The sequence below is a fragment of the Spinacia oleracea genome, chromosome 4, assembly GCF_020520425.1.
Source record: "Spinacia oleracea cultivar Varoflay chromosome 4, BTI_SOV_V1, whole genome shotgun sequence".
NCBI lineage: Eukaryota > Viridiplantae > Streptophyta > Magnoliopsida > Caryophyllales > Amaranthaceae > Spinacia > Spinacia oleracea.
In genome coordinates, this window is record NC_079490.1 from 127,886,672 (window position 1) to 127,958,760 (window position 72,089).

Genomic DNA, 72,089 nt, shown 5'->3' on the forward strand with positions numbered 1-72,089 from the left:
TCTATAATATTTTAACAACTAAATGCGATAATTACAACCGTCATTGATTGTACTATTTTATACGTAGTATATTTAGAAACTAATTAAATTCGATTATTATCACCGCCATTTTGTAATACTTAAAAATAAATTATGTAACTTCTTTAAACATGAGAAATTGTTGTGTAATCTAATCTATCTACTACTTTACTACGTAATTCCTAAATTTTTTAGATGCAACTATTTGATTTTTACACTAGCTATTATATTCACACATACCTCTACTTTTTCTGTTTTTTTAGGGATTGTTAATACTTTATGATGAACATATATAGTCAAATACTCCGTAGCATTTTGTTGGATTTGTCTAAGTACTTACATAATACTAATATTTTTTAAAAATAACTTTTACTAATTGATAATTTAAGATATTAATAGTTGAATTTATTTACTAACAACCGTGAAAATAAAAGTGGTTTATCCAAAAAATAAAATAAAATGGAAGAAGTGGTAAACAAGAAAAATGATGTGCGACTAACACATAGTCCTCTCTACTTAATAAATCTCCTCCAAATATTTTAGGTTAAACAGTTTACTTACATTTTAGTCGATTTTTATCAAACATATTGAAGGAAATAATGCCCTTGATCCATATATGCATCAAATGCTGAGTCTAATAAATGCGGTTCAGTATTAATTAATTATGCAAGTTAATAATTCAGTGAGATCAAGTGAGCTGTATGCCTAGCTAGAGGCCGCTTCAGTTCAAGTGGAATTAATAATATTAATCCACAGCTTACTCTTGACTGAACCAGTAGGGTCACACAAATAGTACGTGAACGGATCAAGTATTTAAGTGAATTAAATACTCCATTTATGAATATTCGGAATCGGCAGATCTCGGTTCCAGTGGGAGCTGAAATCGTCAAAAGGCAAATTATGAATACTCCGGAAACGATGATATTGCCGGAAACGGAAATATGGATCGTAACGGAAATATAAATATTATCCAAGTCGTAGATGTTGCCGGAAACGGAAACATGGTACGTATCGGAAAATATTATTGGAAATGGAAATATTGCGGAATCGGAAATATTGCCGGAAAAGGAAATATTGCCGGAACCTGAAATATTATCGGAATCGAAAATATTAAATAATCGTTTGAAACGGAAATAAATTCCGGAATCGGAAATATTAAATATTGTTCGAATCGGAATTGAAATCTGGAATCGAAAAACGAACCGGAAGCGCGACGTACGAAATAAACATCGGACGAGCTTGCTAGACACAAGGCCCAGCACGAAGCTAGGCCCGCGCCTAGCGAAGCCTGCGCAAGCGAGCATCAACAGCAGCGCAGCCCGCCAAGCAAGCAGGCCCAGCCGAGCACGAAGCAAGGCCAGGCCCAGCGAGCAAGGCAAGGCAGGCTTGCAGTGCCCTTGCAATGGGCCGCGTGCCAGCGCTGCTGGGCCGAGCCGCGCGCGCGCACAGCGCCCCTTCGTGGGCTGCTTGTGTGTGTGTGTGTGTTCGTGCACGCAACGAATCCTTAGACGCTTAGGATTTGTCCGGTTAGTTGTTTTCCTAAATCCACTAGAGTTAGTCGTTTAATTAAACACTAAAAAGGATTAATTTTAATAGAATTCTAATCGAATTAGTAAATTAAATCATAGTGGAACTCTAAGTCCGATATTTCCTCCCTATAAATAGGTGATACATAATCACAATTTATAACACATAATCATAAGTATTCATATAGTTTTAATATCAAACTAAGCTTAATAATTTGCCAAATAATTAAGTTCGAATAACATAAAACCTTAGATAATATTCTAGTTAATTGAATCTAAGGCGGATCAGAACGTGCTGTGGACTATCTACGGAGGGACGACACTTGGAGTCCTAAACTTGTTCTTGTTCGGTTCGCGAGCAGCTAGAGAAGGCACACGTCACATGTATGTATCCTAAATTATGCTAATTGACTATGTGGCAATTAATTTGGATTCCTGGCTTTATGGTTTTTCCGCATGAAATATATGTTTTATATTTGTCATAACCTAACAGTGGTATCACGAGCCTCTAATTAATTCCATAATCAATTATAGTTAACATGGTTAAATTTATAAATTTGCAATGAATTAAAGGGGTGATTAATTTTGTTGATTGTAATTAATTGCAAATTCGTGCGATTATTTAATTATATGTTCGCAGGATTTTCGGCAGTTTAGTCAATAATGGTCGGAATCGTATAATTTTATAGTGAATTTCGCATGTAAACGACGTTTTAAAATTTTGACTAAAATCAGAGTTTAATGCCGAACCCAGAATTCCCAAATTCGAAGCCTACCTATGACTTTTCGGAGGTTTTAGTTTTTCGAACGCAAAATTTATAATTTTTATGATGTTAAATTAAATATTTGCGAATCTTGTATGTAAATCTTGAATCTATGATTGACCTACTGTATATGTTTAACAATTTTAAAGCCTAATCTTGTTAATTATACAACCTAATTTGTAATTGTAATTAATTTGTTGAAATTCGAATAATTTAGAATTTGATTTGATTTTCATAATTAATTAGCAATTTAATTAGGAACCTATGATTAAAAACCACCATAAAATTTATTAAAATTGAAAAGGTTTAAAATTTCATAACCTCGATTTGAATCCATGAAAATAAATATAATCGGAAATTAATTTGAATAATAAATTTTTGATTTTTCGCCTAAATTTATGAAATTAATATGAGTTATTAATTTGTCAATAAATTTGAATAATAAAAGTTTTAATTTTTATGAAATTCGTTCAAGAATCTTACACGCACGAAGCAATGGACGGTAAGTGTTACCCTTAAGGGGTGTTGTATAGTGCGGGCATGCGACGACGAGCAAGGGAGCTCGTCGCCCATGCGGTACGATGCAACGAGCAAGGCCATGGCAGATGCGCGCAAGGCAGCAGCGCTGTTATGCGTTGTGTGCTATGTGCACGTGGGCGGAGAGGCGAGAAGCAAGGCAGCGAGCACAAAAGGCCGCGCGCGCGGGCAGGAAGAGCTGGCTCGACCAGCGAGCGCTACCCAACCCAGCGAGGAATGCCTCGCCACAGCGAGCGAGCGTGCTGCGCGCAGGCGTGGCTTGCTCGGCTTGATGCGTCTACGCGTGGCTGCTCGTGTCTTGCGGTACGATCAATTCAAGTGGCAGCCCATGAATGCTGCTGCTTCGAGGCCTCGACGAGGCATGGGCGCAAGCCTATGGGCCTTGTCTTGGCCCGATTAGTTCGTTTTAATTTTAATTTTTCGGTTGAAAACGATTTTAATTAAATTTAAATTCGTCATTTTATTTTTTCTCGGAATTTAATTTTGAATAATTTAATTATTATAAATTTATATATACTAATTATTTTACTAAAATTAAAACCTTGATAAAATTTAAATTAATTAATTTATTTTAACTGAAAATAAAATAAAGGATTCAAATAATAATTCATATTAGCTTTAAATTTTAATTAAATTTGTAAGTTTCCGGTTGGACTAGGAAATACAATTTTATGTTTAAAATTCGTAAAGCATGTAAATTTCTTGGTTTTCGTGGGAGCGTTTTAGTCATAAACTCTTGATTAGGTCTACATTCCTTTAAGGTTAAAACAACTCGATTAGAATTAATAAGGATTGAATAATTTGTAGATTATTGGAAGCCTTGATTAATTGCTGCAAATGTTTATGTGATGCATAATATGTTCTACTAACTTGCTATGTGGGCCATTCATTGATAAATGAATGGGTGAATGGTATATTGTAAATGTACTGTTTTGCAGGTTATGGAAAGTGACTAGTATGGCCCAAATAGGATAGAAAATATGGTTTGCGTACCATTAATTTGAATGTAAAATTGGTCTAATGCACCAAAGTTTTTAATTTAAATATGGTCTGCGTACCATCAAATAGTTGTAATTAGTTTCAATTATAGCTTATCCTATTTGAAGAAAATGGCGCCTCCCATGGTGAAATTCAAGACGGAGTTTCCAATCCATTTTTAAGACGGAGTTTGAAGTTGAAGCTTCAAGATGAAGTCGGGCCATACTAGATCACATTTGTATCTTATGCATGCTTTAAGTTATTTATTGCTTTAAATATGTCTTAATTATGCATGAGATTGTGGCTTGATTATGTTGCATGATTAAGGATTTTAGTTCACTTAAAATCTAACCAACATAGTAAGAGCCTTAAGTTCCAAACTTCAAAAATTGAGTTAAAAGGTGCCATGCTAAAATAACACTTACTTGGATAACCTTTACACCAATCTTAGTAATAGTTTTCTGCCATAGCGAGGTGTTACTTATTGATCCTAAAGGGGTAAGGTACACAAATAATTGTGAGTACATGTTAGTTTTGGTGAAACTCAACGATATAAATAAGGAGTCCTTTTATGTCGTGGCAAATGAGATAGGTTTACCTAATAAGTTCTTAGACGTACCTATCAACCAAGAGTAGTTTCTAGAATATTAGCAAAGGATTTTCTTACCTAAAATATTTTAGAATTGAGTCTAAATACATAATGTGCTTAATTCTTCAATGATTTAAGAGTCTTGGAATCATTTTATTCACACCTGCCGGAACACATAACTTGAATAAAATGCTTAATAAATAATGAATTATGCATGAATGCTAGAATTTAATTTTATTAAGAGAAACGGTGAATGGTTATTTATTTTTTTATTCTTTTTCAATTATAGTTTTAACTATGGCAAACAACAATCAAAACATCATCATGAGTTCTGAGCTTATGATCAAGCTAAACCTAACAAATTTTCTTGAATGGGAAGCTAAACTGGTTGAAGTAGTAAGACTCAATGGATTTGATGTTAGGTTATGATACATATGACAATACATAAATCATGCGGAAAACCTTAATGCCAGGAATAATATTATTTACACATAATCATATAGCATAATTTAGATGCTTACACTTTGTAGCGTGCCTTCCCTAGCTGCGCCCGAACCGAACAAGAACAAGTCTTTAGGACTCCAAGTGTCATCCCGCAGTAGATAGTCCACAGCACGTCCGGAACCGCCTTAAGATTGACCAACGAGAATCGCCCTTAAGGTACTATTATTTTCGGCTAAATAAGGCAAGAGTTTTGACTGATTTTTCTGCTTAAAAATCCTAGCTTTGAATACTTGAAATCTCGTGTATAAATTTGTGAACCTAGGCACATATTTATAGAGTCATGGAAAGGGATTTAGAATCCTATTAGGATACTAATTAGTTTAGTTATAATTCTATTAGAACTCTATTAAACTGATTCTATCTATTAGGATTAGGATTTAATCATAGAACGAATTCTAATAGTTTTAGGATTCGTCTCGAACACAAACTTTGCATGACCACGAGCCTACCACACGACCCGCGCAGGCATTGCGGCCCACACGAGCATGCGTAGCTCGCAGCCCACGAGCGCGCGCGCCATGCCTTGCTGGGCCTGGCGAGGCTTTGGCAGCGTGTGTGTTGGGTGCTTGGGCTTGTTGGACGCGGGCCTGGCTTCGTGCTGGGCCTTCGTCTAGCAAGTCTCGTCCGATGCTAATTCGTACAATGCGCTTCCGATTAAATTCCCGATTCCGGAATTCATTTCCGATACGAACAATATTAAACATTTCCGATTCCGGAATTAATTTCCGTTTCGAACAAATATTTAATATTTCCGTTTCCGGAATTATTTTCCGATTCCGATAATATTTCCGATTCCGAAAATATTTCCGTTTCCGGCAATATTTCAGATTCCGGCAATATTTCCATTTCCGATAATATTTTCCGATACGTACCATGTTTCCGTTTCCGGCAACATCTACGACTTGGATAATATTTATATTTCCGATACGATCCATATTTCCGTTTCCGGCAATATCATCGTTTTCGGAGTATTCATTTCTTGTTTTTTGACGATCTCAGCTCCCACTGAAACCAAGATCCGTCGAATCCGAATATCCATAGATGGAGTACTTAATGCTATTAAATACTTGATCCGTTTACGTACTATTTGTGTGACCCTATGGGTTTAGTCAAGAGTAATCTGTGGATTAATATCATTAATTCCACTTGAACTGAAGCGGCCTCTAGCTAGGCATTCAGCTCACTTGATCTCACTGAATTATTAACTTGTTAATTAATACTGAACCGCATTTATTAGACTTAACATTAAATGCATACTTGGACCAAGGGCATTATTTCCTTCAGTCTCCCACTTGTCCTTAGGGACAAGTGTGCATTTCCTAATTCCTTTGTCTCTCGATGCTTGCTCTTGAACATAAGGTAAGAGTTGTCATCCTTATTATGTCCAGAGGTGTTTCTCGGTTTCAGAGTTCAACTGATCAAATAAACAGATAATCATAGCCTATGATTCATCTGAGAGCGGCCATGCATTTTACAGTTTCTAGCTCTCCGAGTGGCCTTGTACAACTTTCAGCATCTCATCCCGATTTATGGGAGGACAATCCCAATCTTGCGATCTTGAGATTAGACTTCGTTTGATAGGTGATTACCTGAGTGTTGCCTTTATAGCCTCCTTTTACCGTGCGACGGTTGGTCAACGTCAAAGTAAGCAGTTCTCAAACAAGTAATCTCAAATCACTCAGGTATTGAGGATTTAGTGTCTAATAATTTTAATGAAATTTACTTATGACAGATTTTCATCTCTTACAGTAAGGTTTCATAGGTCTGTCCGATACTAGTCTTCCCAAAGTAAGTATCTATGCAAATGATTATGACATTGCCATGTCCACATAGTTCAAGAAACAAAACTACTAGTCATCTTGCATTCTAGTCGTCTAACGTTTTCTATGCGTCCATCTTTATAGAAAACTCCGACCAGGGACCATTTTCAACTTTTGACATTCAAGTTCACTTGATAGACATTTCTTAGTCACAGGACTGGTCCTGACAGTCTATCTTGAATATATCGTCAAATTGAAGAGACTCATCATTTAATACTAAACCAAGATTAAATGGAATATGAAAATACATTTCATATATGATAAATGTTCAACCCCAATGTTTTACAACCATTGGCCTTGAACCCATCTTTAAAACAGTTCATGGAATTCAAAGCTATGCTTGATTTCCAGTGCTACAATGTGAGTGTCGCTTCTCACTTGTTGCATAGGTTTAGTTATCATGCTTTGCCAATCTTAATATCCTTTTCATCGAATGTTCTTCGAGATATGATGATAAGATCTTTTGAGTTTGTTTATTATGTGATCTAGTCTTTCTTACTTCGATAGTGGTTCTACGCATTTTTTCAATGAAGAACCATTAAGTCAACAGACATGTGATCTACCCAAGTTCAGTGAAGAACTCTTTAACATAAACAACCCTGTTTTATTGCTTCTTAGGTAATAAGTACTTTTACTTCAACTGTATAGGTTGCTAGTGATCTTTGTTTGGATTTGCTTATCCAAGCAGTTCACAGATATGTGGAAGACTTTCCATCTGTATCTCAGAACATAGAAATTAATGTTTAATTTCCAATGCAACAACTCATGGTCTTCAATCCATGTTGTCATTTCAAAACACGATGCTCTATAGCTCGTCCTTGTCAATGGTTAACTCCAAAGGGTCTTGCTTGATCCTTTGCCAGTGTTTATGCGTGTAGCATCAATTATTTAGCATATCTTTATTTCCTTGAATCAAGAACTATTCCTATGTACCTTTTCAAGTACCATAAGTTTTTCTTGATCTCAATCTAGTTGATCTTCACTTAGATCAATACAGATTGGTACATGTTCGTTATGCCTAAAGCCATACGATACATTTTTGGCGATCCTCATATTATATCATACATGATAAATTCTTTTGCAGAATTATTCTCAATTAAATTCTATTCATGTAACTTTAGCTCATTCAATTTCAACAGATACTGAATCCAGCTAAATTCTTTGACATATAATATAGGTTTAAGAATCTCACTTGCATCCTTTGATGTTTAACTTAGTAAATGCTTATACATAGTTCAAACATTCTTTACTTAGATTTATTCACATGGGTCGAATATCTCCAATGGAGTCTTTTATGTTTGATTTAGTAAATGCCATTACTTAATATAAAACAATATTATAAGATCTTAAATAGATCTTAATACCCAGTATGTACTAAGTTTCGCCATGGTCCATCATTGATGAATAATTTCAAATCTAAGTTTTATGTACTCCCACTAAACTTCTTATATATTTATAAGAATCATGTATATTTTATGAAACTAAAATACTTATTAGCTTCACTAAAATACAGTTCTAATTCCCAATTGCTTGATAAAATCTGTACTTAGATTTTATAAGCTAGCTTTCTTTTTCAAGCATTTATTTGGATCCACAAATCCTATGACATACCATGTACATAGTTTATTCCAACATTTGATTGAGGAATACGTTTTGTCATCCAATTGCTATATGTACCAATATGCAATTATTGCTTGAATGATAGACTTGAGCATTATGATTATGCATGAGGTTTCAACACAATCCATGTCATGAATTTGCTTGTAACCTTTAGCAACTAATCTAGCTTTGTGTGTGAACACAATTCCATGTTTGATGGTTTCTATCCTTAAAACCAATTTGCAACCAATTGGTGTAAACCATTTTTGCAAATCAACAAAATTTCAATTTTGTCATCAAAACATTGGTTATGTTTTATGGCCTTTAACCATCTAAAACATTTGAGTCTATATATGGCCTCTAACCATTTTAGGGAATCTATATTTCGTCATAGCTTTCTTACAGGTCACAAACCCATTAATCAACATGTTAATAGTTTCACTGCAATTTGTAGGTTTCTTCACTATCTAATAGAAGAATCGCACAGCTTCAGTGACCTGAACTCCATGTTTCATCACTATCTAATAGAAGAATCTCATAGTTTCAGTGACTTGAACTTTATGCCTACTTGGGTATAAAAAAATCAAACAATAGAATATCAACAGCCACTTGAAAGTCCTTTGAATATTCTGTTCTCCTTGAAGCACTTGTAAAGTCTTCTAATTTCTGAAGAACTTCTAAAAGCCTCCGGAATGTCTGTTTATGTTTGTTGTTCGCCTCGAAGACTTTCGAGGTCTATTTTCTCCCACTTGTCATTTTGGAAACGAATCTCCAAAAGGACATTATTTCGAGCAAACAAACATTATGTTCTCAAATTCGTGGTAGAAACAATACCCTTGTGTCTCATTTGAATAAATCACAATGAAACATATATCTATACTTGGGCCTTAGTTTGTCGAATAACAAACACTAAGCTCCCACTGAGTTTAGCAACTGTTTAGATATATAATTTATTGAAAAGATATTCTGAAATTACTTTTCAATAGCTTTGACGAATTTGGTTTAGTTTGGTGGTAGTTGAGCATTTTGTTTTAGAAATTATAGGAAAAGTCTTTATGATTCATCATTGATCGAATCAAGTACTAATTGACTTCGATCATTCCAACTTAGATATGCCATATCTTATGGAGCTAGATCGTGAAATTACAACATACAATCATTGATGATCATTAGAAGTAATCATCAACATGATCTAACCTAGATTTTATGATTTCTTGCCAAGTGGATTTTATACTTCTGAATCTTTGAACTAGCCAAACAGATTCAAACTTATATCACATTGAGTATATAAACCAATATTGACTCAAATCTAGGTGAAATAATAAAGTCATAAAATCTTTCTTTAGCTTTGAACTCTATTGTCTAGGTGTTCTAACAATAGTTCATATCTTTTGTTACTTTCAACAAGTAAGACTAGCTTATCTTGAATGATCTAGAAATCAATCAATTTTCAAAAGTCCATCAAAATAGAGCTTTTGTATGTTAACTTGTTGACATGATCTAAGTAACAATGCCAAAAGATTAGTGGAACTCAAATCAAGAGATTGATTTGAACCTATTAAAGTTCTTATTGTTAAAGAGTTGTTTGTTTTAATCAAGCATATTGACTCAACCCGTAATTGACAATTTTATTCAAATAAACAAACAAACATAGTTTTTGTTTTTGTTGAATGTGAGTCTTTCTGTGTTTGAAGCAGAAATTTAGGTATGCTGATTATTGAACAATATAGCCATTAAGTTCCACCCTTTGAAAGGACTTAAAAAAACTAGATGACCCTACAACTAATGTAGCATTGCCATGCTTCATTTCCCACTTGTAGGCCATTAGTGTAGCCTAGCTTCCATTGTTTGAGTTATTACCGAAGTAAGAACCTCAAGCGGTATATGATACCAAGGAAGTTTGATTGCTAGGTTACTTTTTCTTTAATCATAAACTTATAGGTAGAAACGGAATCGCAAATTCCTTTCATTTGTTCCTTGTTTTCCTATTTCTTGTACCCTTTCTAATAGCCTTTAAGAATTGAATTCTCTAGTGTTGACTTTTATACTTTGTTAGACATGTCCAATGTCATTCCACCAAAGTTCTTACCATTTTATTTATGTTGAATATTTTTTTTCAACTAGATGATCTTACCAGAAGCTTCTAAAGTTCTCTAAGCATCGATCTATTCGAATGTCTAGGGACTAGACTCATTCGAGAATTAAATGGACAAAGATATTAGGTTGTTAACCATTGGTAAAGCTGAGCGTTTAAACTCAATGCTTTATGATCTCAAAACTACACACTACAAGAAATTTACTTTTTCGTAGCGAATATTTAGTACCGAGTATATAATTGCTACTATAAGTTAATAGTGTGTGTTAAATAATATAGACAATTATCCCACTTTATAATCGCTATATTAGCCTTTAATTAATCAAGACAAAAAACTAATTAGATATTATTCCCAGTATATTGTCCTATTTCACAAATTGCGCTCAACTTTTCGTTCAAAACTTTTTCGCTCAAAACTTTTTCGCTCAAAAATTTTCAGTTCCCTCCACTGCCTTCCATCTTCTCAAATTAGGGTTAAGATCAGTCTTCTCTCATCCTCCATAGGTGACACCAGTTGATACCAAAATCTTGAACTCGAAGCGCGGGATTCTAGGAGAGGGTGTGAATAATTCACGCAAACATTGGTCGGGTTTTTCATCCTGGATTATTAAACTGATTTCACGAAAATCCATTGCAGCTGTTTCATCACAAGTTCAAGATTTTCCTCTTTTATTTTAATTCTTTTCGAATTTTGGTTTAATTTTCCTAATTATTTTCGAAATTTGTGAATTTTCCCAATCCGGTATTCCTTTTCAAAATTTGGTTGATTTTTCCTAATGCTTTTCGATATATGAATGATAATTACATATTAATTCGGTTTCCTTTGTCATCGCTTCTCTCCTGCCCTCAAATTGATCCGTTAATTTCACGAATTTCCAGGTGATTTCCCTCTTTTATATTCCAATTATTTTCGAATTTTGGTTGTATTTTCCTATTTCTTTTCGAATTTTGGTTAAATATCCATATTTTTGTTCAAATTTCGGTTGAGATTTCATCCTCTGGTTCATCTTGAATTGCTTTTACAGTTTGGGTTCAGTACCATGATTTGTCGTGGTTAGTTTTGTTGTTTCCTTAATTGTTGACACCTCTCATGATGATATACCCAATGGGAGCATAGGTCTTAATTCTGTTCAACGGAATTATCTGCGGGTTTCAATTGGCGTTTCGATTCCTGTAAGAAGGTTGGGTGGTTTATCTTCTAGTTGATGATCTTGAAACTTTTGCTTGACTCCTTTTCATTTTCCCTTGTTTGTAGATTTGTACCTCCTCGAGATTTTATACTTGCAGTGCTTACTATTGAATTGGGCTATTTATCAAGAGCAAAAGCAAGAGAAGAACAAGTGTGTTCATTTTCCATTTTGTATTGCTGGTTATTGTTTTAAATCAGATATGTGTACTTTTAGAAAAAGGTGATTGCTAATTGGTCACTCGATGCTTCCATTTTGTTTGTTGTTGTCTCTAGAACTACGTAATCTACTTAACCCGTTACCTCTATGCATATTGATTCTGGGGCCGTACAGTTTGTTTCTATGAACTCTGATTTTTTTTGTTGGTTATCAGGTTGATGCCATTGTTGTAACTCAGACCAGGCAAGTTTATTTTATTTAAATTTTGTGTTTCCTGCTTTAGTTTGTGTGTGTATAACTGTATATATATGCGTGGAAAATTCTTTGCATGCGTGAATCCTTTGGTGCTGCACTGCTGCATCAGCTGTAGCTGACTAGCTGAACAACACTGACATCAGGAGAATGGAAATTCAAATAGATATATCTTTTTATTTATAGATAGTATTGGCCCCTTTCGTATTTTTTTTACAGTTGTTATCCAAACCCAAATTCCTAACCCCGACAAGATTTTTAACAGTCATTTATATCAAAACTAAAGGAAACATTCCTAATTTCCAAATAGCACTCAGACATTCGGCTGATCCATCCTCCTTATCTTTATTGCCTTTATATAACACAAACTTGCAGTCAATCTAACAGGTCTCTAATATCTCTAGTCTAGCAACCGATTGCTAATCTGAGGTAGACTTTAACTATGGTGTTACTTGACTCTTATACTAGTGTTCGACTGTGTACACGTCTGAGTGTTACAACTCACAATTGGCCAGTTATGGAACTTTTGTGGTTTTAGTTTAGAATGACATGTCGTGTGTCCCCATATTGGAATGTCAAGCATATGGCACGGGTATCTTTGCTTAGCTAAAGGTTTTTGAGTATCATAGCTCCAAAGAACGGGTTAAAATCGCACATACGTTTGTAGCAAAACATTCCCTCTTCTAGTTAGATTTTTTTCTTCAAAATGCACATACATTTGTAAAAAGGGATGAGGTTATCCATACCTGTAATCGTACTGAGTTCTTGCATTCCAAATGTGCTTAGCTATAAGATAATTCTTGAATATATGATCTCAACTGTCTTCATTTTATACGGAGAAAATGACATGGTGTGATTCTACATTCCCTCTTCTAGTTAGATTTTTTTCTTCAAAACAAGTGCATTATTAATCAATTTCTAGCAAAACATATTTTCTTTAGGCGTAATCTCCACACTCTGAAGATTTGACTTAAACCTCTGATCCCCTTTTAACTATGAGGTCTAAGCTTGGTCATTGGAGGATAAAGACCAGTATCCTAATTTGAAATATCATCAACTTTGTTCAACATTAGCAGTTTATCTTCATAGCTGTTAGCTGGAATATCCATGGAAAGAATCTATAGGCCATCTTTTCTTGAGACCACTGGAAGACCATGTTCAAAATTTGCTTCTTTCATAGAGAGCAAGTCGTGCTTCTCTTTCCTCTTAACAATTTGTTTGATGACTTACTTTCTGCAGGTTCTGAGTACCTAGGCAATGACTTTCTTTTCACAGTCAACTAGGTTGTTGTTGAGGGACAGGAAAAGTAAGATAGTGAAAGGGGGATAATGTCAGCGGACACATACATTAGTTTTGAGGCAGCTGGTGGAAGTGGGATAAAGGTATTGTCTCCAATTCTTTGTACTCGAGCTTGAACTTATATTGCAAGAACTTGATTACTAATCAAGTGATTGTTATCTGTCTTCAGTGTGTTCAGATCTGCTAATATTATGAGATTGTAGAAGCATTGATGGAGAAATGATTGTATCTTAATGTGATTTTCAAATAATCAATCAGCGTGAATCAGCTAGCAGCAACCTGTTTAAACAAAAAGAATTCCATTTGAAGGAACTTGGTATAGGTGGTCTGGGTACAGTGTTTGCAGATATATTTCGAAGAGCTTTTGCCTCCAGGGTTTTCCCCTCCACATGTTACTAGCAAGTAATATCTTAGCTTTAGTTGATATGTCTTTGAAATATTTATATTATGAATTACTCATCTGTATTTTGCTTTGGTTACTGTAGATTGGGAATCAAACATGTTAAAGGAATGCTTCTTTTTAGGCCTCCTGGTACTGGCAAGACTCTGATGGCACGTCAAATAGGAAAGATGTTGAATGGAAAGGATCCAAAGGTATATGTAATTAACCTTTGCGGGCTGCTTATTTTTCGAGATAACGGGTTTGACAGCTACATAACTACAAATTGTTATTGTCATTTAATTTTTTTTTCTTTGACTAAAATCTTTGAGACATATTTCTGGAGTTCGTATTGGTTCCGAGTAAACAAGATCTGTTAATTGGTCATTGGGCATGATTACATGTTTTGCATTTACCTTTGATGTTGGAGGGAGAGTTTGGGTTCTTTACCATGATTTGTTGTGGTTAGTTTTGTTGTTTCCTTAATTATTGACACTTCTCATGATGATATGCACACCTTAAATTAGCTATAAGTTAGTTAGAATTATACAAAGTTTGACAATACTTTATCTAAACTATCAATGTGAGGTCAAATTCAATGTATCTCCTTCTTAAGTTAGTGTTTTTGGGTGTGTTGACTGCTTCAGGATCTCCCAACCAGCTTGTCCTTCTTATTCTCGAATGGATCTGAATCAGATCAAACATGTAGCTCGAGCTTCTGGATCAGCCGCCAGCTAGAAGCTAGCTGTTGGATCTTCCACAAGCTAGTTGTTGCTGCTGCTGTCTGCTAGCTAGGTGTTGCTGCTGTCAGCTAGCTACTACTGCTGCTTTCAGCTAGGTGATGCTCTGCTGCCTGCCAGCCAGGTCAAGTTATTGTTATTGCTCTTCACAAAGTCTTAACAAATTTGAACTTGCAAATTTAAAGAATGGCTCCTATGTGTGAGAGCTCTATTGTATGTTCAAATAACAACGTTGGAAAAGCGTCTGCATCTTTTGTGCCTTTTTAACATAATTCTATGGTATTGTGGCATTGGACAGAGATGCTCTGAAGCCTGCTGCCACTAAAGCTCCAGCCAACATCTGCGCTGAACTGGTTATGAGAGAAGCAGCAAGGCCTGTTGTTGTTGCTGATAACCCCAACCTACTAATCTCAAGAAGGTTCCTGCTGGAGTTAATAGTATAAACAACTACTACTGTGCTGACGGTCATAACACTGGAAATTTCATCACGGTATGACTGCAACAACATCTACTTTTTCTTTTCCCCGTCTAAAATCTTATGCACATAATTATAACCAAATTCCCTTGGTACTTACTATTAGTTTTAACTCTTTGATTAGATAAGATTCTAAAAAGAGGGGGAATTCTTATTTACGTAAGCATTATAGTGTGACCTTATTATTATCATGCATACTTGGGATGTTCAATCAGGGTTCCTTATGGGGGGAAATAGTTGAAAATGCGTGTCATAAAAGCATTGAGCAATATGGAAAGTTGAATATTCTAGAGCTTCTTCATTGCTGAAAATTATTTTCTGACTTTGAAAATTATTTATGTTTAAGAAATTGAATCATGAGGGATTTCTGGTGAGGTCTAAGTACCATTCTTTCTCTCCTCTTATTGATTCAGTCTAATTGACTTGTGCTCCGTATTTGTTATTGTTAGATTAGTTACAAGTAGTTGGTTTTTGTTAATGAACTATGCTATTCGTCTGCCTGAATCTCAGACCAACTTGTCTTCAGCATTTGAGCGGTGATCCCCTACTTGTAACTGTGGTAGAAATGCTGCTCTATACGAAATCACCTCTAAATATATTCATTATTTTGTGAAGTTGTTGCTGATGAATGATAGATAATTAAAATAAACTGTTATTTATCATGGATTTCTCATACTAATACATTGACCTTTACTTCCTATATTAAGATTATGGAATTACCCTTTATTTTCCATTATTCAACTCTATATTAGTTTTCTACTTTCTTTATTGAAATTCTGCCCTTTTTTTGAGTGGCTTGCTATTTGTATTGTATGTTGCAATGTATTAATTGTAGAGAAATATTTTCTTACTAGTGATATTAATTATCGTACATTTTTTGGACTTGCAGATAACTCTTTATTTGGCAACGATGAAGTCTTACTTATTTGGGGAAGCACATGAAGTTATCGACTTATTAGTTATTTTGTTGTTACATTGTAGTAGTTGATTAGTTGTTTATCTTGCCATTTGCAAATTATTAAACAACATTTTGTTAAGTTTTTAAGACTATTAGACAATTATATATCACCTATGTAATGACTTATGATTTACTCTATATGAGTTATTTATTTATGATATTATTTTTTATCTTATAATTATCTAGGATTTTAAATTTATATTCATGTATAATTATAATTGTCAACATGCTTGATAGCGGCAACTTTTGACAAGCCTAAGTATTTTGTAGCGATTATAATCGCTGCTATAGACTGTCAATCTGGATTGTTATCCAAGCAAATGTATCAATTACGAAATTAATAGTATCACTTAAATTTGCAACAATAAATAACCTATGGCAGTGATTATAATCGATACGATTGGTATCTAATAGCAGCTATTGCATTCCCTACTATAGCTACCAACAACATCGATTCTTTTGCCGCTAAAACTAATATATTTGGCATGTGAAATAAGGGAATTGTAATGATTATAATCTCTACCATAAGCGATACTATTATATATATAGTATTTCGTAACGATTATTTTGGTCTACCCCATTGAACGTAATAATCGCTACTAAAGGCTACAACAACGGTGGCTATCGCCTCGAATAGCTAATTGCTGGGGAATGTTTTCGTAGCGAATATATTCGCTATTATAGACCAAAATAATCACCACGAAAACCCTTTTTTCTTGTAGTGACATTGTATTTTGAATTCACAAGCACCAATCGGTTTGCCATTCGACTTTGATACTCGAAAACAACCATAAAAGTCGCTAAAAGAAACGTACATTTTAAATCTCTCATTTCCTTGAATCATTCTTGGATTCACTACCAATCGAGGAAATTTACTGTTACCTTTCTAAAAGGATTTACTGCAGTGCAAGATATTTATTTATAAACAATAATTAAAACATACATTGAAGCATGCAAAGTCTAAACATTTATCATGAATAATAACTTGAAATTAAAGCAATCATGCAATTTAAACAAGTTATTAACATTTTATTCGAATTTATTGTTCCGGCAGGTGTGAATAAAATGATTCCAAGACCCTATAACCATTGAAGAATTAAGCACATTATGTATTTAGACTCAATTCTAAAATCTTTTAGGTAAGAAAAAGCCTTTTGCTAATAGTCTAGAAACTACTCTTGGTTGATAGGTACGTCTAAGAACTTATTTGGTAAACCTATCGATTTTGCCACGACATAAAAGGACTCCTTACTTATATCGTTGAGTTTCACCAAAACTAACATGTACTCACAATTATTTGTGTACCTTACCCCTTTAGGATCAATAAGTAACACCTTGCTGAGCGTAAAACTATTACTAGATTGATGTAAAGGTTATCCAAGTAAGTGTTATTTTGGCATGGCACCTTTTAACTCAATTTTTAAGTTTGGTACTTAAGGCGCTTACTATGTTGGTTAGATTTTAAGTGAACTAAAATCCTTAATCATGCAACATAATCAAGCCACAATCTCATGCATATTTAAGACATATTTAAAAGCAATAAATAACTTAAAGCATGCATAAGATAAATGTGATCTAGTATGGCCCGACTTCATCTTGAAGCTTCAACTTCAAAGTCCGTCTTGAAAATGGATTGGAAACTTCGTCTTGAATTTCACCGTGGGAGGCGCCATTTTCTTAAAACAGGATAAGCTATAATTAAACTAATTACAACTATTTGATGGTACGCAGACCATATTTGAATTGAAAAATAAACTTTGGTGAATTAGACCAATTACATTCAAATTAATGGTACGCAGACCATATTTTCTATCCTATTTGGGCCATACTAGTCACTTCATAACCTACAAAACAGTACATATACAATATATACCATTCACCCATTCATTATCATGAATGGCCCACATAGCTGGTTGGTAAAATACGTTATGCATCACATAAATATTTGCAGCAATTAATCAAGGGCACCAATAATCTACCAATTATTCAGTCCTTATTAATTCTAATCAAGTTGTTTAACCTTAAAGGATTTGTAGACCTAATCAAGAGTTTATGACTAAAATTGCTCCCACTTAAACCAATAACTTTATATGCTTTACTAATTTTAAACATAAAAATGTATTTCTAGTCTAACCGGAAACATACAAGTTTAATCAAAATTTAAAGCTCATGTAATATTATAATCAAATCCATTTATTTAATTTATTTTTCAGTTGAATTAAATGAATTTAAATTAATTCAAGGTTTAATTTTAGTAAAATAATTAGTATAAATTGAAATTTATAATAATTATAATATTCAAAATTAAATCCCAAGAAAACAATTTAAATTATTAATTTCAAAATTAATTAAAATTATTTTCGAACTGAAAATTTCAAATTAAAATTCAAAACGACTCAATCGTAACACGACGAGCACTTGGACTTGCGCCCAAGCCCCATCGAGTGCACGACCGATCGCTCGCCCATGGCACATCGCAGCAGCAGCAGCCACGCGCAAACGAAGCAAGCCAAGCCACGCTTGCGCGCAGCCTGCTCGCCCGCATGCATCGCAGCAGCTACCGAAGGAGTGCTCGCTCGCTAGGCGCAAGCAAGCCCTCGTGGCGAGGCAGCGCTCGTTGGTGCGCAGTGCAGCGATCGCTGGGCGACCCAGCTCTCGCCCTCGCGCGCGCGCCTCGTCCTTTGCCACGCCCATCGCCCATCGCCCATCCACACAGCACACACGCCCAGGATGCCTTGCCTCGCGCGCGCGCCATGTGCTTGGTTGCTCGCTGCATTCGTACCGCACGGGCGACGAGCTCCCTTGCTCGTCGTCGCGTGCCCGCACTATACAACACCCCTTAAGGGTAACACGTAGCTTCCATTGCTTTGTGCGTGCAACTTTTATGGGCGTTTTTCAAAAAAAATTTAAAATTTTTTATTTCAAAATTAATGACAAATTAATAAAACATATTAATTTCATATTTTTAGGGCGAAAAATCGAAAATTTATTAATCATTTAATTCCCGATTAACATGGATTCAAATCTAGATCATAAAAATTTAAAATTTAACATAAATTAACAATTTTTATGGTGTTTTTTAATCATGGATACCTAATTAAATTATTAATTAATTATGAAAAACAAATCAATTCTAAATTATTCGAATTTCAACAAATTAATCATAATTACAAATTAGGTTGTATAATTAACAAGTCTAGGCATTCAAAATTGTTAAACATATACTGTAGGTCAATCAAAAACTCAAGATTTATCAACAAGAATCGCAAATATTCAATTTAACATCTTAAATTTACAAACTTTTGCGTTCGAAAAACTAAAACCTCCGAAAAGTCATAGTTAGGCTTCGAATTTGGGAATTCTGGGTTCGGCCGAAAAACACTGTTTTTGTCAAAATTTTAGAATGCCTTTTACATGCGGAATTGACACAAAAATCACTCGATTTGGTTGAGTAACGAAGAAACTGCCGAAAAACTGCGTACATATAATTAAATAAACGCAATTTCCAATTAATTAATAATTACGAAAATTAATCACCCCTTTTAATTCTTTGCAAATTTGTAAAATTTAACCATGTCATGCAATTTAGATTATGAAAATAATAAGAGGCTCGTGATACCACTGTTAGGTTATGATACATATGACAATACATAAATCATGCGGAAAACCTTAATGCCAGGAAACATATTATTTACACATAATCATATAGCATAATTTAGATGCATACACTTTGTAGCGTGCCTTCGCTAGCTGCGCCCGAACCGAACAAGAACAAGTCTATAGTTCTCCAAGTGTCGTCCCTAGGCACATATTTATAGAGTCATGGAAAGGGATTTAGAATCCTATTAGGATACTAATTAGTTTAGTTATAATTCTACTAGAACTCTATTAAACCGATTCTATCTATTAGGATTAGGATTTAATCATAGAACGAATTCTAATAGTTTTAGGATTCGTCTCGAACACAAACGTCGTATGACCACGAGCCTACCACACAACCCGCCCAGGCCTTGCGGCCCACACGAGCATGCGTAGCTCGCAGCCCGCGATCGCGCGCGCCATGCCTTGCTGGGCCTGGCGAGGCTTTGGCAGCTTGTGTGTTGGGCGCTTGAGCTTGCTGGACGCGGGCCTGGCTTCGTGCTGGGACTTCGTCTAGCAAGTCTCGTCCGATGCTAATTCGTACGATGCGCTTCCGATTAAATTCCCGATTCCGGAATTCATTTCCGATAAGAATAATATTTAACATTTCCGATTCCGGAATTAATTTCCGTTTCGAAAAATATTTATTTTCCGATTCCGATTATATTTCCGATTCCGACAATATTTCCGTTTCCGACAATATTTCAGATTCCGGCAATATTTCCATTTCTGATAATATTTTCCGATACGTACCATGTTTCCGTTTCCGGCAACATCTACGACTTGGATAATATTTATATTTCCGATACGATCCATATTTCCGTTTCCGGCAATATCATCGTTTCCGGAGTATTCATTTCTTGCTTTTTGACGATCTTAGCTCCCACTGAAACCAAGATCCGTCGATTCCGAATATCCATAGATGGAGTATTTAATGCCATTAAATACTTGATCCGTTTACGTACTATTTGTGTGACCCTACGGGTTCATTCAAAAGTAAGTTGTGGATTAATATCGTTAATCCACTTGAACTGAAGCGGCCTCTAGCTAGGCATTCAGCTCACTTGATCTCACTGAATTATTAACTTGTTAATTAATACTGAACCGCATTTACTAGACTTAACATTAAATGCATACTTGGACCAAGGGCATTATTTCCTTCATTTGAGTATGTACTGTTCAATCCCATGCCAAGCTACTATGCCAGAGACATGACCCCTGAAAGACATGTCGCCTGGGATGCGGATCTCAAGAAGGTTATGAGTCTCATGCTGAACAACATCCCTGATGAATGGGCTAGGAGGTTTGTAGCTTACGAACCTTTTACGCTCATCAAGAATCTGAGGGATATCTATCGTGGAAACACGGAGGGCAGAGACCTAAATGTCCATGAGTTGATCGAATCAATGTCTGGTCTGAAGGTTAGTTCTCATAACAGATGTTTTAGGATGGAAGTCCACGAAACTCATGTTCAGGTCCTTCGCACAAAACAAAGGGTTGGTGTTCCACTAAGGTTCCATGTAGACCTTATGATTTCATTATTTGATCGCCTAAGTCTATTAGGAACACCAATAAGCGAAAGGATGGCAGTATCTATCTTGCTCAATTCACTCCACAGTGGGTTTGGTCAATTAAAGCAGCTATACCTGAGTGAACCAAGAAAAGAAACAGTTGCAGAGTTTGTTCACCTGGTCAAAAAAGCTGAGATAATACTCGACTGTGAAGCCAAGGATTTAATCAAGGCTAAAGGGAGACCCTTCAAGAAAGGTGGAAAGTCCAAGGGCAATGCTGAGTCAGTTCCCAGAAAGAAGACAAAGCAGGACAAGTCCACATCAACCTGTCTTTATTGTGATGGAATTGGCCATTACAAAAGAGAATGTCCAAATCTTAAGGAAGATCAGAAGAACGAAAAGGTCGTTCCATCTTCAGGTATTTTCGTTATAGACTGTATACTTGCAAATTCAACTTCTTGGGCATTAGATACAGGTTGTGGCTCACACTTATGTTCCAATTCACATGGACTAAGAAGAAGTAGAAAGTTAAGCAAGGGTGAAGTCGACCTACGAGTGGGAAATGGAGCACGGATTGCTGCATTAGCTGTAGGAACTTATTATTTATCGTTTCCCTCTAGGCTAGTTTTGGAACTGGAAGAATGTTTCCATGTTCCAAGTCTTACTAAAAACATTATTTCTGTTTCTTGCTTAGATGCTAAGGGATTTTCCTTTTTAATAAAAGACAATAGTTGCTCGTTTTATTTCAAAGAGATGTTTTATGGATCTGCTAGATTAGTCAATGGACTTTATTTATTAGATCACGACAAACAAGTTTATAACATAAAAACCAAAAAGGCCAAAAAGAATGATGCAGATCTCACCTATTTGTGGCATTGTCGATTAGGCCATATTAACATGAAGCGCATAGAAAGACTTCAAAAGGAAGGTTACAGGCAAGTCCATGGTGTGGATTACGATGAAACCTTTTTTACCAGTTGCAATGCTAAAGTCTATTCGGATAATGTTAGCAATCGCTGCTTATTACGATTACGAAATATGGCAGATGGATGTCAAAATAGCTTTCTTAAATGGCGTTTTAACAGAAACTGTGTTTATGACACAGCTTGAGGGTTTTGAGGATCCAAAGAATGCTAAAAAGGTATGCAAGCTTAAGAAATCCATTTACGGATTGAAGCAAGCATCAAGGAGCTGGAATATACGTTTGATGAAGCAGTCAGTGACTTTGGCTTCGTTAAGAACGCAGACGAATCTTGTGTATACAAGAAGGTCAGTGGGAGAAAAATTTCTTTTCTGGTATTATATGTCGACGACATATTAGTTATCGGAAATGACATTCCTATGTTGAACTCTGTCAAGATTTGGCTTGGGAAATGTTTTTCGATGAAGGATCTAGGAGAAGCACAGTACATACTGAGCATCAAGATTTACAGAGATAGATCTAAAAGGATGATTAGACTTAGTCAAAGAACTTATATCAATAAGGTGCTTGAAAGGTTCAATATGGCAGACTCCAAGCGAGGCTACCTACCCATGTCTCATGGAATGACTCTAAGCAAGACTCAGTGCCCAAAAACACTAGATGAGCGTAGACGAATGAGTGGGATTCCATATGCATCATTGATTGGTTCAATAATGTATGTTATGATATGTACACGCCCGGATGTTGCGTACGCACTCAGTGCTACGAGCAGATACTAGTCAGACCTAGGAGATGCACATTGTACTGCTGCCAAGAATATTCTGGAGTACCTGAAAAGGCACAAAGATGATTTCCTGGTCTATGGTGGAGATGATGAATTAATTGTTAAAGGTTATACGGACGCAAGTTTCCAAACCGACAAGGATGATTTCAGATCACAGTCAGGGTTTGTCTTCTGCCTCAACGGAGGTGCAGTAAGCTGGAAAAGTGCTAAGCAAAGCACCATTGCGGATTCTACAACTCAAGCGGAGTACATTGTTGCACATGAAGCAGCAAAGGAAGCTATTTGGCTAAGGAAATTCATAGGTGAACTTGGTGTAGTCCCCTCCATTAAAGGACCAATAGCTCTATATTGTGACAATAACGGAGCTATTGCACAAGCAAAGGAGCCTAGACACCACCAGAGAGTCAAGCATATACTTCGTAGATTTCACCTACTACGAGAGTTCGTTGAAAGAAAAGATGTCGAGATAAGGAAGATTGAAACTGACGACAACATCTCAGATCCATTAACTAAACCTCTGCCGCAAGCGAAGTACAACTCGCACACTGCAGCTATGGGAATCAAGCATGTTGGTGTAGGGGAATATAGTTAAACATAATAACATGTGCGGAACAATCCCCAAAGCCAGGAAGCATGTATAAAGAACAGATTTACATTCGAAGCGTGTTTTCCACAATAATATGTCAACGAACACGAACAAAGAACTCCACTTGTCGTTCCTCTACTTGGTTCACCGACACGTTCAGATCCGTCTTGATTATCGTAGCTTAGACAATCGATCAAGATACTTTGCCTTTTTGGGATGAACACACTATGGAGGCACAGAGAGAATTAGGGTTCTCTGTTTTCTCCTAGGGTTGTGTGTTAGGTTATGATACATATGACAATTCATAAATCATGCGGAAAAACCATAAAGCCAGGAAATCATATTATTTACACATAATCATTTAGCATAGTTTAGAGGCATACACTTTGTTGCGTGCCTTCCCTAGCTGCGCCCGAACCGAACAAGAACAAGTCTTTAGGACTCCAAATGTCGTCCCTCCGTAGATATTCCACAGCACGTCCGGATCCGCCTTAAGCTTGACCAACTAGAATCGCCCTTAAGGTACTTAGAATTTTCGGCTAATGTAGGCAATTATATGACTGAATTTTTGCTCTCAAAAATCACTTTGAATACTTGAATCGTATATACAAATAATGACCCTAGGCCCTTATTTATAGAGGTATGGAAAAGGAATTGTAATCCTACTAGGATGTGGATTTGTTAATTAGAACTTTATTAGGATTCTAAATAACAAAGCAAATCTAATAGGATTAGGATTTTAATCTTCGCACGAATCCTAATAGGATTAGGATTTCCCGCACACGCATCGTACAAGCCGGGCACCCGCGCAGGCCTTGCGGCCCACGACAAGCGCACAACCCATGTGCGGTGCTGCGCGCGCGCGCGCCCTTGGCTGAGCCTGGCCTTGCGCTGGGCCTGGTCGAGGCGTGCGTTGCTGCGTGCGGCTCGCTGGGCGATGGCCTGGCTTCGTGCTGGGCCTTCGTCTAGCGGGCCTCGTCCGATGCTAATTCGTACGATACGCTTCCGATTAAATTCCCGATTCCGGAATTCATTTCCGATACGAACAACATTTAATATTTCCGATTCCGGAATTAATTTCCGTTTCGAACAAATATTTAATATTTCCGTTTCCGGGATTATTTTCCGATTCCGATAATATTTCCGATTCTGACAATATTTCCGTTTCCGGCAATATTTCCGATTCCGACAATATTTCCATTTCCGATAATATTTTCCGATACGTACCATGTTTCCGTTTCCGGCAACATCTACGACTTGGATAATATTTATATTTCCGATACGATCCATATTTCCGTTTCCGGCAATATCATCGTTTCCGGAGTATTCATTTCTTGCCTGTGACGATTTCAGCTCCCACTGAAACCAAGATCCGTCGATTCCGAATCTCCATAGATAGAGTATTTAATGCCATTAAATACTTGATCCGTTTACGTACTATTTGTGTGACCCTACGGGTTCAGTCAAGAGTAAGCTGTGGATTAATATCATTAATTCCACTTGAACTGAAGCGACCTCTAGCTAGGCATTCAGCTCACTTGATCTCACTGAATTATTAACTTGTTAATTAATACTGAACCGCATTTATTAGAATTAATATTATATGCATACTTGGACCAAGGGCACTATTTCCTTCAGTCTCCCACTTGTCCTTAGGGACAAGTGTGCATTTCCTAATTCGTTTGTCGCTCGATGCTTGCTCTTGAACATAAGGTATGAGTTGTCATCCTTATTATGTCCAGAGGTGTTCCTCGGTTTCAGAGTTCAACTGATCAAATAAACAGATAATCATAGCCTATGATTCATCCGAGCACGGCCATGCATTTCACAGTTTCTAGCTCTCCGAGTGGCCTTGTACAACTTTTAAGCATCTCATCCCGATTTATGGGAGGACAATCCCAATCTTGCGATCTTGAGATTAGACTTCGTTTGATAGGTGATTACCTGAGCGTTGCCTTTATAGCCTCCTTTTACGGTGCGACGGTTGGTCAACGTCAAAGCAACCAGTTCTCAAAAAAGTAATCTCAAATCACTCAGGTATTGAGGATTTAGTGTCTAATAATTTTAATGAAATTTACTTATGACAGATTTTCATCTCTTACAGTAAAGTTTCATAGGTCTTGTCCGATACTAGTCTTCCCAAAGTAAGTATCTATGCAAATGATTATGACATTGCCATGTCCACATAGTTCAAGAAACAGAACTACTAGTCATCTTGCATTCTAATCGTCTAACGTTTTCTATGCGTCCAATTTTATAGAAAACTCCGACTAGGGACCATTTTCAACTTTTGACATTCAAGTTCACTTGATAGACATTTCTTAGTCACAGGACTGGTCCTGACAGTCTATCTTGAATATATCGTCAAATTGAAGGGACTCATCATTTAACAAACCACAAATTAAATGGAAAAATGAATTCTTTTCATTTATTGTGAATGATTAACCAATAATGTTTTACAAAGATTTAAACTCTAAAACTTTAAAACATTAAACAGGGATATCAAAGCCATTCTCCAATATGCTTGATTCCCATAGCTGCAGTGTGCGAGTTGTGCTTCGCCTGCGGCAGCGGTTTAGTCAATGGATCTGATATGTTGTCATCAGTTCCAATCTTGTTTATCTCGACTTCTTTTCTTTCAACGAACTCTCGTAGAAGGTGAAATCTACGAAGTACATGCTTGACTCTCTGGTGGTGTCTAGGCTCCTTTGCCTGTGCAATAGCTCCGCTATTATCACAATACAGGGCTATTGGTCCTTTAATGGAGAGGACTACACCAAGTTCACCTATGAACTTCCTTAGCCATATAGCTTCCTTTGCTGCTTCATGTGCAGCAATGTACTCCGCTTCAGTTGTAGAATCCGCAATGGTGCTTTGCTTAGCACTTTTCCAGCTTACTGCACCTCCGTTGAGGCAGAAGACAAACCCAGACTGTGATCTGAAATCATCTTTGTCGGTTTGGAAACTTGCGTCAGTATAGCCTTTAACAATTAATTCATCATCTCCACCATAGACCAGGAAGTCATCTTTGTGCCTTTTCAGGTACTTCAGAATATTCTTGGCAGCAGTCCAATGCGCCTCTCCTGGGTCTGACTGGTATCTGCTCGTAGCACTGAGTGCGTACGCAAAATCCGGGCGTGTACATATCATAGCATACATTATTGAACCAATCAATGATGCATATGGAATCCCATTCATTCGTCTACGCTCATCAAGTGTTTTTGGGCACTGAGTCTTGCTTAGAGTTATTCCATGAGACATGGGTAGGTAGCCTCGCTTGGAGTCTGCCATCTTGAACCTATCAAGCACCTTATTGATATAAGTGCTTTGACTAAGTCCAATCATCTTTTTATATCTATCTATGTAAATCTTGATGCCCAGTATGTACTGTGCTTCTCCTAGATCTTTCATCGAAAAACATTTCCCAAGCCAAATCTTGACAGAGTTCAACATAGGAATGTCATTTCCGATAAGTAATATGTCGTCGACATATAATACTAGGAAAGCAATTTTGCTCCCACTGACCTTCTTGTATACACAAGATTCGTCTGCGTTCTTGATGAAACCAAAGTCACTGACTGCTTCATCAAAACGTATATTCCAGCTCCTGGATGCCTGCTTCAATCCGTAGATTGACTTCTTTAGCTTGCATACCTTTTTAGCATTCTTTGGATCCTCAAAACCTTCAGGCTGTGTCATAAACACAGTTTCTGTTAAAACGCCGTTTAAGAAAGCAGTTTTGACATCCATCTGCCATATTTCGTAATCGTAATATGCAGCGATTGCTAACATTATCCGAATAGACTTTAGCATTGCAACTGGTGAAAAGGTTTCATCGTAATCCACACCGTGGACTTGCCTGTAACCTTTTGCAACCAATCTAGCTTTGAAAACTTCAAGTTTCCCATCCTTGTCCTTTTTCAGTTTGAAAACCCATTTGCTTCCAATGGCTTGGTAGCCATCTGGCAAATTGACCAAATCCCATACTTGGTTTTCAGACATGGAGTCTAATTCAGATTGCATGGCTTCTTGCCATTGCTTGGAGCTAGGGCTCGTCATAGCTTGTTTGTAAGTCGCAGGTTCATCACTTTCAAGTAATAGAACGTCATAGCTCTCGTTCGTCAAAATACCTAAGTACCTTTCCGGTTGAGATCTATATCTTTGCGATCTACGCGGGGTAACATTTCTAGATTGACCATGATTCTCACCAGATTCTTCTAAAGATCTCTGAGTTTCATCCTGAATGTCATCTTGAGCATTCTCTAGAGTTTGTTGTTCGACTCGAATTTCTTCGAGGTCTACTTTTCTCCCACTTGTCATTTTGGAAATGTGATCTTTCTCCAAAAAGACACCATCTCGAGCAACAAACACCTTGTTCTCAGATGTATTGTAGAAGTAATACCCCTTTGTTTCCTTTGGATAGCCCACAAGGATACATTTGTCAGATTTTGGATGAAGTTTGTCTGAAATTAATCGTTTGACGTATACTTCACATCCCCAAATCTTAAGAAAAGACACATTTGGAGGCTTTCCAAACCATAATTCATATGGAGTCTTTTCGACAGCTTTAGACGGAGCTCTATTTATAGTGAGTGCAGCTGTATTTAGTGCATGTCCCCAAAATTCTAATGGAAGTTTGGCCTGACCCATCATTGACCTGACCATGTCTAGCAAGGTTCTGTTCCTCCGTTCCGACACACCGTTCCATTGTGGTGTTCCATGAGGAGTCAATTCTGATAGAATTCCACATTCTTTTAGATGGTCATCAAATTCATAGCTCAGATATTCACCGCCTCTGTCAGACCGCAGTGCCTTAATCTTCTTGCCTAATTGATTCTCTACTTCACTCTGAAATTCCTTGAATTTGTCAAAGGATTCAGACTTATGCTTCATTAGGTAGACATAACCATATCTACTGAAGTCATCAGTGAAAGTGATAAAGTAGCTGAAACCACCTCTAGCATTTGTACTCATTGGTCCACATACATCTGTATGGATTAAACCCAATAGTTCATTTGCTCTTTCTCCAACTTTAGAGAAAGGTTGCTTTGTCATTTTGCCAAGTAAACATGATTCGCATTTACCATAATCCTCTAAGTCAAATGGTTCTAGAATTCCTTCCTTTTGAAGTCTTTCTAAGCGTTTCAAGTTTATATGGCCTAATCGACAATTCCACAGATAGGTGAGATCTGAATCATCCTTTTTGGCCTTTTTGGTATTTATGTTATATACTTGTTTGTCGTGATCTAATAAATAAAGTCCATTGACTAATCTAGCAGATCCATAAAACATCTCTTTAAAATAAAACGAACAACTATTGTCTTTTATTAAAAAGGAAAATCCCTTAGCATCTAAGCAAGAAACAGAAATGATGTTTTTAGTAAGACTTGGAACATGGAAACACTCTTCCAGTTCCAAAACTAGCCCAGAGGGCAACGACAAATAATAAGTTCCTACAGCTAATGCAGCAATCCGTGCTCCATTTCCCACTCGTAGGTCGACTTCACCCTTGCTTAACTTTCTACTTCTTCTTAGTCCCTGTGGATTGGAACATAAGTGTGAGCCACAACCTGTATCTAATACCCAAGAAGTTGAATTAGCAAGTATACAGTCTATAACGAAAATACCTGAAGATGGAACGACTGTTCCATTCTTCTGATCTTCCTTTAGCTTCAAGCAATCTCTCTTCCAATGCCCCTTCTTCTTGCAGTAGAAGCATTCGGATTCAGAAGTGGGTTGACTGACCTTCCTCTTTACAGATTTGGCGCCAGTTTGCTTAGTTGGGCTGGCCTTGTTTCCACCTTTCTTAGCATTCCTCTTCTTTCCAGATTTCTTGAACTTGCCCCCACGCACCATAAGCACATCCTGCTTATCACTTTTGAGCGTCTTTTCAGCGGTCTTCAGCATACCGTGAAGCTCAGTGAGCGTTTTGTCCAGACTATTCATACTGTAGTTCAGTTTGAACTGATCATACCCGCTATGAAGAGAATGGAGGATGGTGTCTATAGCCATTTCCTGAGAAAATTGCTGATCCAGCCGACTCATATTCTCAATGAGTCCAATCATTTTGAGAACATGTGGACTTACGGGCTCGCCTTTCTTAAGCTTGGTCTCAAGAATTTGCCTATGAGTCTCGAATCTTTCGACTCGAGCCAGATCTTGGAACATGTTCTTCAACTCACTGATGATTGTGAAAGCATCTGAGTTGATGAACGTTTTCTAAAGATCTGCACTCATGGTGGCGAGCATTAGACATTTCACATCCTTGTTGGCATCAATCCAACGATTGAGGGCTGCCTGAGTGACCCCGTCGCCTGCGGCTTCGGGCATCGCCTCTTCTAGGACATACTCCTTTTCTTCCTGCATAAGAACTATTTGCAAGTTCCTTTGCCAGTCAAGGAAGTTTTTCCCGCTCAACTTCTCCTTTTCGAGAATTGATCGAATGTTGAATGAATTGTTGTTTGCCATATTTAAAACTACAATTAAAAAAAATAAACAAATAAATAACCATTCACAGTTTCTCTTAATAAACTTAAATTCTAGCATACATGCATAATTCAATGTTCATTAAGCATTTTATTCAAGTTATGTGTTCCGGCAGGTGTGAATAAAATGATTCCAAGATCCTAAAATCATTGAAGAACTAAGCACAGTTTGTCGACTTAATCCTAAAACATCTTAGGTAAGCAAAAGCCTTTTGCTAATAGTCTAGAAACTATTCTTGGTTGATAGGTACGTCTAAGAACTTATTAGGTAAACCTATCGATTTTTCCACGACATAAAAGGACTCCTTACTTATATCGTTGACTTTCACCAAAACTAACATGTACTCACAATTATTTGTGTACCTTGCCCCTTTAGGACCAATAAGTAACACCTCGCTGAGCGAAAACTATTACTAGATTGATGTAAAGGATATCCAAGCAAGTGTATATTTTGGCATGGCACCTTTTAACTCAATTTTTAAGTTTCGAACTTAAGGCTCTTACTATGTTGGTTAGATTTTAAGTGAACTAAAATCCTTAATCATGCAACATAATCAAGCTTTTGATCTCATGCATTTTAAGACATATTTAAAAGCAATAAATAACTTAAAACATGCATAAGATAAATGTGATCTAGTATGGCCCGACTTCATCTTGAAGCTTTAACTTCAAAGTCCGTCTTGAAAATCTCCGTGGGAGGCACCATTTTCTTCAAATAGGATAAGCTATAATTAAAACTAATTACAACTATTTGATGGTACGCAGACCATATTTGAATTGAAAAACAACTTTGGTACTTTAGACCAATTACATTCAAATTAATGGTACGCAGACCATATTTTCTATCCTATTTGGGCCATACTAGTCACTTCATAACCTGCAAAACAGTACATATACAATATATACCATTCACCCATTCATTATCATGAATGGCCCACATAGCTGGTTAGTAAAACACATTATGCATCACATAAACATTTGCAGCAATTAATCAAGGGCACCAATAATCTACAAATTATTCAGTCCTTATTAATTCTAATCAAGTTGTTTTAACCTTAAGGATTTGTAGACCTAATCAAGAGTTTATGACTAAAAAGGGCTCCCACTTAAACCAATAAATTCATATGCTTTACTAATTTTAAACATAAAAATGTATTTCTAGTCTAACCGGAAACATACAAATTTAATTAAAATTTAAAGCTCATATAAATTTATAATTGAATCCAAAAAGTTTAATTTAATTTCAGTCGTATTTAAATTAATTCATGATTTTAATTTTAGTAAAATAATTAGAATAAATAAAATTTATTATAATTACAATATTCAAAATTAAAATCCAAGAAAATAATTTAAATTATTAATTTTAAAATTAATTAAAATTACGTAAACTGAAAATTTCAAATTAAAATTTCAAAACGATCTAATCGCAACGCAACAATCCCACGCAACGCACGCCCAAGGGCCACACGCACACAGCCATCGCTGGCCATGTGCGCGCAGCCCATGCGCTGCGTCGCATCGCTGCTGCTCACCATCGCAAGGCATCAATCGAACACGCGAGCTGGTGCTCGCTGCGCGCGCCAGCGTTCGATGCACGCGAGCCAACGCTCGATCCATGCGAGCCAACGCTCGCTGCGCGCCTGCCTTTCCCGCACGCGAGCTTGCGCTCATCGCACGAGGCAGCAGTATGCGAGCTGGTGCTCGCTGCGCGCGAGCCATCGACGCTGTGCGTAGCGCTCGTGGCACGCGAGCTTGCGCTCGCTGCGCGCGAGGCTCCGCATGCTTGCGCGAGGCAGTGCGCGCTGTGGCGCAGCACGCTTGCTGCCCACACGCGACTGCTCGTGCCTTGCTCTCGCCCCTGCCCACATGCCCATTGCTCACAGCCCACGACACAAGGCAAGGCTGCTGCCTTGTGCTCGTGCACCATGCCCTTGCTCGCTGCATTCGTACCGCATGGGCGACGAGCTCCCTTGCTCGTCGTCGCATGCCCGCACTATACAACACCCCTTAAGGGTAACACGTAGCGTCCATTTTTTTGTGCGTGCAAGTTATATGAGCAAGTCGCATAAAAATTAAAAATTTATGTTCAAAATTAATGACAAATTAATAAATAATATTAATTTCATAATTTTAGGGCGAAAAATCGAAAATTTATTATTTAATTGATTTCCGATTAACATGGATTCAAGTCTAGGTCATAAAATTTAAAATTTAACATAAATTTACAATTTTTATGGTGGTTTTTAATCATAGGTATCTAATTACATTATAACTAATTATGAAAATCAAATTAATTCTAAATTATTCCAATTTTCAACAAATTAATCATAATTACAAATTAGATTGCATAATTAACAAGGCTAGGCATTCAAACTTGTTAAAAATATACAGTAGGTCAATCAAAAATTCAAGATTTATCAACAAGAATCGCAAATATTTAATTTAACATCTTAAATTTACGAAATTTTGCATTCGAAAAACTAAAACCTCCGAAAAGTCATAGTTAGGCTTCGAATTTGTCAAAATTTTAGAATGCCTTTTACATGCGGAATTGTCACAAAAATCACTCGATTTGGATGAGTAACGAAGAAACTGCCGAAAAACTGCGTACGTATAATTAAATAAACGCAATTTGCAATTAATTAACAATTACGAAAATTAATCACCCCTTTTAATTCTTGCAAATTAGTAATATTTAACCATGTTCATGCGATTTAGATTATGAAAATAATAAGAGGCTCTGATACCACTGTTAGGTTATGATACATATGACAATTCATAAATCATGCAGAAAAACCATAAAGCCAGGAAAGCATATTATTTACACATAAACATTTAGCATAGTTTAGATGCATAAACTTTGTTGCGTGCCTTCCCTAGCTGCGCCCGAACCGAACAAGAACAAGTCTTTAGGACTCCAAATGTCGTCCCTCCGTAGATAGTCCACAGCACGTCCGGATCCGCCTTAAGCTTGACCAACTAGAATCGCCCTTAAGGTACTTAGAATTTTCGGCTAATGTAGGCAATTATATGACTGAATTTTTGCTCTCAAAAATCACTTTGAATACTTGAATCGTATATACAAATAATGACCCTAGGCCCTTATTTATAGAGGTATGGAAAAGGAATTGTAATCCTACTAGGATGTGGATTTGTTAATTAGAACTTTATTAGGACTCTAAATAACAAAGCAAATCTAATAGGATTAGGATTTTAATCTTCGCACGAATCCTAATAGGATTAGAATTTCCCGCACACGCATCGTACAAGCCGTGCACCCGCGCAGGCCTTGCGGCCCACGACAAGCGCACAGCCCATGTGCGGTGCTGCGCGCGCGCGCCCTTGGCTGGGCCTGGCCTTGCGTTGGGCCTGGTCGAGGCGTGCGTTGCTGCGTGCGGCTCGTTGGGCGATGGCCTGGCTTCGTGCTTGGCCTTCGTCTAGCGGGCCTCGTCCGATGCTAATTCGTACGATACGCTTCCGATTAAATTCCCGATTCCGGAATTCATTTCCGATACGAACAACATTTAATATTTCCGATTCCGGAATTAATTTCCGTTTCGAACAAATATTTAATATTTCCGTTTCCGGAATTATTTTCCGATTCCGATAATATTTCCGATTCTGACAATATTTCCGTTTCCGGCAATATTTCCGATTCCGGCAATATTTCCATTTCCGATAATATTTTCCGATACGTACCATGTTTCCGTTTCCGGCAACATCTACGACTTGGATAATATTTATATTTCCGATACGATCCATATTTCCGTTTTTGGCAATACCATCGTTTCCGGAGTATTCAATTCTTGCCTGTGACGATCTCAGCTCCCACTGAAACCAAGATCCGTCGATTCCGAATATCCATAGATAGAGTATTTAATGCCATTAAATACTTGATCCGTTTACGTACTATTTGTGTGACCCTACGGGTTCAGTCAAGAGTAAGCTGTGGATTAGTATCATTAATTCCACTTGAACAGAAGCGGCCTCTAGCTAGGCATTCAGCTCACTTGATCTCACTGAATTATTAACTTGTTAATTAATACTGAACCGCATTTGTTAGACTTAATATTATATGCATACTTGGACCAAGGGCACTATTTCCTTCATTGTGCGTACTGTGTTATGATTGTGTTAAGTTGGAAAATAGGTTATAAGGTTATTTACATAACCTTACTAACCAACCAAGCCATGAGGCAAGGCCGGCTAGCAAGCCCATACGCCAAACACACGGACACGCACAGCCAGAGGGCCGTGGGCCGCACTGCTACTGTGTCGTGGTCTTGGCCCGCACGCACGCACACAGCTCCGCCACACAAGGGCCTCGCTGCTGCTACATTTGCTTTGCTTGCTCGCCTAGTCGTGCGCGCGCCCATGGGCCTTGAGTGCTTCGTGCACTCGGCTCGTGGGCCGCTCCTCGTATTCGCGATTAAATATATTTCTGATATATTATTTATCGTTTCGTATACGACGAATCACCGTCGTACGATACGATTTATTCGTCTCGCCTAGCTTACAAATATTCGCGATACGATATACGATTCCGATGCAAGGTCGTATCGTATAATACGTTTCTAACTTAAATCCCGAAAGGCTATTAAATGAATTTCCGATTCATTTAATCCGATGATCTTTTACGTTTCATTGGTGTGACCTTGTAGGTTCAGTCAAGAGTAAGTTGTGAGTTCAATATCCATTAGAACTCACTGATCGGAAGCATTGCTCCAGCTAGCTGTTCCGATCACTTGATCTCATTGAATTAATTGTTCGCAATTAATCTGAACCTTTGGTATTAGACTTAATGCACCTTGGGTGAAGGACATATTTCCTTCAATCTCCCACTTGTCATTCAGACAAGTGTGCATCCACATTCCTTTGTCACTTAGTGTTACTTACTAAACATAAGGTAAGATCCAAGCCATCCTTATTAGGTCCAGAAGTGTTTCTCGGATTACAGAGTTCAACTGTCAAACTTTTGCAGAAGGTTAAGCCTAACCATTATGAGCACGGCCAAGCATTTTACAGTATCTAACTCTCCGAGAGGCCTTGTTACACAACAACACCATATCCTATCAAAGATAGGAGGACAATCCATTCTTGTAATCTATGAACACTCACTTTGATTCATAGTACGCCCAATAACTGCTTTTATAGCCTCCTTTTACGGTGCGACGTTTAGCTAGTATCAAAGCGAACTAATTCTCAAACGAGCAGACATAATCGCTCATGTTCTGAGGAACGATTTCTAATCACCATTAATGAGAACTACCTATGACATGACTTTAATCTCTTAAAGTGTTCTCATGGTCAATCCGATACAAGATCCAATAAGTATCTATGCAAAAGATTCTGAGATCCAGTCACTCTAGTTCAAGAAACAGAACTAAGTAATCTACTTGCAATCTAATCTTCATTAGTCATTGGTCTTCCACCTTTCAATGACCTGGATTAGGGATCCTTTGTGACTTCAATATTCAAGTTCACTTATGGGTGTTTCTTTGTCGAAGAATCCATCTTGACATCCCATTTGAATGATTTGAATCACATGGACTTATCATTTAATACTAAACCAAGATTAAATGATCTATGAAATATGATTTCATAAATGATAAATGTTTAAACCAAATGCTTACCAATTTGTGGGCCTCTAACCCAAAATCAAGCATTTAATGTTTTACAGATATAGGCCTTTCACCCAATACTTAAAACAATCATGGAACTCAAACTTGATTCCATATTTGCATATGAATGTTGTGTATCATTCAATGCAGAGGTTTAGTTTATCATACTTTGCTATTCTTAGCATCTTTTATATCAAAGCCTTTCGATGTAAGATGAAAAGATCCTTGAATATGTTTCTAGAATGATCTAGTCTTTCGTTGCTGTTTAGAATGATAATCATATCTAAAATAGAAAATCATCCAGGTAGCAGACTTGTGATCAACCTGAGTTCATTGAAGAACTCCCACTAAAAACAATTCCCTTTCATTGCTTCTTAGGCAACAATGAATTCTTTTCAATTATGTAGAATTTCAAATGATGCTTCCTTTTGGAATGCTCCAACCAGTTCACATAGATGTGGGAGATACATCTTTCAACTGAGAACTTGGAAACTAATTATTGATTCAGTTTCCCATGCATTACATGTGGTTTAGAACCTATGTTACCACCTTTTAATCACGACGCCTAATTGCCCGTGTATGTTTGTGGTTTGCCTAATAACAAGATTCAACTTTTGCTTAGGCAAATGCATGTAGCATCAAAACTTTAGTTATCTTTACTTCCTCTTATCAAGTGCTCATCCTACATCTCCAAATGTATTGCATGTTCTTGATAATGTTCCAATGATCTTTGATCCAGATCAATAGAGATTGGTATAAACTCGTCACGATCCAATGTTCATGACTTATCTTGGCGATCTATATATCACATTATAAATGATTGATTGTAACGCAAAAACCATTCGCATCCATCCATGTAACTTTTAGCTTCATTTTGTTTCAAGAGATACTGAATCTTTGCTAAAATCTTGGCATTGCCATGTGACATAAGGTGAAGGCACCTCTTCAAGGTCCTTCGTGCTTAACTTTAGTGATAACAGCCTAGCTTTATACTTAGTTAAAGCATTCATAACTTAGACTTAAGAGGTGAATACAATAGAGAAAACAACCCAAGGGGTGGCAACTAAATCTGTATGTTCAATAAGATGTTCAAAGTCAGCCCATATTGCAATGAGTGTAGTAGACGGGATGCGTCTTCTAAAAGCCCTAAACGTGCGCTGCCAGAGCTCCAAGGAGAAGAGCGTGGATGGGAGCCCGCTGTTTTTCTGAGGTTGGGTTTTGAGAAAAGAGAAACTCATATGGGTTGAGAGTCTCTTCTGAGTCTCTCCATTGTGTTTGATTTAGTAATTACTTTTACAGAATCCAAACAACGCTTTAGATCCTATTCAATAGATCTTTAACCCAGTATGTTCTAAGTTTCGCCATGGTTCTAATATTTACAAATACTTCAAATCTAACCATTTAGAATTTGAATGTCATTTTCAATAGAGAGATATGGATCTCATATATAGAACCAATAAACTTGACCTAGCTCCCACTAAACTCCTCATCTATAAGATGATCCATATTTTCATAAAGCTATGATTGCTCAATAGCCTTTTAGACAAATATGGTCCAATTCCCACTTGCATGCTTTAATCTACGAATAGATTTCTTAAGCTTGCTCTTTTATCTAGCATCCAAAACTTTTATATTGTGTGATGTACACAATTCCTTTCTACAAGTCCAATTGAGTAAGGTGTTTCGTTTTCCAATTTCCATATTGCCATATGGAATCATTGCTAGATTTATCCAAAATAGTTCAAGCATTCCGACTTGGTGAAAAAGATTTCAACATTATCAACGCCGTGAAGTTATTTACAATCTTTAACCACCAATCTAGCTTCTCTTTTGTATGTGTATACAATATCATCTTTGTATGTTTTGAAAACATGTTTGCAACCAATGGGAGTAAACCCTTTATGCAAATCAACGTTGTATGTTTAGAAAACAGGTTTGCAACCAATGGGAGTGAACCCTTTATGAAAATCAATGTTCTATGTTTAGAAAACATGTTTGCAACTAATGGGAGTGAACCCTTTATGCAAATCAACCAAATCATAGATTTGATTCTTTAAGATGAAGGTACTTTGGATGAAATGGCCTCAAACCATTTTGTATGGCCTCGAACCATACTTATGTTTCTGATGGCCTCAAACCATACTTGGGAATTTTTAATTCGTCGTAGCTAACCTGTAAGTCGTATGTTTTTGAAGCACTTTCCAAAGTCTTCATAGTTTTCATTCCTCAAGATATCTATGTATCTATCTTGGTTGAATTCTATTCCTTATACGATTTACCTAGGTATTGAACATCAAGCATTAGTGTCTATAAAGACATTACTCAAGTCCTTTGAGTATTAGGATTCTCTTGAAGCACTTCTAAAGTCTTCCTGAAGCTCTTCCAAAGGCTTCTAAGTACGGAGCTTTTCCAAAGACTCCTAAGTATCCTACATTTGTTTGTTGCTTGACTCGAAGTCCATTCGAGGTCATTTTTCTCCCACTTGCCTTTTGGAAATATGATGGTTTCCTAAAAGACATTATCTTAAGCAACAACCATATGTTCTCAGATTTGTGGTAGAATCAAAACCTTTTGTTTCTATGAGTCGCTCATAAAGAAACATATATCTATCCTTGAGTTTGTTTGATGTAAACACTAACTCCCACTGGGTTCGACAACCCTAGATATATATGTACTGTAAAGATGTACTGAACCCAATTTCAATCCTTATGACATCTTATCCTTAGCTTTGACAACTTTGTTTAGTGTGAAAGTCACTTGAGAGTATAATTAGAAACTAAATAGGAAAATAGTCGTGATTATCGTTAATCGAAATAGATTCCGATTTCTCCATTTGGACATACCATAGTCTTATGGAGCTTCGATTGTTATAATGCCATATAAACAATCTAGATAATCTTTCTTTGCTCATGCAAACATCACCTTGACCCAGCCTAGATGTTCCAAAATTCTTGCCAAGTTGATTTTATACCCTTTTGTGAATCGCATTGAAGCATTTCACATATTTCACTTTGAGTAAGTATAGCCGTATTTTCTCAAATTCTTGTGATATAGGTAGGTCATAAAATCCATCTTTGGCCCATGAACTTCATTTTCTAGAAACTTCTAACAATAGTCCATTTCTATGTCATGTTCAACAAGCAAGACCCACGTGTCTTAAATTAACCAACTCTCAGAATTCCATGCCATGGAATCTTAGATTGTTGACTTGTTGATATGGTCGAATGACATTGCCAAAGATATGTGGAACACAAATCAAAATGTTTGATTTGAACCTTCTGAAGTTTGAGTGTGAAGAGATTCGTTTGTTTATTAATCAATCATATGACTCAACCCTTAAATGACCATGTCATTCAAATAAACACTTAACGAATGTTTTTGTTTACTTTGAATGTGAGTCTTTCCGTTGTCCAAACAGAAATTGATTATGATGATTAATGGAACATAATACCATTAAGTTCCAGCCTTTAGAAGGAATTTAAAACAAACATGATGACCCTACAATTAATGTAGCACAACTTTGCTTCATTTCCCACTTGTAGGTCAATAACCAGACTTAGCTCCTGGAATTTGAGTTCTTAACAAGAGTTTAGAACCTCAAGCGGTAATCTAATACCATAGGAGTTTATTTGCTAAGTCGTTTCTCTTTAACATAAACTTCAAGGTAGAAATTGAATCTTGAATTCATTTCTTTTGTTCCCCTTTCCTATCCTTTCTAGCATGTTTTCTTATAGTCCTAAAGATTTTACTCTTTGCTTGATCTTCTTACTTTGTTATGCGTACAAAGTCCCTTTCTTTTATTCACTTTGAATGACCGCATCCAATGAGTCTAGTTCATTATCGAATCAAAAGAAAATTGGTTGTTAACCATTGGTTACACATGAGTCTTTAACTCAATACTTCATTATTTCTAAACTACCCAGTATTCTGAATATATGAGGTCCAATTGGTCTACCATTCAAATTCTAGTTTGAAAACAACCATGAAGATCACTGTAAGAAAATAGCATTCAAGATACGCTCTCACTCTCCTTTTCTTAAAGAATCGCTCTCAAAAATAGTTACCAATCGATCGAGGAAATATCGCAGTTCTATTGTCTGAACGCAATAAGGTTGAAGATGTACTATTCTACAGAATAAAATAGCAAAGAAAACATTTATCATACTTTAATAACTTGAAATAAAAGCATTCACGCAATCATCAAAGCTATTAAAACATTTCATTCAAACAAAAGCAAAAGCATGGTCCAAAAAGAATGAAACGATTCCAAGACCCCAAAAGTCCTAAATCCTTAAGCAGCTTTAGCATGTCTTAAGTAGTTTAAGATTTTAGGTAAGCAAAACCTATTGCTAGTAATCTCCAAATTACTCTTGGTTAATAAATTAATGTCATAATTTATCCCATTGCCACAACATAATGCCATTGTTGTTTTAGTTGAAACCACAATCAATGTGCTCCTTTAGGACGCCTTACCACCTAAGTCAACTAAAATAGCACCTCGCTTTAGCGTAAACCTACTATCTTAGATCCTTAGATTTTTGTAAGTGCTTGATTTGGAAGGCAATTTTTAAACTCAATATTACTTGGACCTAGTTGTTTCTATGTTGGTTCGATTATTAAGTGAACTTAAAACTAATCGATTCATAGGAAACAACCTGTTCATGCAAAGCATACATACATTCATACATTCACGCATAATATATATATATTAAATTGCATAAAGAAATGGTGATCTAGTATGGCCCAAAACATCTTGTCTTGAAGCATCCAATCTTCATCACGTCCTTGTTAGCTTGGCATCGTCTTGAATCTTCGTTCAAATGCTAACTTAAAGTTCTAGACTTAGAAATACTTGAAAATAATAAATTACATCAAAATTTCCATGGTACGCAGACCGTATTTAAAACTTTACATTCAAAGATAGAACGGTAGGCAGACCGTATTTATCTATCCTAAATTGGCCATACTAGTCACTTGGAGTACCTGCATTACATAAAATATATATTCTATGCATTCACCCATTCGTGTGCTAAAACGAATGGCCCATACTAATATGCAAGTATTTACGTGAATTAATTAAAATTCACGTTCACATAAACGCGTCCTAAAAGATTAATCAATTTCCAAATTATTAATCCTTAGACTTTATTCTAATTAAAATTGAATTTAATTATAAATAATGCGACCTATGAAAATAATTAAAAATAATTATTTCATTTTAATTTCGTTTAGTGGCTCCCACTCAAACCAATAATTATTCCGGATAATTAATTATGAAATATTAAATTAAAACTCGCGGCCCGGCCCAAGCAAATAAAATATTAAATTAATTATCCCGTTAGACCAAATTAATGCAAATATACGAAGCCCAACGAAATAAACAATTTTCAACGAAAAAGGTCCGATTACGTACTTGGACTTGGCTTGCGCCCAGCCCAATCCCTTGCGTGTGGCCCATGAGGCGCACGAGCAAGCTCGCACACCCCAGGCCTTCGCGCGCGCGCACGTGCCCGCAGCTGTCGCTGCCCCTGCGCTGCGCCGTTGTGCCTTCGTGCGCTGGACGTCGCATGACCTTGTGCCTTCCTTCGTCGCAGCCCCCGCAAGCAATGCCTTCCCCTTCCTCGCCCAGCGCGCACAAGGCACGCAGCGTACCTGTTGCTGCCCGTGTCGCATGCGGCTCGGTCAAGCACAATGGCCCCGCATGGTTCGACGAGCAATACGTCCACCATGCTAATGTTGGTGCCTTTGGTTCGTGATACGGACCAACTTAATTAAAATTAAATATAATTTCACGAACTTGCATTAATTTTATTTTTCAAAAAGTTACGATTTTTATTTTCGAAAAACAACGATTTTTAACGATTTAATAAATTCCAACGACAATCCAATTTCGTAAAATTATTAAATCAAGGGCTAACAATATTCAAACTTTTAAGAAAGAACGAATCAACATTTAAAGTTTGAACTTTTAATTAACAAAATCCGAAGCTTTAATTCGTTCATGAACAATTAAATTTCAGATTTTTAATAATTTGGTTTAAGTGCGATTAAAATTAACGAAACCATTCAAAATTTTAATCCAATAATTTTTAAAATTAGCAACTGACCTATGAAATTATATCCCCTTTCCCAATTAACCGAATTATTAAACCAAAATGAAGTAAAATTCAATTAGGGTTTCAAATTTTACGATTTGGGGAAAGGCAAAATTAGGGTATATACTTATCGGAAAAATCTGAAAATTTTACCATAGATCAAACATGTACACGGAAACATTGTGTCCGAATTTCAAGCAATTCCGAATAGTTTAGGTTGACCTTTTAATTGAATTACTGTCCGACACTTTTAATTTTTAATGAAAAATTAACAAAAACGCCGAAAAAACGATACTTCGAGGCCTGTTTTCGCAATTCTATTCACATGAGTTGATCTTAGAAAATCAATTTCGATCAGATTAGGGTTTAAAAAATCGAAAAAGCGAACATTTTTTATTTCGGACCTGATTATTACGCAATTCATCCAATAATTCGTAAAAAATTCCGAAAAATCAACAACAATTCCAAATTTTCGATAGATGCAAAAACAATAATAATCATGCAAATTCATGCTTTGAATACATAAGGCTCATGATACCAGTGTAGGGGAATACAGTTAAACATAATAACATGTGCGGAACAATCCCCAAAGCCAGGAAGCATGTATAAAGCACAAATTAAGCAAACTTACATTCAAAGCGTGTTTTCCACAATAATATGTCAAAAAACACGAACAAAGAACTCCACTTGTCGTTCCTCTACTTGGTTCACCGACACGTTCAGATCCGTCTTGATTATCGTAGCTTAGACAATCGATCAAGATACTTTGCCTTTTTGGGATGAACACACTATGGAGGCACGGAGAGAATTAGGGTTCTCTGTTTTCTCCTAGGGTTGTGCGTACTGTGTTATGATTGTGTTAAATTGGAAAATAGGTTATAAGGTTATTTACATAACCTTACTAACCGACCAAGCCATGAGGCAAGGCCGGCTAGCAAGCCCGCATGCCAAACACACGGACACGAACAGCCAGTGGGCCGTGGGCCGCGCTGCTGCTGTGTCGTGGTCTTGGCCCGCACGCACGCGCAAAGCTCCGCGGCACCAGGGCCTCGCTGCTGCTGCGTTTGCTTTGCTTGCTCGCCTAGTCGTGCGCGCGCCCATGGGCCTTGAGTGCTTCGTGCATTCAACCCGTGGGCCGCTCCTCGTCTTCGCGATTAAATATATTTCCGATATATTTTTTATTGTTTCGTATACGACGAATCACCGTCCTACGATACGATTTATTCGTCTCGCCTAGCTTACGAATATTCGCGATACGATATACGATTCCGATGCTAGGTCGTATCGTATAATAGGTTTCCAAACTTAAATTCCGAAAGGCTATTAAATGAATTTCCGATTCATTTAATCCGGTGATCTGTTACGTGTCATTGGTGTGACCTTGTAGGTCCAGTCAAGAGTAAGTTGTGAGTTCAATATCCATTAGAACTCACTGATCGGAAGCATTGCTCCAGCTAGCTGTTCCGATCACTTGATCTCACTGAATTAATTATTCGCAATTATTCTGAACCTTTGGTATTAGACTTAATGCACCTTGGGTGAAGGACATATTTCCTTCAGTTGGAGAATGGCTTTGATGTCCTTATTTAATGTTTTAAAGTTTTAGAGTTTAATACTTTGTATAACGTTAATGGTTAACCATTCATATAAATTAATAGAATTCATTTTCCATTTAATTTGTGGTTTATTAAATGATGAGTCCCTTCAAATTTGACGATATATTCAAGATAGACTGTCAGGACCAGTCCTGTAACTAAGAAATGTCTATCAAGTGAACTTGAACGTCAAAAGTTGAAAATGGTCCCTGGTCGGAGTTTTCTAATAGAAAACGCTAGACGACTAGAATGCAAGATGACTAGTAGGTTCTGTTTCTTGAACTATGTGGACATGGCAATGTCGCAATCATTTGCATAGATACTTACTTTGAGAAGACTAGTATCGGACAAACCTATGAAACTTTACTGTAAGAGATGAAAATATATCATAAGTAAATTTCATTGAAATTATTAGACACTAATCCTCAATACCTGAGTGATTTGAGATTACTTGTTTGAGAACTGGTTAATTTGACGTTGTCAACCGTCGCACCGTAAAAGGAGGCCATAACGGCAACGCTCGGGTAATCACCTATCAAACGAAGTCTAATCTCAAGATCACAAGATTGGGATTGTCCTCCCATAAATCGGGATGAGATGCTAAAGTTGTACAAGGCCACTCGGAGAGCTAGAAACTGTAAAATTCATGGACGTGCTCAGATGAATCATAGGCTATGATTATCTGTTTATTTGATCAGTTGAACTCTAAAATCGAGAAATACCTCTAGACATAATAATGATAACTACTCTTACCTTATGTTCATGAGCAAGCATTAAGTGACAAAGGAATTAGGCAATGCACACTTGTCCCTAAGGACAAGTGGGAGACTGAAGGAAATAATGCCCTTGGTCCAAGTATGCATTATTAAATTCTAAGTCTAATAAATGCGGTTCAATATTAATTAATTATGCAAGTTAATAATTCAGTGAGATGAGGTGAGCTGTATGCCTAGCTAGAGGCCGCTTCAGTTCAAGTGAAATTTATAATATTAATCCACAACTTACTCTTGACTGAACCCGTAGGGTCACACAAATAGTACGTGAACGGATCAAGTATTTAAGTGAATTATATACTCCATTTATGAATATTCGGAATCGACGGATCTCGGTTCCAATGGGAGCTGAAATCGTCAAAAGGTAAATTATGAATACTCCGGAAACGATGATATTGCCGGAAACGGAAATATGGATCGTAACGGAAATATAAATATTATACAAGTCGTAGATGTTGCCGGAAACGGAAATATGGATCGTAACGGAAATATAAATATTATACAAGTCGTAGATGTTGCCGGAAACAGAAACATGGTACGTATCGGAAAATATTATTGGAAATGGAAATATTGCCGGAATCGGAAATATTGTCGGAAAAGGAAATATTGCCGGAATCAGAAATATTATCGGAATCGCAAATAAATTCCGGAATAAAAAATATTAAATATTTGTTCGAAAGGAAATAAATTCCGGAATCGGAAATATTAAACATTGTTCGAATCGAAATTGAAATCCGGAATCGGAAAACGAATCGGATGCGCGACGTACGAAATAAAGATCGAACGAGCTTGCTAGACGCAAGGCCCAGCACGAAGCTAGGCCCGCGCCTAGCGAAGCCCGCGCAAGAGAGCAGCAACAGCAACGCAGCCCGCCAAGCAAGCAGGCCCAGCCGAGCACGAAGCAAGGCCAGGCCCAGCGAGCAAGGCAAAGCAGGCTGGTAGTGCCCTTGCAATGGGCCGCGTGCCAGCGCTGCTGGGCCGAGCCTCGCGAGCGCACAGCGCCCCTTCTCGGGCTGCTTGTGTGTGTGTATGTGTGTGTGTTCGTGCACGCAACGAATCCTTAGACGCTTAGGATTTGTCCGGTTAGTTGTTTTCCTACATCCACTAGAGTTAGTCGTTTAATTAAACACTAAAAAGGATTAATTTTAATAGAATTCTAATCGAATTAGTAAATTAAATCCTAGTGGAACTCTAAGTCCGATATTTCCTCCCTATAAATAGGTGATACATAATCACAATTTATAACACATAATCATAAGTATTCATATAGTTTTAAGATTAAACTAAGCTTAATTATTTGCCAAATAATTAAGTTCGAATAACATAAAACCCTAGACTATATTCTAGTTAATTGAATCTAAGGCGGATCCGAACGTGCTGTCGACTATCTACTGAGGGACGACACTTGGAGTCCTAAACTTGTTCTTGTTCGGTTCGGGAGCAGCTAGGGAAGGCACGCGTCACATGTGTGTATCCTAAATTATGCTAATTGACTATGTGGCAATTAATTTGGATTCCTGGCTTTATGGTTTTTCCGCATGAAATATATGTTTTATATTTGTCATAACCTAACACATATGTATATGGAGTATTATACTAAAAGAGAGGCAAATGATCTGGAGCTGAACATATGCCGCTCTGATTTGCCTCTTTTATAATATTGGTAACCTATGACAAAATAATTAATATACTTTGCATACGTTTTACCCAAAATCTTCTAATTACTTATAGTAATAATTGATTATACTACGAATTACTTATTTACTCATGTCAATAAATTTCTTAATTTAAATCTATATACTCCGTACTATACTAAAAGAGAGACAAATCGATGTAAAGATGACAAATGTCGTTCTCTGATTTGCCTCTCTTATAACACAATTATGATTAATTGGAAGTACTATCAAGTTTTTTTTAGAAATTGGTGTCATATACTGATTACAGATATGTTCGAACGTTCCTTTGATAAGAAAAACTTAAAATAGTTTAGATTGGACTATGAATTACATTATTATAATGCTATCAACTTTTTAAGAATTTGTGTCATATATTATAAGGAATCCGGATATGCGTGCATAACAAAATTAACTATTGACTTAATGTATTTAACAAGGTTGTCTCAAACATTTTATAGACTCTTTGTTAACTAGCAAAATGAGCGCCCTAGCCATATACTTTCTTTAGTAAGAAACCTATATTTAATCTTAAATATCAAAATTAACCTTTTAACATTCTCATTATCGTAATATTTTTGTACGAAGCACGGATAATAATTTATTCACTCATATTATTTAAGCGATCTTAAGAGCATGTTGATTGAAATTTTGACTAATATATCGTAATCAACTATGTCCAAAGTCATAACATCTAGATGATTAAGTTTTCTTATTATTAATATGTTCGCAATAACATTTTTTTTATATATATTACTGTAATGATTGCAATATCGCTTTAAAATTTCGTGCAAATTAAAATTTATTTACGTAAATGGTGAATCACACTTGAAGATGGGGCGGGTTTGGAATTTAGATTGGTCTAACGACAAAGTTAAACGTAAATGATTGACTAATGTTGAATAACAAAAAGGGATTTTTGGTTGATGGGTATAAGGATAACATGTATCCACCTCTGTGCTGGAGCGAGTTTGAATTAATCGGTTTGATAACACACACCCAATCCTAATTATGTATATCACTTTTCATTTTTTTTCAATATTATAGCTAATACAATCAATTTTGATACTTTGTAATAAATTTTTGTCAATATATTTAAAATTTACTTGAAAGGGAAATTGGATTATTTATCGAATATAGGGATGTCAGATTGTCTGTGGGGCGGGTTTTTTTGGGAGATCCCCTTGTACCTACAACAAAAACTACAACAAAATAAGCTTTTAATAGCGCTTTTTTCAATGAAAGACAGCGCTTTTAAAGCGTTGTTAATTAGCAGCGCTGTTAAAAGAATGACAGCGCTTTTAAAAAGCGCTGTCATTTTTTCCTCATTTAGTAGCATTCAATATATAAGCGCTATTAAAGCTTCAATATGGCGGGAAATTTTATGATTAATTTAATTTAAATTAAATAATAGCGTGTAACTAAAAAGCGTTGTTGTTTAAGTGCATTTTTTAATTTTTGTCGGGCTCTTTTTAAATTTTAATTTTTAATTATTAAATACCTGTAATAAAATATAAAAAAATTTTAGAGCCTACACAGAGTAATCAAATTGAATACATATAAGATCCAACTTCATTTCTATCATATCAAAAAAACGTCTCGATGTCTCGTACATAACTTAAAATCATATATGCCTAAATACACAGTAGAATAAAAACACACTACAAAACAGAAAGAAGTATCCTTGTCATATAGTACTTCTTTTAATTTCAAACCAATAAAATAAAATTAAAACGTTCTAGAGAAATTCTAGTCGAAAACATAATTAATACATCACAATATTCACATGAGAAGAACATGACGTGTCCATTGAGCTCTGACTTCATCAATTTGTCCTTGATCATAATTCGGAACATTGCAATCATGAAAGTACTACAAAATGAGAAAATTAACATAATTAGTGACAATGCATATAATAATGTCTAGGCTTAATTGAACAAAGAAAAATACATACATCTTCAAATATTCGAGTTTGCTTATGGTCGATGATCTCTTTCATGTATCTCATGACATAATATCTAGAATCCATGACATTCTTTTGCCGAGGACACTACATAGGCAAAATACAATCAATTACTTTTCAATACTTTTAAAAAACAAATAAAAATTCCAATAAACATAAATCATATGACATACTTGTATATGTATCCTCTTGGTGCTCATTTTAGTTTTCTTCAACAATCATTTTTCGTTTCGAAAACCAAAAAGTGCTCTGCAAACAAAACCAACATATATTATATATCTATACAGAGACTTAGTTCTAGTGCCAGAAACGGGAGTTTAGCTCAACTAGAAGCTGCGTCTGCACACTGTAAGATAACATATATTATACATCTATACTTCAGTGTTGAATGAGAGTGTATAATCTGAGCTCAGCTAGATGTTTCGTCTGTAGAATTAGATAAAGAAATCAATCATTATAATCAAAAAAGAACGCCATCATATGCAGGGGGTAAACCACCTACTGCGTTGCCTACTAATGAACAACAGAGAATTCCTGGTGCACAGGTTGTACCTCCTGCATTGCCTACTAATGAACAACAGAGAATTTATATGAGAAATGAACTGAAGGATTGTGTATTTCTATCTGAAGTTTTCGCTTAAAAAACAAGTCACTTAAAGTCATACTTCATTCGGAAGAACTTAAACCCTGCTGTATTTTCTATTGTGGTATGAAAAAGAAAAGATTGGCTACTGTTGAAGTTAATTTTATCTGCAATTCGTTATATATAGTGAATGATTCAACATAGCGTTCGGACTCATGTGCCTGAATCAGTAACGCAGTAGCCACATAATTTGTAGAGAATCCAACAGTCAGTCTGGTCTGGTGCTAAATCAGATGTTTCTAGGGCTTGGTTCTGGTTAACCCTGGTCAATTTTGGCCAAGTTATTGTTGTCAGTCAGTCTGGTCTGGTGCTGGACTTTTCTGTAGTTCTTACTTCCAACTATATTTAGAAGTGACAAAAATCCTATAAATCCCAAGTTTAAGAGTTCTGTTATTTGTGCAATCAGTCAGTTAGTCTGGCCTAGTGCTGGCCTTTTCTATTCTATTTATCCCAACTATTTATGACTACTCCTGGTTTGTGGTTCAATCCTAATGTGATGTTTAAATGTTTGTTTCTCCTAGTAAACTGTTTTAATCTCAACTAATACTTCGTAGATTATTTCAAGTCTCATTTCAAGTGTTATTTTCTTGCAAGTTTATCTTGTACTTGTGAGCTATGTATAAACGTTAATTTTGTTTTCCTGCTTTGTTCTTACTATAGAGAACCTGGAGCAGAGCAGAAATTCAAAGATATTATCGATTCTTATGAGGTATTTATGACTACTCATGCATTAATTTATTTTGCTGCCCTTCATTTGTATTAAGAGATTTGCTGATCTCAAAAGGCACAACCCCTATGTCTCATCTGTTTGGTTGCTATAGAAATGGCTAACAAAACTAGGATCAGGCTAGCTGGCTATATTTTGGAATTTGGACTGCTTCACCTGGTTTCTTGGCTTTGACACTGAACAGCTAAGGCAATCTGGAAGGATTTTTTTCTACATTATTGCATTGTATTAACCTCGGCACATTTCATCATTTATTGGAAGAGTACAAGCATTCAAGACACACAGGTTCAAAGTTTGCTTGAACTAAACAAATGTACTGAATCGTGCTGCATTCTAGGCTGTCTTTCAGGCTAAAAATGAAAGTCCATTTGCAAAGAATAACAAATAGTTAATTTTCAATGTCGCAGGGATGTTGCTTTAAAATGGAGCAACACCGTAAAACAATCCAAGGTATGCAGGTAACTGATGAGACCATATGAGACTCAACAATTTTAGCACAAATCAAAAGGAAAATCATCATCCCAACAAGACAGCACTGAATTACTGAAACAGATTAAGTTCCTGTCCTATCTGAACTGTATATATATTTTGTTTTTTGTTTGAATCAGTTTCAGTTCGTGTCTAAACTTCCTGATATAAGGTTTATAGATTATTGGAATAGAAATATTTATGCTTACCTTTCTACAATCTTACGCAAATCGTCTTGAACTCCTTTCCCTGTGCCCTGTGCCCTTGTACTTTTCATTGTTTAGAGGATCCAGAAAATACACAACATCATTGTACGGATCAATGACACACATCACCCAATGGCGCCTGTATAGTAAGATGTAATTAATAGGAGAATATTAATAATTAAACAAAATACAATAAGGGACAAATACAGTTACAAAAAACTTAAGAAACACTATACCCATCATTATACGGTGCTAAGAAGACTCTTCCTTTGGTTGCCCCAACTGTGGTCAATGTATTCTTGATGTACTCGGAACGGGATATTTGATCCTCTTGAATTTTCTGTATCTCGCACTTCTTAACTTGTGGTACAGGAGATATTCCAGATGGGCATAGGAAGCCAAATAAACTGATTACTCCTCTCATTTGGCAGCAACGATGCAATAACCTACCAATTCATCATAAAAAGTAAATTACAAACACTAGATATACTAAATAAATCATAAAACATATTATGAACCAAAAACCAAATAGAACTCACGACATGTAAGTCAACATATGATAATCTCTGATTTGTGCTTGGGCTAGGAATTGAAAAATCTCCTCTCGGCCGATACTGATTTGCTTATTTTTACCGGGAACTCCTATGTTAATAAGGATTTAAACTTGCTCGTCGTGGTTCATATTCAAAGTCTACTTGTGCATGATCTGAAGATCAGGAGAAAGTATATCAGGTAAAGGAACCATCGTTTCATGGTTTTCATCCAACTTTTGCGGTTGGAACTCGGACGACGCATGAGAGGAATCATCTTTAAAGGCAGCAAGGGGTTTCGCCTTCGAATTCAGTTTTCTGACGATGTTATTTGACGGAGAAGCTTTAGTCTTTTTATCTTTGCATTTTGGAGAACCTTTATCCTGTGAACACTTGTAAACCAAGCTCTGATTATTATATCAAACAAGAAAAAACACATTTTGAAATTTCATAGACAGAGGAGGCCAATATACAGTTATATAGAAAGAATAACAAGATTAACTTTATACCGGGTTATCCACAATAATGAGTTAAGTAGGCTACAAAACAATTGTCCCTATTGCTTCTTTGATGATGGATGCTTCACCATTATCGAGAGGCATGGGGCAAAGGTGTGAGTTCCTCGGTTGTGTAGTCAATACCAACTCTCATATAGCCTGGTGGTAGTGACGCTTTGTGCACCACAGAATCGTTGTTGACATTATGCACCTTTCCCCTAGCGACCACTCTATAACTGGGATCGGATAAAGAGAACCGGCATGCAATTATTCCCTACACAACACTAGTTTTTAAGCATAGAAAAGAGCATCAAACTAAAATATGGAACATGTGAAAAGGGGATACCAAGGGAGGAACAAAACACCAAACTACAGCAAGTTCAAGTTCTTCACTGATGAAAATACTTACTAAAGCCTTCATAGCTTTAAGTCAATCAAATAATAGAGTGAACTCATTAATTGAGGCAGATTACAGAATGTTGAAAAAACACTATTATTAGTGCTATAAAAACTCAGAAAACCACTAATCAACATAGAATTTCGGCCATATTTTACTATAACAGACTAATAAGTTCAATTAAACCATTTATCCAGAAAACTTTATCAATTCAGGGCTAATAAGTTCAATCAAACTCAGTTTCAAGGAAAGTGAGTAAAAAGATGACCAAATATTAATAATAGAGTACAGTAAGTTGAGTTCCGTTACAAAGAGTTCCAAAAGTTCGCTGGCGTGCATGAAAAGAATAGGGCCAAGAAACTTGTCTGCCAGAGTAAAACTTTCATATTTAGTGTATTGGAAAGATGGCAAAAACGGGAAGTTGTTACCTCGGGAATACGAGTACATTTGCTACTTTCCGAAACAACCTCATCGGGGCATCGATCTTCAATAATCTCATCCTCACAATGTGTCATGTTTTCCTTAGACTTTGAAACTTTGAGTTTTAGAGCAACTTCATCAGGCCTTCCATCTACAACAATCTCTTTCTCACGAAGCCTCTTGTTTTCCTTAGACTTTGAAGTTTTTAATTTCCAAGCAACTTCATCAGGACTTCGATCTGCGAAAATCTCCTCCTCACGGTGTCTCTTTTTTTCCTTTGACTTCAAACTTTTCAATTCCAAAGAAACTTCATTAGGGCTTCGATCTTCAACAATCTCCTCCTCATCACAATGTGTCTTTTTTTTCTTGGGATTTGAACTTTTCAATTCAATCATTTCACGTTCCAATGACTTCACACGTGCATCCATTTCAGCCATCTTATCTAAGCAGACTTCCCTTGAAGGCAATTTTCCATCGTAACTTGTAGGTGTTACTCCAGCACCAACAACCCTTACTCGACCACCACCCTCTTTTTTTTGCAAAGCCCTATATAGTACATCGTCACGTACTTTATCAACAAACTCACCTTGAGATGAGCAATGCATTAGGTCATCCTGTAACACATTAGAACCAAATAAGAGTACAGTCCTTAGACATTAAAATCACTATACGATTAAATACATACGTTAAAAAACAAAGGACAAATTCATACAATTCGATCAGCGACTTCTTTAGCTGAAGGTATAATGTTCTCATCTTTGTCAGTTCTCATAAGTTTCCACAATTGGCCAAGACCTACAGATGTTACAATTTTACCACCTGGTTCTGCTCGAATGTTTTTAATCTAAAAACAAAACAAAAGTAAATGTCAGAGGAATTACATGGAATAATTATATAATGTAAATATAATAACTTTAATACATACCACATCTTGTTCAAATCTAGCACAACCTTTTCGTCCTTTCCTTTGAGGATAGTCATTATTACTTGCACGTTCTCAATTAGCCTCACTTTTTTCCTAGTCAAGCAAGCATTAATAATTACAGCAACATCAAATAGTAAGTTTGATTATTCAAAAATCTAAACTAATTATCATATACTTCGTTGGTTCCTTAATTAGTTTCTTATAGGCGCAATATATACCTGAAATTCATCAGAAAGACGACTTTTCACACACTTTTTCCAATGGATGCTATCAATAAAGTCATATTTCTTAGGTGTCTTTTCTCACAACTTCCCATGTTGATCAAACAACCAATTTCTTGATATATCAGATTTGAAGTTACTCCAACACCGCCCTCCTTTCTTTAGAAACCAGGATTTCTCTCTCTCGCTAACCCTAAATGTTATCTGCATTAAAGTAATAATAGAATTAAATGAAATTATTCAAAAGGATCAAACATACATCTCTTTTAGTAATAGAGTAAAGAATATTACTGGGAGATCCTCAAAAAGAGCATCCTTCAAACTTTTAGGAACTTTGTGCCAATTGTCGTAGATGATAGGGACATTCTTGTGGATGCTAGCCCCTCAATAACTCATCAATTTATCACTATCAGTCCCGATTGGTAGCCCATTGGCATTCCACTGAACATCGAATATCACACCTCTATTTCTAGCTCGAACCAATGCAGCCATCCTAGTAGCACCACGACCTTTATCCTCTTTTCCCTTATAAGAAGGGAGGCCATCTCCATTATCAGATTCATCGCCACCTCCTTTTTGATCAATATTTAAAGAAGCCATTAATCTGGAAGAAACCATGAAATTTTGTAAGTTTAACTGTTAAAAGAAATTTTCAGTCTCATACTTTGTGACGAAACACTGATCTATTACTTGGTTGAATCAGTTGATAAGTTGTTGGTTATATATCATACAGTATCTTAATCTGAATCTGAATATCTGAATCTTAACTGAAACTGTAACTGTGACTGAAACCGGTCAGGGTTGCACCTGTACCACAAGATTTGAGGTAAATGAACCAGAAGGAACGGTCAAGGAGATACATAGCTTGGGTAATTTTCAATTTTCAGTCTCATACTAGCAATTTTCAGTTTGACTCAACTTACTGTATTGCCTTTATGATTTTATGTCAATAATAACTCATAAAAAACACTTCTGTTAGGACTTTTGTTCGATTGACAATTTGTTTTAACTTTAGGAGATATTCTTGTAATTGAGTTTATCATAAGGGTTAGTTCTCTTGCTAGGCTGTTGAAACCATGTTAGATATTGTCTTCTTTCTCTAGTCTTGTTCTGCCTTTTCTTTCTGTCCTGATTCCAAAAGATGTTTGTTTTTTCGCTGAGTGTACCGTTTCTGACTTTCTATCCAACAAAGGGAATTTCAAGCCTCAAGGGATGATGCAGACTTACAGACCGGCGTCTAACGACTTGCCTGTAATGAACAAAATTGGACTTGAATTTCTTAGCATCAAGAGGGCCTGGGAATAGATGGTACAGAGTTACAGAGCAGGGTCTAACCACTTGCCTGTTATGGAAATAGCTGTACTGGAATTTCTTAGCTTCAAGAGGGGCTGGTAGCCTGGGAAATAGTCATATTTTTTGTCAACTATATCCTATATGTGCAAATGCCTGGAGAAGTTTTCAACTTCAAGAAATAAACATTGAACAAGATTACTTACCATATATTAGCACTTCTTAACCACTTAAAGGTAGTAATACTAAAGAAGAAATCGTTGGATCAAATAAAATTGTAACAAACAGATACTTTCTACTTATAGATGAGAGATAAACTTCTTTCTACTTGAAGTGGGTGAAGAAAGCTGATCTTGGCTTCTTACTGGTTTCTAACATATTTAATAGCAAATTACAATTAGTGCCAGTTATAGAATAATATAGTGTGACTCTAGCAACTAAGTAAGCTCTTAGATGAGTTATGATATTTATGCTTTCTCTGATCCTCTGGTTGTAAAGGTGAATATTAGTCTCATCCCAAGCAAGTCTAACTAGATTCTTTTTGCAGGTCCTGACAGAATATATCGTGCAAGACTTGAACGTTAATCCTAAGCTTCCATTTGAAGATAACTCTTTTGACGTTATAACTAATGTGGTACGCACATCTGATGTTGAGTTCGGCTTTATCTTCACTCTCTGGTAAATTTCTTCTTCCCTTTTGCTATTTTTTTGTTACAGTGAGTAATTGTAATTCGTTTCTTAAGGTTATGATATCCTAACATAGGTGAAATATGGTTGGTTTTTCAGGGGTGAAGAAAATGGAGATAAATAGGAAGCAGCAGAAGGTGACAGTATCAGGATATGCAGAAGCAAATAAGGTGTTGAAGAAGGCAAAATCAACAGGGAAGAAAGCAGAAATATGGCCATATGTGCCTTACAATTTGGTATCTCAGCCTTATGCTTTGGCTTCTTATAATAAGGATGCCCCTCCTGGTTATGTCAGGATGGTGGATTTTGTTGAAACCCCGAAAATTGGTACAGTCTCCCGATATGATCAGGACCCTCTTATCTCCATGTTCAGTGATGATAACCCAAATGCTTGGTCTATTATGTAGATCACTTCTGTTTTTTGTTCCAATTTTGATGGTATGAGCTTTGTTTTGTTACACTTTTGGCTATGCTATGTAAATTTTCTACGACTAATGTCTAATGATAAATATACTCCTATAAGTTTTCCTACAACCAGTAATCATGATACGCCTAGATTGAAATGCCTTGTCGAAAGGAGGCAATATAATTAGTTCAAACCTGTCTGAAATTAAGCTTGCAAGAAAGTCAACTAAGGCCGGTTCACAGTATATCATTTCCTGCGTCGGTACTCATCAAATAACTCTGAAAAGAAGTAACCTAGTTAAGATATGCTATTTGGAAAAGCTTGTAGCTCCTGCCATGTTTTTATAGTTAGGTGACAGATTCCATAATTCAAGCATCTGAAATTATCAGGTATTCAGCACAAAAATGCTTTGACATAAATTCAAAGTAACTATGATTTATCAGAGATCTAAATAAATACTAGAAGTGAAAGCTTTACCATTGCTAAAAACTCAAGGTTTGCTGAAATCAAAGTAGCAAATCAAACAGAAAACAACAAGCAGAAGTAGTGGAACCTACCATAAGCAAAAACGGAAAAATATTTGCATTTTCACTGATCACTACTTCAGGAAAGAGAGCCAAAATAAAACTCCAACTTTAGAGCAAGCCATTGATAAACTCCCTGTCGTAGAGTCAAATTAAAAGAATAAGTCAGAACAACCTATAGAAACAAATTAGGAAAAAAAGAGGAGCGCAAGGGGTAAAATCAAAATTAATCAGTACATAGAAACATGTATAATGTAACATACAGAAATGAAATGTTATACGATGAGACTCAACATCAGATCCTTTCCTAACTAAGATAATAAGTTAATAAACTTTCATAACTAAGACTCAACAAAACATCCTTTTGGGTTTACCATCCATGTTAATTTTTTTAGGTCTTTTTTCTCTTTTTTCCCTCTTTTCCCTTTTTCTTACTTGACTCAGATTCATTAGCACCCCATATCCCCTCTTCATGATCATCTCGAATGTAAAACTGATTTTCCACTTCATTATTCCTAATTGTTTGAGATTGTAATGAGAATGAAGGATCTTCCATGTCATCCACATCATGGTCTCCAAATGCAGATCTTTTATTTGACGATAAAACAACATTCGCCTTTTATCAGCCGGGTCAATCACATAAAAAACCTGTTTTGCTTGGGAAGCAAATACAAATGGCTCATCCTTACAGCCCACTCTCTGAAAATCAACTAAAGTGAACCCTTGCTTGTCGAAATGTACACCATTGTTCTGATCTACCCACCTGTTAGGTTATGATTCATATGACAGTTCATAAATCATGCGGAAAAACCATAAAGCCAGGAAACATATTATTTACACATAATCATTTAGCATAGTTTAGATGCATACTCTTTGTTGCGTGCCTTCCCTAGCTGCGCCCGAACCGAACAAGAACAAGTCTTTAGGACTCCAAGTGTCGTCCCTCCGTAGATAGTCCACAGCACGTCCGGATCCGCCTTAAGATTGACCAACTAGAATCGCCCTTAAGGTTCTAATATTTTCGGTTAGGTAGGCAAGAATATTGGCTGATTTTTCTGCTTAAAAATCTTAGTTTTGAATACTTAAAACTTGTTTTCTAAATAATGACCCCTAGGCCTTTATTTATAGAGTTATGGAAAAGGAATCGTAATCCTAGTAGGATACGAATTAATTGAAATTAGAATCCTACATGAATTCTATTTAATTAATTTATCCAATTAGGAATAGAAATTTAATCATACACTGACTCTTGTAGATTTAGGAATCACGCATGAGCACAAACTCACACACACACGGCAGCCACAAGGGCTGCCCATGCGCGTGCGAGCAGCAGCCCACGCAGCGCGGCCCACGCATCCGTGGCCTTGGCGCGCGCTGGGCCTGCCTTGCGGTAGGCCTGGGCGCTGCCTTGGCTGGGCTTGTGGCGTGTGTGCTTGCTGGGCGATGGCCCGGCTTCGTGCTGGGCCTTCGTCCGGCAGGCCTCGTCCGATGCTAATTCGTACGATACGCTTCCGATTAAATTTCCAGTTCCGGAATTTATTTCCGATACGAATAATATTTAATATTTCCGATTCCGGAATTAATTTCCGTTTCGAACAAATATTTAATATTTCCGTTTCCGGAATTATTTTCCGATTCCGGTAATATTTCCGATTCTGACAATATTTCCGTTTCCGGCAATATTTCCGATTCTGGTAATATTTCCATTTCCAATAATATTTTCCGATATGTACCATGTTTCCGTTTCCGGCAACATCTACGACTTGGATAATATTCATATTTCCGATACGATCCATATTTCCGTTTCCGGCAATATCATCGTTTCCGGAGTATTCATTTCTTGCCTGTGACGATCTTAGCTCCCACTGAAACCAAGATCCGTCGGTTCCGAATATTCATAGATGGAGTATTTAATGCCATTAAATACTTGATCCGTTTACGTACTATTTGTGTGACCCTACGGGTTCAGTCAAGAGTAAGCTGTGGATTAATATCATTAATTCCACTTGAACTGAAGCGGCCTCTAGCTAGGCATTCAGCTCACTTGATCTCACTGAATTATTAACTTGTTAATTAATACTGAACCGCATTTATTAGACTTAACATAGAATGCATACTTGGACCAAGGGCATTATTTCCTTCAGTCTCCCACTTGTCCTTAGGGACAAGTGTGCATTTCCTAATTCCTTTGTCGCTCGATGCTTGCTCTTGAACATAAGGTAAGAGTTGTCATCCTTATTATGTCCAGAGGTGTTCCTCGGTTTCAGAGTTCAACTGATCAAATAAACAGATAATCATAGCCTATGATTCATCCGAGCACGGCCATGCATTTCACAGTTTCTAGCTCTCCGAGTGGCCTTGTACAACTTTTAAGCATCTCATCCCGATTTATGGGAGGACAATCCCAATCTTGCGATCTTGAGATTAGACTTCGTTTGATAGGTGATTACCTGAGCGTTGCCTTTATAGCCTCCTTTTACGGTGCGACGGTTGGTCAACGTCAAAGCAACCAGTTCTCAAACAAGTAATCTCAAATCACTCAGGTATTGAGGATTTAGTGTCTAATAATTTAATGAAATTTACTTATGACAGACTTTCATCTCTTACAGTAAAGTTTCATAGGTCTTGTCCGATACTAGTCTTCCCAAAGTAAGTATCTATGCAAATGATTATGACATTGCCATGTCCACATAGTTCAAGAAACAGAACTACTAGTCATCTTGCATTCTAATCGTCTAACGTTTTCTATGCGTCCAATTTTATAGAAAACTCCGATTAGGGACCATTTTCAACCTTTGACATTCAAGTTCACTTGATAGACATTTCTTAGTCACAGGACTGGTCCTGACAGTCTATCTTGAATATATCGTCAAGTTGAAGGGACTCATCATTTAATAAACCACAAATTAAATGGAAAAATGAATTCCTTTCATTTATTGTGAATGATTAACCAATAATGTTTTACAAAGATTTAAACTCTAAAACTTTAAAACATTAAACAGAGACATCAAAGCCATTCTCCAATATGCTTGATTCCCATAGCTGCAGTGTGCGAGTTGTGCTTCGCTTGCGGCAGAGGTTTAGTTAATGGATCTGATATGTTGTCATCAGTTCCAATTTTGCTTATCTCGACTTCTTTTCTTTCAACGAACTCTCGTAGAAGGTGAAATCTACGAAGTACATGCTTGACTCTCTGGTGGTGTCTAGGCTCTTTTGCCTGTGCAATAGCTCCGTTATTATCACAATACAGGGCTATTGGTCCTTTAATGGAGGGGACTACACCAAGTTCTCCTATGAACTTCCTTAGCCATATAGCTTCCTTTGCTGCTTCATGTGCAGCAATGTACTCCGCTTCAGTTGTAGAATCCGCAATGGTGCTTTGCTTAGCACTTTTCCAGCTTACTGCTCCTCCGTTGAGGCAGAAGACAAACCCAGACTGTGATCTGAAATCATCTTTGTCGGTTTGGAAACTTGCGTCCGTATAGCCTTTAACAATTAATTCATCATCTCCACCATAGACAAGGAAGTCATCTTTGTGCCTTTTCAGGTACTTCAGAATATTCTTGGCAGCAGTCCAATGCGCCTCTCCTGGGTCTGACTGGTATCTGCTCGTAGCACTGAGTGCGTACGCAACATCCGGGCGTGTACATATCATAGCATACATTATTGAACCAATCAATGATGCATATGGAATCCCATTCATTCGTCTACGCTCATCAAGTGTTTTTGGGCACTGAGTCTTGCTTAGAGTCATTCCATGAGACATGGGTAGGTAGCCTCGCTTGGAGTCCGCCATCTTGAACCTATCAAGTACCTTATTGATATAAGTGCTTTGACTAAGTCCAATCATCCTTTTAGATCTATCTCTGTAAATCTTGATGCCCAATATGTACTGTGCTTCTCCTAGATCCTTCATCGAAAAACATTTCCCAAGCCAAATCTTGACAGAGTTCAACATAGGAATGTCATTTCCGATAAGCAATATGTCGTCGACATATAATACTAGGAAAGCAATTTTGCTCCCACTGACCTTCTTGTATACACAAGATTCGTCCGCGTTCTTGATGAAACCAAAGTCACTGACTGCTTCATCAAAACGTATATTCCAGCTCCTGGATGCCTGCTTCAATCCGTAGATTGACTTCTTTAGCTTGCATACCTTTTTAGCATTCTTTGGATCCTCAAAACCTTCAGGTTGTGTCATAAACAAAGTTTCTGTTAAAACGCCGTTTAAGAAAGCAGTTTTGACATCCATCTGCCATATTTCGTAATCGTAATATGCAGCGATTGCTAACATTATTCGAATAGACTTTAGCATTGCAACTGGTGAAAAGTTTTCATCGTAATCCACACCGTGGACTTGCCTGTAACCTTTTGCAACCAATCTAGCTTTGAAAACTTCAAGTTTCCCATCCTTGTCCTTTTTCAGTTTGAAAACCCATTTGCTTCCAATGGCTTGGTAGCCATCTGGCAAATCGACCAAATCCCATACTTGGTTTTCAGACATGGAGTCTAATTCAGATTGCATGGCTTCTTGCCATTGCTTGGAGCTAGGGCTCGTCATAGCTTGCTTGTAAGTCGCAGGTTCATCACTTTCAAGTAATAGAACGTCATAGCTCTCGTTCGTCAAAATACCCAAGTACCTTTCCGGTTGAGATCTATATCTTTGCGATCTACGCGGGGTAACATTTCTAGATTGACCATGATTCTCACCAGATTCTTCTAAAGATCTCTGAGTTTCATCCTGAATGTCATCTTGAGCATTCTCTAGAGTTTGTTGTTCGACTCGAATTTCTTCGAGGTCTACTTTTCTCCCACTTGTCATTTTGGAAATGTGATCCTTCTCCAAAAAGACACCATCTCGAGCAACAAACACTTTGTTCTCAGATGTATTGTAGAAGTAATACCCCTTTGTTTCCTTTGGATAGCCCACAAGGATACATTTGTCAGATTTTGGATGAAGTTTGTCTGAAATTAATCGTTTGACGTATACTTCACATCCCCAAATCTTAAGAAAAGACACATTTGGAGGCTTTCCAAACCATAATTCGTATGGAGTCTTTTCGACAGCTTTAGACGGAGCTCTATTTATAGTGAGTGCAGCTGTATTTAGTGCATGTCCCCAAAATTCTAATGGAAGTTCGGCCTGACCCATCATTGACCTGACCATGTCTAGCAAGGTTCTGTTCCTCCGTTCTGACACACCGTTCCATTGTGGTGTTCCAGGAGGAGTCAATTCTGATAGAATTCCACATTCTTTCAGATGGTCATCAAATTCATAGCTCAGATATTCACCGCCTCTATCAGACCGCAGTGCCTTGATCTTCTTGCCTAATTGATTCTCTACTTCACTCTGAAATTCCTTGAATTTGTCAAAGGATTCAGACTTATGCTTCATTAGGTAGACATAACCATACCTACTGAAGTCATCAGTGAAAGTGATAAAGTAGCTGAAACCACCTCTAGCATTTGTACTCATTGGTCCACATACATCTGTATGGATTAAACCCAATAGTTCATTTGCTCTTTCTCCAACTTTAGAGAAAGGTTGCTTTGTCATTTTGCCAAGTAAACATGATTCGCATTTACCATAATCCTCTAAGTCAAATGGTTCTAGAATTCCTTCCCTTTGAAGTCTTTCTAAGCGTTTCAAGTTTATATGGCCTAATCGACAATGCCACAGATAGGTGAGATCTGAATCATCCTTTTTGGCCTTTTTGGTATTTATGTTATATACTTGTTTGTCGTGATCTAATAAATAAAGTCCATTGACTAATCTAGCAGATCCATAAAACATCTCTTTAAAATAAAACGAACAACTATTGTCTTTTATTATAAAGGAAAATCCCTTAGCATCTAAGCAAGAAACTGAAATGATGTTTTTAGTAAGACTTGGAACATGGAAACATTCTTCCAGTTCCAAAACTAGCCCGGAGGGCAACGACAAATAGTAAGTTCCTACAGCTAATGCAGCAATCCGTGCTCCATTTCCCACTCGTAGGTCGACTTCACCCTTGCTTAACTTTCTACTTCTTCTTAGTCCCTGTGGATTGGAACATAAGTGTGAGCCACAACCTGTATCTAATACCCAAGAAGTTGAATTAGCAAGTATACAGTCTATAACGAAAATACCTGAAGATGGAACGACTGTTCCGTTCTTCTGATCTTCCTTTAGCTTCAAGCAATCTCTCTTCCAATGACCCTTCTTCTTGCAGTAGAAGCATTCGGATTCAGAAGTGGGTTGACTGACCTTCCTCTTTGCAGATTTGGCGCCAGTTTGCTTAGTTGGGCTGGCTTTGTTGCCACCTTTCTTAGCATTCCTCTTCTTTCCAGATTTCTTGAACTTGCCCCCACGCACCATAAGCACATCCTGCTTATCACTTTTGAGCGTCTTTTCAGCGGTCTTCAGCATACCGTGAAGCTCAGTGAGCGTTTTGTCCAGACTATTCATACTGTAGTTCAGTTTGAACTGATCATACCCGCTATGAAGAGAATGGAGGATGGTGTCTATAGCCATTTCCTGAGAAAATTGCTGATCCAGCCGACTCATATTCTCAATGAGTCCAATCATTTTGAGAACATGTGGACTTACGGGCTCGCCTTTCTTAAGCTTGGTCTCAAGAATTTGCCTATGAGTCTCGAATCTTTCGACTCGAGCCAGATCTTGGAACATGTTCTTCAACTCACTGATGATTGTGAAAGCATCTGAGTTGATGAACGTTTTCTGCAGATCCGCACTCATGGTGGCGAGCATTAGACATTTCACATCCCTGTTGGCATCAATCCAACGATTGAGGGCTGCCTGAGTGACCCCGTCGCCTGGAGCTTCGGGCATCGCCTCATCTAGGACATACTCCTTTTCTTCCTGCATAAGAACTATTTGCAAGTTCCTTTGCCAGTCAAGGAAGTTTTTCCCGTTCAACTTCTCCTTTTCGAGAATTGATCGAATGTTGAATGAATTGTTGTTTGCCATATTAATACTACAATTGAAAAGAATAAACAAATAAATAACCATTCACAGTTTCTCTTAATAAACTTAAATTCTAGCATACATGCATAATCCAATGTTTATTAAGCATTTTATTCAAATTATGTGTTCCGGCAGGTGTGAATAAAATGATTCCAAGATCCTAAAATCATTGAAGAACTAAGCACGGTTTGTCGACTTAATCCTAGAACATCTTAGGTAAGCAAAAGCCTTTTGCTAATAGTCTAGAAACTATTCTTGGTTGATAGGTACGTCTAAGAACTTATTAGGAAAACCTATCGAATTTGCCACGACATAAAAGGACTCCTTACTTATATCGTTGAGTTTCACCAAAACTAACATGTACTCACAATTATTTGTGTACCTTGCCCCTTTAGGACCAATAAGTAACACCTCGCTGAGCGAAAACTATTACTAGATTGATGTAAAGGATATCCAAGCAAGTGTATATTTTGGCATGGCACCTTTTAACTCAATTTTTAAGTTTGGAACTTAAGGCTCTTACTATGTTGGTTAGATTTTAAGTGAACTAAAATCCTTAATCATGCAACATAATCAAGCTTTTGATCTCATGCATTTTAAGACATATTTAAAGCAATAAATAACTTAAAACATGCATAAGATATTTGTGATCTAGTATGGCCCGACTTCATCTTGAAGCTTTGACTTCAAAGTCCGTCTTGAAAATCTCCGTGGGAGGCACCATTTTCTTCAAATAGGATAAGCTATAACTAATTACAACTATTTGATGGTTCGCAGACCATATTTGAATTGAAAAATAACTTTGGTACTTTAGACCAATTACATTCAAATTAATGGTACGCAGACCATATTTTCTATCCTATTTGGGCCATACTAGTCACTTCATAACCTGCAAAACAGTACATATACAATATATACCATTCACCCATTCATTATCATGAATGGCCCACATAGCTGGTTAGTAAAACACATTATGCATCACGTAAACATTTGCAGCAATTAATCAAGGGCACCAATAATCTACCAATTATTCAGTCCTTATTAATTCTAATCAAGTTGTTTTAACCTTAAGGATTTGTAGACCTAATCAAGAGTTTATGACTAAAAAGTGCTCCCACTTAAACCAATAAATTCATATGCTTTACCAATTTTAAACATAAAAATGTATTTCTAGTCCAACCGGAAACATACAAATTTAATTAAAATTTAAAGCTCATATCAATTTATAATTGAATCCAAAAATTTAATTTAATTTCAGTCGTATTTAAATTAATTCATGATTTTAATTTTAGTAAAATAATTAGAATAAATAACATTTATTATAATTATAATATTCAAAATTAAAATCCAAGAAAATAATTCAAATTATTAATTTTAAAATTAATTAAAATTACGTGAACAGAAATTTTTCAAATTAAACATTCAAAACGATCTAATCGTAACGCAAACACCCTACGCGTTGCACGCCCATGGACCGTACGCACACAGCCATTGCTGGCCATGTGCGCGCAGCCCATGCGCTCGTCGCATAGCTGCTGCTTCCCTATCGCAAGCCTCCGCACACATTGTGCTCGCTGCGCGCGCCAGCGCTCATCGCACGCGAGCTATCGCTCGCAGTGCGCGCGCGCGACATCGCTCGCTGGGCGCGCGACATCGCTCGCTGGGCGCGCGACATCGCTCGCTGGGCGCGCGACATCGCTCGCTGGGCGCGCGAGCCATCGCTCGCTGGGCGCGCGACATCGCTCGCTGGGCGCGCGACATCGCTCGCTGCACGCGCGAGCCATCGCTCGCTGGGGCGCGACATCGCTCGCTGGGCGGGCGACATCGCGCGCTGTGCGCGCGAGTAATGCTGGGCGCAGCGCTCGTGGCACGCGAGCTTGCGCTCGCTGCGCGCGAGGCTGCGCGCTCTTGTGCGAGGCAGCGCGCGCTGTGGCGCAGCTCGCTTGCTGCCCACACGCGACTGCCTTGGCTCGCCCTTCGCCCATGCCCATTCGTTCATTGCTCGTGGCACACGACACAAGGCAGGGCTGCTGCCTTGTGCTCGTGCACTACGCCCTTGCTCATTGCATTCGTGCCGCACGGGCGACGAGCTCCCTTGCTCGTCGTCGCATGCCCGCATTATACAACACCCCTTAAGGGTAACACGAAGCGTCCATTGCTTCGTGCGTGCAAGTTATATGAACGAATCGCATAAAAAATTTAAAATTTATATTTAAAATTAATGACAAATTAATAAATATTATTAATTTCATAATTTTAGGGCGAAAAAATCGAAAATTTATTATCCAATTGATTTCCGATTGTTATGGATTCAAGTCTAGGTCATAAAAATTTAAAATTTATCGTAAATTTACAATTTTTATGGTGGTTTTTAATCATAGGTTTCTAATTAAATTACAATTAATTATGAAAATCAAATTAATTCTAAATTATTCTAATTTTCAACAAATTAATCATAATTACAAATTAGATTGCATAATTAACAAGACTAGGCATTCAAACTTGTTAAACATATGCAGTAGGTCAATCAAAAATTCAAGATTTATCAACAAGAATCGCAAATATTTAATTTAACATCTTAAATTTACGAAATTTTGCATTCGAAAAACTAAAACCTTCGAAAAGTCATAGTTAGGCTTCGAATTTGAGAATTCTGGGTTCGGCAGAAAAATATTATTTTTGTCAAAATTTTAGAATGCCTTTTACATGCGGAATTGACACAAAAATCACTCGATTTGGATGAGTAACGAAGAAACTGCCGAAAAACTGCGTACGTATAATTAAATAAACGCAATTTGCAATTAATTAACAATTACGAAAATTAATCACCCCTTTTAATTCTTGCAAATTTGTAATATTTAACCATGTTCATGCAATTTAGATTATGAAAATAATAAGGGGCTCGTGATACCACTGTTAGGTTATGATTCATATGACAGTTCATAAATCATGCGGAAAAACCATAAAGCCAGGAAACATATTATTTACACATAATCATTTAGCATAGTTTAGATGCATACTCTTTGTTGCGTGCCTTCCCTAGCTGCGCCCGAACCGAACAAGAACAAGTCTTTAGGACTCCAAGTGTCGTCCCTCCGTAGATAGTCCACAGCACGTCCGGATCCGCCTTAAGATTGACCAACTAGAATCGCCCTTAAGGTTCTAATATTTTCGGTTAGGTAGGCAAGAATATTGGCTGATTTTTCTGCTTAAAAATCTTAGTTTTGAATACTTAAAACTTGTTTTCTAAATAATGACCCCTAGGCCTTTATTTATAGAGTTATGGAAAAGGAATCGTAATCCTAGTAGGATACGAATTAATTGAAATTAGAATCCTACATGAATTCTATTTAATTAATTTATCCAATTAGGAATAGAAATTTAATCATACACTGACTCTTGTAGATTTAGGAATCACGCATGAGCACAAACTCACACACACACGGCAGCCACAAGGGCTGCCCATGCGCGTGCGAGCAGCAGCCCACGCAGCGCGGCCCACGCATCCGTGGCCTTGGCGCGCGCTGGGCCTGCCTTGCGGTAGGCCTGGGCGCTGCCTTGGCTGGGCTTGTGGCGTGTGTGCTTGCTGGGCGATGGCCCGGCTTCGTGCTGGGCCTTCGTCCGGCAGGCCTCGTCCGATGCTAATTCGTACGATACGCTTCCGATTAAATTTCCAGTTCCGGAATTTATTTCCGATACGAATAATATTTAATATTTCCGATTCCGGAATTAATTTCCGTTTCGAACAAATATTTAATATTTCCGTTTCCGGAATTATTTTCCGATTCCGGTAATATTTCCGATTCTGACAATATTTCCGTTTCCGGCAATATTTCCGATTCTGGTAATATTTCCATTTCCAATAATATTTTCCGATATGTACCATGTTTCCGTTTCCGGCAACATCTACGACTTGGATAATATTCATATTTCCGATACGATCCATATTTCCGTTTCCGGCAATATCATCGTTTCCGGAGTATTCATTTCTTGCCTGTGACGATCTTAGCTCCCACTGAAACCAAGATCCGTCGGTTCCGAATATTCATAGATGGAGTATTTAATGCCATTAAATACTTGATCCGTTTACGTACTATTTGTGTGACCCTACGGGTTCAGTCAAGAGTAAGCTGTGGATTAATATCATTAATTCCACTTGAACTGAAGCGGCCTCTAGCTAGGCATTCAGCTCACTTGATCTCACTGAATTATTAACTTGTTAATTAATACTGAACCGCATTTATTAGACTTAACATAGAATGCATACTTGGACCAAGGGCATTATTTCCTTCACCACCTGCAGCTGAATATAGGAATCCTAAACGTCCTATAATCCAATTCTCATATGTGTGGAATCACTCCATAATAAGTCATCTTTGCATAGATTGGATTTTTATCTTTCGCACTAGAGATGTGCATAACTTCTGCCAACACAGCTACCCCATTGTTTTTCATGGTTGTCTCCTTGTCTCTATCCTTTGTGTAAAATGTATAGCTATTTATTTTATAACCAGAATATGACATAACCTCAAAACAAGGACCTCGAGAAAGCCATTTCAATATGTCAGAAATAGATAAGGGTGACTTAGCTAATTCATCATAAATTCGAACTCGCAGCCACTCAATGAAAGAGCGATTGTGTTTCTCCGCTATCCATTGTTTACTCTTGCGTGGATGTAAGCCTGTCAAAAACAACATGTGTTCTTTCACGTACGGATCAACCTCTGTACTATTGTGAAGGACATATAAGTGTGCTTGATGCCACTGTTCATGAGATAAAGACACCATTTTTTTTCCAACAATCCCCTTTCCTTGAAACCCTCCGGGATCCCTAGGCTTTGGAAGTCGTATTGCATCGACATTAGAAAGATAGTGAATACAAAACTCAAGAGCTTCTTCAATCAAGGTGCGTTCAACAATGCAACCTTCTGGTCGACTTCCACTGTGGACATATCCCTTCAGTATTTTCATAAATCTCTCAACGGCATACATGTATCTCAAATAAGCAGGTCCACATAGCTGAACTTCTCTAACCAAATGTACAGTCAAATGTATCATAATGTCAAAAAATGATGGCGGAAAAAACATTTCCAACTGACACAAAGTAATAACAAGGTCCCTTTGCAAATCACTCAACTTTAAAGGATCAATTTCTTTGCTACAGATCTCGCTAAAGAAAATGCAAAGTTTTGTGATAGCATTTCGGACAGGTTCTGGCAGAATGGATCGAATAGCTACCGGAAGAAGATGCTCCATAAGAATGTGGTAATCATGTGACTTTAAGCCAATTAGCTTCAAGTTTTTCATTGATACAAGTGTTTTTATGTTAGAAGAATAACCCTCGGGAACCTTAACTCCATAAAGACACTCACAAAAAGAAATTTTCTCCTTTCTAGATAGAGTATAGCACGCTTGTGGCATATATGTACGACTATTACGCTTGATTGGTGCCAATTCTGCTCTAATCTCCAAGTCAACCAAGTCTAGTCTAGCAGCCTCCCCATCTCTAGTCTTACCAGGCACATTAAGTAAAGTACTTATAAGACTTTCACAAACGTTTTTCTCAATATGGATGACATCAAGGAAGTGTCTCACATGCAATGTCCTCCAGTACAGAAGGTCAAAGAATATTGACAACTTTTTGTGCCCGGTACTGGGAACATTTTTTGCATTTAACTTCCCAAGATTAACATCCAACTTCTGCATTTTCTGAAGTATTTCATCTCCTGATGGCGGCACTGGAGGAGTACCTTCTTCAGTTTCCCCATTAAAAGCTTTTTTCCACCTTCGATATTGATGGTCAATAGGAAAAAATTTGCGAAATCCCGGGTAGACATTCTTATGAGAAAAATTCAAGTAAGGTGAGAATGTATTCTCCTCACAAATAGGGCACGCCTCATATCCATTAACGCTATATCCCGCTAAATTTCCATATGCTGGAAAATCGTTTATTGTTCCATAAAGCAAGGCTTTCAGATTAAAATTCTCATTGCGATGAGCATCAAAAACTTGTATACCCGAATCCCACATCATCTTTAAATCTTCAATTAATGGTGCCAAATACACATCTATGTCGTTTCCCGGTTGTTTTGGGCCTGAAATTAACATGGTCAGCATCATATATATACTTTCGTTTCATTATCAAGTAAGGACAAAGGTTATAGATCATCAAAATCACTGGCCATGTACTGTGATTGCAACTCTGATTACCAAAAGGATTCATCCCATCAGCAGCAAGGGCGAGATGCAAATTTCTATCTTCACTCCCAAAATCTTCAAAGTCATTGTCAATCTTGATCCATTGTGGAGAATCGGCTGGGTGTCTAAGTAAACCATCTTTCAATCTCTCATCTGCATGCCATGTCAATTTCTTTGCCTCTTCTGCAATGCTAAATAGGTGTCTAAATTTGGGTACTATTGGAAAATACCACATAACCTTGGATGGAACATTTTTTTTCTTCTACCGTGGAGTATTACACTCTGGGAAATTTTCTAATGATGCATATTCCTTTCAATATAAAATGCAATCATTAGGGCATGCGTGGATTTTTTCATAACCCATGCCGACGGAGCTTAACATCTTCCTTGCCTCATAATTTCGATCAGGAAGCACATTCTCGGCAGGCAGCATCTCTTTCACCAATTTAAGAAAGCTTGTTAAAATATCATCGGGCACTCCACCACGTGCTTTCAGGTTATAAAGCTTTAGCACGACAGATAATTTGCTAAATTTAGTACAGCCATGGTACACCGCTGTCTTTGCATCATTACTCAAGCTCTCAAACATTTCAGAACCACCTTCAATGTTCTGCCCTAAGATATGTGTCATTTCTTCTAAATAATCCACATCCAAACCCTCTTCCATTTCATCAGCTTCTGTTTAATCATTTTCTGTGTCACCATACATCTCACCATACATCTCACCATACATCTCAGTACTCACATAAGAAGGAAAATCCTCTAATGTCTCACCATGTTTTATCCAACACTTGTATGTTTGAATAATTCCGTTCACCACCAAATGGATTCTCACATCCTCAACGTTATGTCGGACCATGTTGTTGCAATTGATACATAGACACAAAATACGACTCGGATCTTCAGCATTATCAATAGCAAATGTAATAAATTCCTCCACCCCTTTCTCATATTCATCACTAGTACGCCTAGCAAGCATCCATTTTCGATCCATTATTGCTATTTTACCCCATTAGAAATAAGAAAAATTGACATCTCATTAATAAAAAGAAAATACACTTCACAACCTTGCCTTAGTTTATTATAACTGTTGAGTACATTTAATCTTTAAGAATTTTAGCCATAGCAAGCATACACATTCTTTAACACTACTAAAATTAACAACTTATTTCTCTCCATGTAACTATTTACTCAAACAATTAGAAAAACAGTTCAAACAAAAATCTGGGTTATGCAATCACAATTCACTAGTTTCCATAGCATTCAATCAAACCAAGAAGATATAATTATAACTTCCCAATAATATGATACGCTACACTGACTATTAACCAGTTTTCCACAACATTTGATCAAACCAAGAAAATATAATAATAACTGCCAAGAATATGATACACTTTACTTAACTGATGCTGACTAAGGAAGGGAAGGACTACAGTGACCCACATATCACATTGAGCAGCAAAAAACAATAAGTCTCTAACACATATCAGTTCGGCTTAAGATGCCAAAACAACGAAGCGTTTTTACAGAATATTAAAAACAAATCTCCCTTGCCCACTTAAAAAAATGAGAGAAGTAATGTTTTCAAAAAACGAAACCAAGAGTACAATCAGAAGAGTCAAAATCCAAGACACTGCCTTATACACCCCCTTCCTAATTTGACCTCTTGGAGCGCCTTCTAGTGTACTGAATGTAAGATGCAAGGTCATAAAAGAACTGAAATAGTATTGGACAAGCTGCAAACACTTAAAAAACTATAACAATTGAAACTCAAGTAAATAAAAATAATAGTAATTCTTGTGCACCAGATAGAAAAATACATCTTAAAAATGGTGTATAACAATCAGAATAACACAAGGAGTACGAAACATCGTTTCAAGCAAAGAGCAGACACACACGCACAAAACCCAGCAGCACCATGCCTTTCAAGTGTTTCAACAATTCAGTATACTGCAATGTTTTCAACTTAACAAAAACATCTTAAATTCACAAATCATGGTTTGGTATCAAACAACGTGTAGCAATTTCCCTTCAATGCAAGAACTGGAAGCCGATAAAAGGTCAGAAAAACAAATATCACAACCAAGTGATCACCCACCAATTGAAACTCATGTGAAACCCTAACTCAGTAAACTTATGTACAACAATTCAAGAGGGAAAGACAATCTAAAACAAATATACATAAACAACCAGCAACAAATAGAGTTGTATCATAGTTACATGACTTATACATCCAATTATCCTATCATAAAACAAGAAAGATTCAAGAAAAATAAATTCAGAAAATATTAATGCCAATTAATTTCCAGCAACCATTAAATATCAAATTATGTTCCAACTTCAGATGAAGACCATGAGAATAAAAAAGAAAATAAAAAAGAAGAACAACAACCTGTAACTCCTAATTCCTAAAACAGGACGTCTAAAATTTACAGAATAAGAAAACTCTAATAACCCCCAACATCCAGTATAACTAGGTGATAAACAAGCATATTAAATTTCTATAAAACTCGCAAATTTTCAATTGAAAGTCCAGAAATACCAATTAAATTGCTAATTTAGAAGAAACTTACAATTGATAATTCAACCATACGCAGCCGGGAAGTATGTTTGCCGGATAATAATCACCGCCGATAAACGTTCGCCGGAGAAGAAGCACAATACGAAAATATCAGGATTTGGATTGAAGGGAACTCTGTAATTTCGGATTTGTGAAATTCTGGTTTGAGTCAACTTGGATTGGGATTGAACCCTTGAATTCGGATTGGGATTGAACTCTGAATATTGTTAACTATGGAAGTTGTGCTGGGAGAAGGAAGGCAGGTGGAGAACGTGGGAGATTTAGGCGGTGCTGACTGCTGATGCTTAAGGGTTTGGCATTGAATTTAATTTTGGTGGGGCAGGTGTCAAAACGTGCATTACCCTTTTATTTTATTTTTTTATTTTATGTAAGTACCAATCAAACCATTCACTTATTCTTTTCTTTTTGTTTTTTAATAGTTAAACTTAATTAGTATAGTTATCAAATCACAGCGTTTAAAGAAAAACGTTGTATTATATGAAGGTGGAAATTAATATTGTATATTTTAACAACGATATAAAATAAAGTGCGGTTGTTTTATACAAATGATAGCGCTTTTTGATAAACTCTATTAATTAGGCGCTATTAATTAATGTTTTTGTTGTAGTGAAATCTTATCTAAGAGGCGACTACTTTTGCCCTTTTTGGCCCATATATCGCCTTCCTTGATCAAAGAGGGCGACTGTTACCTACGTTGTCGTGGACGCCAACAGAGGAAAGTTTATTCGATAATGGGGTTAAAAAATGTATTTATCGCGGGTGAAGGGGCGGATGAGTTTTAGATTAGACCCGCCCGTGTCGTTAATCTTTCGCCTGATTGATTATGAATGTATAAAAAAAGTACTATTAACTTACATATTATAATGTTTTGTT

General features: G+C 36.9%; 2 protein-coding genes and 1 long non-coding RNA gene across 4 annotated transcripts; 2 read left to right on the forward strand and 1 right to left on the reverse strand.

The window, feature by feature from the left end:
* The first annotated feature begins 13,841 nt into the window (after nucleotides 1–13,841).
* LOC130459751 (uncharacterized) lies at nucleotides 13,842–15,886 on the forward strand. Of its 2 annotated transcripts, none has more exons than XR_008919346.1 (4): nucleotides 13,842–13,921; nucleotides 14,354–14,570; nucleotides 14,745–14,936; nucleotides 15,811–15,886. It is a non-coding gene; the product is annotated as an uncharacterized lncRNA (long non-coding RNA). The 2 variants fall into 2 exon arrangements; XR_008919347.1 differs by having other exon boundaries at nucleotides 14,354–14,544.
* Nucleotides 15,887–54,479: 38,593 nt separating this feature from the next.
* LOC110788235 (heavy metal-associated isoprenylated plant protein 23-like) lies at nucleotides 54,480–54,944 on the forward strand. Its single transcript, XM_021992869.2, has 2 exons — nucleotides 54,480–54,528; nucleotides 54,637–54,944. Exons 1-2 carry the CDS (start codon nucleotides 54,480–54,482, stop codon nucleotides 54,942–54,944), a joined length of 357 nt encoding a protein of 118 aa, XP_021848561.2.
* Nucleotides 54,945–66,778: 11,834 nt separating this feature from the next.
* Nucleotides 66,779–69,302, reverse strand: LOC110788236 (uncharacterized). The gene is made up of 3 exons (XM_056842207.1): nucleotides 68,996–69,302; nucleotides 68,648–68,851; nucleotides 66,779–68,532 (listed from the first exon to the last, which is right to left on the reverse strand). Exons 1-3 carry the CDS (start codon nucleotides 69,300–69,302, stop codon nucleotides 66,779–66,781), a joined length of 2,265 nt encoding a protein of 754 aa, XP_056698185.1.
* Nucleotides 69,303–72,089: the final 2,787 nt, after the last annotated feature.

Excerpts from the sequence above, each read along its gene's own strand:
- LOC110788236 (XM_056842207.1), bottom strand. The coding sequence starts at position 69,302 with ATGGAAGAGGGTTTGGATGTGGATTATTTAGAAGAAATGACACATATC. Across the intron at positions 68,852-68,995 it reads GTTAAGCTCCGTCGGCATGG|TACCCAAATTTAGACACCTA; the intron begins GTTATGAAAAAA and ends ATTTTCCAATAG. Across the intron at positions 68,533-68,647 it reads TGATGGGATGAATCCTTTTG|GCCCAAAACAACCGGGAAAC; the intron begins GTAATCAGAGTT and ends TGTTAATTTCAG.
- LOC110788235 (XM_021992869.2), top strand. The coding sequence starts at position 54,480 with ATGTGGTACGCACATCTGATGTTGAGTTCGGCTTTATCTTCACTCTCT. Across the intron at positions 54,529-54,636 it reads GGCTTTATCTTCACTCTCTG|GGGTGAAGAAAATGGAGATA; the intron begins GTAAATTTCTTC and ends TTGGTTTTTCAG.